The sequence below is a fragment of the Natator depressus genome, chromosome 9 (assembly GCF_965152275.1).
Source record: "Natator depressus isolate rNatDep1 chromosome 9, rNatDep2.hap1, whole genome shotgun sequence".
In the NCBI taxonomy this organism is placed as follows: domain Eukaryota; kingdom Metazoa; phylum Chordata; order Testudines; family Cheloniidae; genus Natator; species Natator depressus.
This window is the reverse complement of record NC_134242.1, coordinates 19,768,737-19,840,825: the sequence shown is the minus strand read 5'-3', so window position 1 is coordinate 19,840,825 and position 72,089 is coordinate 19,768,737.

The window sequence follows — 72,089 nt, the reverse complement described above, 5'->3', positions numbered from 1 at the left end:
TGACAAGCTTGTTGTTGTCCTTATCTTCAAGACAATCACCTGTGTCATTGTTCTTTCCTAGGTCAATACTTCCTCTTTTGCTTCCTCAAATTATAATTTGTGAGATGTAAAAGAAGAGTCTATATTTATTAATAGATTAATACTTATGTAGCCCCTTCCCCGAGATGTGGATCAAGACCCTCCCTGGTGCTGGCTACTTGGAATGATTTCTCTCCTCACATGGGTTGGGTTCTCAGTTTTGTTTTTTGTTTTGTTTTTGTCATGCCTGGTCCCTCCGCCCAAGGTGACTCCAAGACACACAAAGTGCAATCCCTCAGAGAAATGAATAATGCTACCACTGCTGCTGTAAAACCCAGAACACAAGAAAGGACATGAACACAAACCCCAATGAAGAAATGATGCACCCCAAATTCCAGTATAACAAAGGGGGACTGTGATGGGTTGACTATGCCACACAAGGCAGAGCAAGTTAAATTAGGTAAATTAAGATGGTAGGCTGCACCTGGGAGAAGATTTAGGCTTAAAGGAAAAGCCCTAATGAAGATGGATCCCAAATAGGAAGTCGCAGGTTGGACCTATATAAAAGGAGGAAGCTGAGCACATAAGGGTACTGTAAGGGAAGTAGTCACGCCCTGGCAGAAGGCAGGGGTGTTTGGGGCCACAGAGTCTGGCAAGAAGTCAAAGAGACAAGTAGCCTATAATGATTCCCTGAGAGGAGGGAGTTTGGCCTGGCAAACCTGGGGGTGAGGATAGAGCAGGGAAGTGGGAAGGAGTCCAGGGAAACAGCAACAGACCATAGCTGCTAGATGTAGGATCCCTGGAGTGGTGGATGAACCCAGGTTTCCCCAGCAGCTGCTGGGAAAGTGGATCAGGACCTGGCTCTGGACTGGAGGACTGTCTGGATCAGCATAAGGATCTGGTGGGAGTTTGATACCATGTGACAGGAGGACTGTGCAGCGGAGGGCACAAAGAGAAAGCACTGTAAGTCCTGGAGACGGAGGGGGGGCATGGTGTGAGAAAAGGGGTGTCAGACTGGATGAAAGCTGATTCTCCAGATGCAGACACAAGGAGATGTCCCAGTGGTGAGTGAACCCCATGACACGGTCTTTATTAGGAAACTAAGATCTGAGGAAGGAAAGGCTTAGGGTTAACTAAGAAGTACTAACACATCAACAAATTTCCAAGTACTCTCCCCCCATCCCCTTTTTGAAACCTTTCCCTGACAAATGGTATGCTGGGGATGTGTCCAAAGATGAGTGCTGTGAACATTGGCCAGCTTAAACAACAACAAAAAGTCTCTCCTTATAATGTCTTTGCCCCTGCGGAGGCAGTGTCCCCTCCTCACTCACGGGTCTATAGTCCCGTGGAAAACTTGGCTAGGTTTTGGTAACTAGTACAAGGTCAGATCTCTGCCACCCTGGATGCTGGTCTTTGTAGGGTTGGCACTGCCTGATCTCACAGCTGTTCAAAGACTCCCTTTGTGGGGTAGGTGGGGTAATCAGAGACTACCTGAGCTATTTAGCTTCTCTTTCAGCTCCCAAACTTAGTGCTTGAAATTAAAACTAATCTCTTTATCTCTAAACCCGCTGCTTCCTCCTGCTGAGGAACCTGAGCAGCCTTGGCTCATTTTTGGCCCGGCAAACTTCTGGTCCATGTCACCATGCAGAACCTGCCTTATAGGCCTCAGCAGGAGTTTCTAGTCCATTGTCCCCACCCCGACTCCAATCATGATGAGAAATAGTGTCAAAATGTTCTGCTAAGTTAGCCATTATTGTTGTAGTCTATAGGGTACTATGACCCCCTAAAGGCTCAGACTAGAGCTGGTAAACTCCAAGAGGGGATTACAGGTAAAACCAGAAAAGATCTCTAGTAATTTTATTGTCACAAAAATAGTTTGGAGAGAGAATCTGAGAGCTACAAGTGCACTTTTCTCTGATCTGAATTTCCCTGGTATTAATTTCATCATATTCATTGCGGTTACTCCTGATTTTCATCAATAAATTCAGGAGTCTATCATGGCACCTGCCTTCTTGTCCACTTGATTGTAGATCCTTGACCATGCTCAACAGGGTACTCTCAGGCTCAACCAGAGTTGCCATAATCTAGCATTGGTTTGGCCTGATTTCCTCCCACACTGTGAGGCAGTATCACGGACAATGTCTAATGATGAAGTGCCCAGCTCAACATCTACAAGGTTGTCTATAATGCCTAGCCTCCCTTGATACAAAGGTCGTCCTATGTAAGTAAGGAACTGGACATGGACCAAGAGAGAGAAAGTCCAGAATTAGTGCAAGTGAGAGCAGATTCAGACCCTAATACTCAACAAATGGCTAAACATGGAGGAGCAATATCCAAAACTTGTCTTCTGGTCCAAATGGTTTTGAAAAGAGAAACATTCCAAATAAATGAGTTTGGAGTCATTACATGTAAAAACTTATGATATAAGGTAATATGCAGTCAAATGGTGAGGCCCTTTCCTCAAATTTTATTCAGACCTCACTCAGGCAAACTCCAATGGACCAATGTATTTGGTCATTTTTAATAAATCTAAGGGCTAAATTCCCCCACGTTTAATCCCACTGGTGTCAGGAGAGAAAAGCCTACTTATATGAGAAAGTCTAGCATGATTTGGTCAATGATCTGACGATTATAGGCGTTGGTCTGGAATCCTTACTCAGGCAAAAGCCTTGCACAAAGTTTTGCCTAAATCAGGAGCGCAAAGTTTTGCCACTTGTATGTTTTTGACACAAGTTGTTGTGATGGGTGCATGTTATGTCCCTTTCTCCTCTGACAATGACAAACAAATACAAAGACCAGGAATAGACCACCCCAGGCTAACACAGTATGCTAGCTCTCAAAACATTGGAGAGATTTTTGCATATACCAGTCTAATTTTACTTACTTTTATGGCAGGAGAATCAAATGTGGTGCAGGTTGGTACTTTCAGCATTCACTATGATACATTATCCTAGTCTTAATACTTAGACTGAAGTCTTTTAAAATCTATTTACGCTCCTGTTTAAAAGACTCAGAGTTTTAGAGAAGCACAGGTGTCCTTAATATTCTGTCATCACTTCCCCCTTTTTTCTCTTCAGCATGTTTGATCTTTAATTTAGTTTCTTATTTTTCCTTGTGGACTTGATTTATTGGTTATCAAATGGTGCACAGAAATCAATAGGTACAGTGTTTCTAGCAGTGTGTCCTAAATGGCTTAAAATAGTCCTCTCATGGGGAATAAACTTCGCGTACCAAACCCTTCCAAGTTAGACAGAATGGAAGAATGAATATTATGATAAAATGGACTGAGTCCTTGAGATGTCTGACATGCAGATATAAGGCAGAAAATTTTGGTGTGTGTGTAACAGACATACTTTTGTAAAGACAAGCATTTTTGCGACCCTCTATAATTTAGGAATTAGTCCAGATGTCTGCCAGTTCTAAGCAATCACAATGATCAATGTCTCGGATCATAACCAGGTTATCAATTTCCACTAAGTATCTTGCCACAAACCACAAGGTTCAAAGGGCTAATCCAAATTCATATAAAATAGGATGACATTTTATACAAAGAGCTGAAGGACTGCACATGTCATCGTCAGCAGAATGCCCCTAACAGATCTGCTTCCAGTCACCATCTACCCCTCTCATGTATGGTCTATTTCTGCAGTTGCTCTGTGCTTATAGAAATGCTATTAATTTTAATGGCAATTCCACTTATGCCATGGATGCTCATTTTGACAAATAGCAGCAATAAAAAAGTCACTTCATTGTGGTAGTAGTTTGCAGACTTAATACCAATTTATAACGGTGATCGCTTATGAGCAGTTGTAGTTTGGCTATTATGGTAATTATTATTAAGATGATCTGAAGAAGAATTTCAATGGCTGCCTTATTTGAAAAGCAACTATAACGAACACTTTTAATCTGCTTGCTGATCCATGACCCTATAGTTCGGTTTACAACTCTTGGAAGACTTTCCCCGTGAATTAATTTAGTTTGCAGAACAAAACACATCATGATGCATTTTGGAAGCATCTATACCTGTATGCATGGTATGTGGTACAATTGAGTTCCTGAGCAGTTTTACCATTTACAACTACATTGCCTCTTTTTAGACACAAAGGCTAATTTTCTCTAGTCATTCACTTGCAACTATTTTAAGATAATTATATAACACCTGTGTATTTGATACTGGAAGTTGCCTGGAGGCTTAAAATTGATTCAGTGGAGGCAGTTTCCCAAATGAAAGAGAGACCTTTCCAAACAGAATCTAAAGATCATATAATTTCAGAAATATTTTAGCTTTTAGTAGAGATGCTTGAAGGAAAAATCATATCCCTTGGCTTAAGTATCAGTTGCAAATTGAACTTGTCATCCTCACTTTACAGTTGTCCTACAGTTCATTTAGTTTTAAGGTCATATTTTCATTAATCTCCTATTTCCAACAAGGCTTGTAAACAGAATTTCTGCTATAAAGGATGTTAAACTGTTTGTAATCGTCAGTTGGGGAAGCATTCCAAACATTTTTGCATTCTTAAACTACACACAGTGATCCTCAAAATAAGGGCTATTATAACACAGGTCTCCTTGCTGCATTTTGTTCCCATATAAATCTAAGGCCAAAATATAGCTCTTGGATAAAGTGGCATGTGTGTATATGCAAGAAAGCACCTGAGTGGTGAAGAGATGTATTATGCCTCCTAAGGCAGAATCAATCCAATAGCGCTGGGGGAAAGCACTGAGTTACACACTTGCTACACCTGTGTGGAAAGTTGAACATGCACTAACCCCTACCTACCACTGCCCCACCCCACTCTGAACCATGCAGTGTTGGCATTAGTATTAGCAATCCTTGCACTCAGGAAATGTAGATTCATTATAGTTACCACTTATATGGGGGGATATGAAGATAAAGAGATCTCTGTGCTTTCTCCTAGAGCAACACTCCCAGGCAGTGGCAGGCAGGCTACTGGAAGAGAGGATGTGTGATGGTTAAGTAGAGTGACTCTCTTAAGGGATACCATTTAAAAAAAATAGGAAAAATCTCATACAAACAACCAGCATTTTATCTGCTTCAGTGAACCCAGTAAAGCAAATGGTTCCCACAGCCTCATATTCAATGCCTACTGATTCAACTTTTCATCAAACAAACAATAAAATGCCACCTATGGGATATCATAACTCTCTTGTTGAGCTCAAAAATTTAAGATCCACTGATCTGTGGTTTGTGTTGATGTTTATCTCTTTATTGCGTCTTCAGTTCTGACTTTGTCTCGCTGTCTCTAAGCAGTCTGACATTTTAAAACTAATTTAAAGGATATTGATAAGATACACAAACATTATACATATATATTACTGTACATTATTTGCTAGTTTGTTGGCGAGAAGAATAGTCAAGTGGGAGTTTTTAAAACAAGATGCAGGGATGATGGAATAAATCAGACCACTCTGGAATCTTCTACATGATCCTATCAGACCTAATCAAGGAAATTCAGGTGATCCTCCCCAGTAGGAAACAAATTAGAAGTCTGAGCAGACAGCTACTACATATGAAGCCTATTATGGCTTTGAAACTCACAAATCTGACTGAGACGGGGGTGGGATGTGTGTGTGTGTGTGTGTTAGTGATTAATGCTTCACAGTGTATCAATCCATAAATGGAGCTAGTGAATGGATGAATACTGACAAAATCTTGAAGTCCTGACTCTAGACATGCCAAAGGAAAGCTATTAAAATCTTTGGACTTTTGCCTCAGTAAGGATTGCTAGATTTGGTCCATTGTAATTATGTACTTTACCCAGCTTGTGGGCAATAACCTAGATAACTGTAAGTGGGGGAATAGTCCCGCTATTGTGGGGAACTTTCCTGGCTTCTGCACTACCCCGGTGACGTGGGCTAGGGAAAGGATCTGAACCCTCGCTCCCACTTCTTTTACCCAGTGGTCTCCCTGCCCTTGAGGACTCCTCTTCCGCTCTCCTGTCTAGCAGTGTCCTCGTAACCCCAACAAGGCTGAGCCCAGGATTCCTGAGGGGCTCGACCCCCAACCCTGCTGTGGTCACCGAGGATAGGGGTTAGGGAGTCCCCACTCCAGGGTACTCTCTCTGCACTGGGCACTTCTCTGACCCACTGATCATTTCATACAATTTGAAGCAAATGCAAGTTATTTAATCAACAATTAATTTTAAAAAGAATAAGGGAAAATGGGAAAGGTTAAAGGAAACACATCAACCTGCTCTGTGGCAGGGAACATCACAAACAGTGTCTCTGGAATGTCAGGGCAGTTCACAGTCTGTTCCTTGTAAGTCCCAGGCCTTCTTCTCAGGCCCTGGCTGTGCTGCAGGGATGCTGTGGGTTGGACACTCGCTCTGGTGGTGGCCACATGCTCTCAGGCTTTAGGTGGCAGGACCCTTCTTCCCAGCGTTGCCCCCGCCCTGTCAGGGTTACCAATCCCCCTCCGAGTCTGGCCTGCAAAGCCTCCTGGCTGAGGCATCTCCCTGTGCTGGGCCCACTGCCCAGGGTCCCCCCTCACCCTCCCCAGCTGCTCACGACACCCGGCTCCGGACTGCTCCATCTCCAGCTCCACTCTGTCTTAGTTTCAGTTCCACTCTGCCTCAGCACGGCTGCTGCTCTGCCTCCAGCTACCTGGGCTGCTTCTCTGGCCCCTCTGGCTCTGGTTGCTACAACTCTCCTCCCAGGGCAAGGCTGCTCTCTCTGGGCTGTGCCTCTGGCTTTGGGGCTGCAGCTTGGCTCCCAGGACAGGGTCTGCTCTCTCTGGGCTGCTTTTCTGGTCCCTCTGGATCTGGCACAGCCCTGCTCCCCAGTTCAGCTTGGGCCCCTGCTTTCTCCTTACCTCGGCCCCACTCTGTCTGACCCCGGCAATTCCAGCTCACAGGGAGGATGGGACCTCCCTGGCCTCCTGACTCCCTGATTAGCCTGCCCGCCCTGTCATTCAGGCTGACCTGGAGCGTTAGCCTCTCCCCATTGCTCCTAGGGACTGGCAGTCTCAGGGTCCTGATTTCCCATAGACCCTTCCCCTTTTAGTACTGGGAGCTAGCAACTAAAACACCCCCACTGAATGTTAGTAAGGGGGCAACAGTCCCCTTACATAAAGATATGTGGCACATTGTTTTTTAATTGTGCAATATACTACTTGCATATCATTTTAACAATACTAGTATTCCTCAGTGTAGGCTTTTCTGTATAGAATGCTATTTCTAATGTGAGACAGAAGTGGATAACAGATGGGGGCAGACCCTATGTAGTAAATGATCATAGTTTTGTTTATTCAATAGATTCATGAATGAAAATGTAGACAAACTTGTGAACAGTTGAATAGTGAAGGTCAATTTAAGTCTAACTTATGAAACTGCCACGTGTGGGGCAGATAAATACCAAATATATTGATAGGAGTTTTTTCTGAATAGCGAGGTTGAATTGACTAAATTGCATGCTAATATTTCCACAAAGTCACTAAGCAATGACTAAACTCTCCACCAAAAAGCCTGGTCAAAATTAGGCAAGTCAGTATCTTCAAGCACACACCGGGACGACAATGTGTAACAGCAAGAAAATTAATGCCCATGCTTCTTAAAGAAATGACCAGCTACTTCAGTGTGGTTTCCAACAAGGAAATGACAGCTGTGTCAAAGATGGCGAACATCTTTGTAACCTGCATATTTAAAATGGCTCTTAGAAAATAGTCCTCCCCTGGTTAGGGTTGGGGCCTGTATCCTGGTGGTAGAAAAGAAAGGGGAAAGATGAAGGCCAGTGAAATAAGCAGCAATACTGATACAAACTTTTCCTGGTACACAATATGTGAAAGGTGATATGGAACCATACTGAAATATCAAGTATACTCCCTCTGGTACATTGTTTTCTCTTTGAAAATAAACATACTGGCTTCCATTAGCCACAAAGGAGAGGGATTCTGGTCCAGCTATAGCAGTATCATCCCTTCAGTTACAAAAAAATAAAAGCAGACACCTTTAAAAAGTCAGTTAAAAGAAGGGAGTTCTCTACCGCTTACACAGAAGTTTTTGCACTCCTGGAAGGGTGACTTGGTGCACTGTGTTCTAATCTGGTATACAAATTACACACTCCTGACTACATCCACAGCTAATGTAAACCAGTGCAGCTCCACTGAAGTTAATGGAGCTATCCCAATTTACCCTGGTTGAGCAACTGGCCTATGTTTAGTATTCATTCCCAGTTCTGCCCTGAGGGGGTATAAACCCAATGCAATAGTGTTAGATAAAGTTGAGTTACTTTTAATTTTTAACTGCTGTAACGGAGAAGAAGATTGGGTTTCCAGCATTATCAATTGTTGGTTGCTTCTCGGCTGAGATTTGCTTTCCATTAAGACCCATTTTGACATATACATCCCTAAAATCCTCAAAGGGATCATTTCCATTTCAAAGTTTGCAGGTGTGGTCTTTGGCCTGCTGAGAGTGTTTTTGCCCCTATTTCAGGTGATGGACGTAAACCACTTTAAGCAGATATTAAACATATGGTAAAGTGTATTCTAACACCTTTTTAAGCCATATTTTATTCCCCAAACCACTTTTTCTAGAAAACTTGAATGAAGCGTATTCAAAATATTTTAAGAACTTTGCCAAGGACCAGTTTTAAGGCTGGGAAAGTCATATTCAGAATTTATATTGTGAGCTCTTTGAGGCAGGTAATGTCTGTTACTATATATCTGTGCAACACCAAGCACAATGACATCTTCATCATCTGGACCCATGGAAAAGAAGCCCTTGAGGAATTCCACCATGATTTCAACAATTTCCATTCCATTATCAACCTCAGCCTAGACCAATCCACACAAGCGGTCCATTTCCTGGACACTACTGTGCTAATAATCGATCGTCATACAAACACCACCCTATACCAGAAACCTACTGACCACTATACTTACCTACGTGCCTCCAGCTTCCATCCAGGACACACCACACTATCCATTGTCTACAGCCAAGCTCTAAGATACAACCGCATTTGCTCCAACCCCTCAGAGACAAACACCTACAAGATCTCTATCAAGCATTCTAACAACTACAATACCCACCTGCTGAAGTGAAGAAACAGATTGACAGAGCCAGAAGAGTTCCCAGAAGTCACCTACTACAGGACAGGCCCAACAAAGAAAATAACAGAACGCCATTAGCTGTTACTTTCAGCCCCCAACAAAAACCTCTCCAGCTCATTATCAAAGATTTACAACCTATCCTGAAAAATGATCCCTCACTCTCACAGAACTTGGGAGACAGACCAGTCCTCGCTTACAGACAGCCCCCCAACCTGAAGCAAATACTCTCCAGCAACCACACAACAAAAACACTAACCCAGGAACCAGCAACAAAGCCCGATGCCAACTCTGTCCAAATATTTATTCAAGAGACACCATCATAGGACCTAATCACATTAGCCACACCATCAGGGGCTCGTTCACCTGCACATCTACCAATGTGATATATGCCATCATGTGCCAGCAATGCCCCTCTGCCATGTACATTGGCCAAACCAGACAGTCTCTACACAAAAGAATAAATGGACACAAATCTGACATCAGGAATCATAACATTCAAAAACCGGTAGGAGAACACTTCAACCTCTCTGGCCGCTCAGTAAAAGACTTAAGGTGGCAATTTTGCAACAGAAAAGCTTCAAAAACAGACTCCAATGAGAAAGTGCTGAGCTTGAATTAATATGCAAACTAGAAACCATTAACTTGGGTTTGAATAGAGACTGGGAGTGTCATTACACATATTGAATCTATTTCCCCATGTTAAGTTTCCTCACACCTTCCTGTCAACTGTCTAAATGGGCCATCTTGATTATCGCTACAAAAGTTTTTTTCTCCTGCTGATAATAGCTCATCTTAATTAATTAGCCTCTTATAGTTGGTATGGCAACTTCCACCTTCTCTGTATGTGTGTGTGTATATGTATATGTATATATATATATACACATCTCTTCTTACTAGTTGTTCCATTCTATGCATCCGATGAAGTAGGCTGTAGCCCACGAAAGCTTATGCTCTAATAAATTTGTTAGTTTCTAAGATGCCATAAGTACTCCTGTTCTTTTTACAAATCATCTGCATAACCCATTAGAAACTGGCATTCCTCTTCCTTCCTTTCTGATTGCCACTTAGTCTCTTCTGTCTTCATGCACAAACCAACTACTGCTGCTCCACATAAAGTAGAGTGGAGAATAGCAAGTCCTTTGCTTCTTCTCTCCCTGCCTCCTGGGAGTGAAAGGGAGTGCACTAGATCCCTTGTGGATCCTTGCTTCCCAATTTCCAAGGTGGACACTACTTACCAACTATGTCTGATTGCAAGGAGAAAGGACTGGAGGTCTGCCCAATTATGGTCAGCCTTTAGAGGCTGAACAACGTGTTGGGTTTTTTAGGAGAAAATAAATGAAAATACCTAAAAAGTCTATCCCGAGGGTATTTTTACTGCAACACACCTTTGCTAACACCCTTTTTAAAAAACCTTTCATAAACTGGAATTAGCATATCTTATTAGTTGCTAAAGGTGGGGGTGCCTCCATTTGATGACATTGGTGCTCAGTTTTATGATTCTTAACCTTTATAAATTTAAGGTGCTAATTCTAACAACTAGAGCAAGGTATTTATTTGCTTACTTGTTTTTTCTTGTGTGGTAGAAATCTCATTAAAAGTATACTGAACAAAGCATAAATGTGCTAAAGGGAATAATCCTGTGCTCACAGTGAGAGGCAGTAATGACCTATTTAGGTCATTTCCAGTTCTAATTCCTTTGACATTATGTTTTAAACATGAGGGGCAAAATTCATCCACAGTGTTAACCCATTTGAATCAATGGAATTACCTCAAAAATGAATTGGGTCCAGTGTTTCCAACTTGTACATGTGTAGAGTTCTCATCACACCTTAAAAAATTAAACAGCAGAATAGATATAAATACATTTCCTTCCATTAATCTAAATTTAATGAGAAAAAAGTTGCAATAAAATTAGAGATACTGAACTATCCATAGGAGATTCCAGTACATTATTAGCCTACTCACCCTGCCACTTATCTTCAAATGCACACACCACCAGCAGAAAGGATTTAGGTTATATTTTAGTAATCCAAATCTTGTGGGTAGTGGGTTTTACTGAAATTGGAGCACTTGTTACTATAATTTAACTACAAAAAACCCGCATTTAGTAAAGTAAAAGGTTTGAATTCAATGCACAAAAGCAACGAGGTTTACAGCAATATCAGTAAGGTTGGAGTGCCAGCCAGGATTTCCAACCTTTAAATCTGAATTTCCTTGGTTTCCTGGGTTTGTCAAACATTTAACAGTGCTTAAATATAGGCTTCCTTCATGATGATAATGAAATTTCCATAATGGTAGCATTTTTAAAAGAGAAAAAGGATAGAATAAGCAAAAAGACAAGACTCATTGTAGAAAGGAGAGTTTGTAGTCTAGTGGCTAGAGCATGATACTGAAGTTGGAAGATTGGAATTGTATTGACTTTGTGTGACTTTGAGGAAGCCATTTAGGCCCAGATTTTCAAAGATACTAAGGTGTAACTACAGTCAGTATTGCAACATCTAATTGATTAAGGAGCCTAAATCTCATTTTCAAAAGAGATTTTTGACACTCAAGAACCTAAATCCCATCAAATGACAAGATTTTGGATAAGTGCCTAAATCCCTCTTGAATGTGAGATTTAGGCTCATAAATCAGTAAAGCATTGTATTGCTGAGCACACCAATGCCACAATACCTTCCAAAATCTGCCCCTTATCCTCTCTGAGCCTCAGTTTCACTAGTTTTAAAATGGGGATAATACTTACTTATTCAGAGGGGAGTTTTGAGGCTTAATTCACTAATTTATGTACTTTGTGATAGTCAGATGGAAAGTGCTATTTAAATGCAAGGTATTATGCTATTATTATGGATGGGAAAGACACTGCAATTACTAGTTAGCTTCCAAAGTCTCTCAACAACCTATTAGTGCTGGCTGGACTGTTTTGTGATGAAATTCCATTTTATTGAAGCTAATGTGTATCCATAGACTGGTGGTTAGGGCAGTGCCCTAGGGTGTGGAAGATCCAGGTTAGAGTCCCTGTTGTGCCTGAATCACAGTGATCTGGCATGAAAACTGCTCTGAAACTGGGAGAGTAGGGACTTGACCCCAGACCAGGCCCCAGGACAGTGCTGAAATCACGAGACTACACAGGGTGAAAGTATCTCTAAAACAGACGTTTTGACACAATTGTATTTGCAAAAAATGTTTGAAAGGGTTCCTTTTTATGCAAGTGTGGAACAAAAACAAACGTTGAAACCTTGAAAGCTGTTGCTGTCCAGAGAACGAAAATTCTGTTTTGCTCTAATAGCTACATTGTAGTTTCTGCATACTTGCCTCAGAAAAAGCCTAGATCTACTTTTGGAAGTTTCATATTTAAATATGATGAAGAGAGAACTAATCCTGACACTTTCACAAAGGATATTTTGTGTGGGTTTTTTTTTAATGTACCATAATTCTAGCCAGCTATGTACATTTTATATGGTATGTACTTGTAAATCCAGGCAATTGTGTGTGGCAGTCTATTGTTTTTTCTGTCACACTGCACGTTACGGTCTATTACCTTCCATTCCAAATCTAAATAAAATGTTTTTAGAAAACTGTGCTCTTACATTTAGCTGCTGGTTTGCTATGCCAGGTCTGATTTTCTCCAGCAATGCATGCATACCTGTTAGGGAGACTTATAGAATGATAAATTATATAATAAATGAAAGGGAGTGGGGTGTGTGGAAAGAATCTGTGAAGGATGTACCTGTCATTCCTCTGCTCTGTGCTGGGGAAGTTACCTTTATTTTTATATTTGTTTATGTACAGGTTATATTCAGAATGAGATGACCACTACATTTGGTAATAGTAGCATCCATTGTTACTCAGCCCTTGCCAACAGTTACCTCACGATGGTGTCTGAGGATATCACCAAGTGATATACTTGTGGTAACTGTGTAGCAACAATTTGGTGACTGTTGTCATTTAATGGTGTCTACTGTATATTAGGTCCAATATTACGTATTACCCTTCTCATGGAGCTTATATATGAGACTCATGATTTGAGTTTAATGACAGAATTCTACCAGTCTTTTCAATGAGATGAAAAACAGCCCTGGCCATTAAAGATGATTAAAAAGCTGATATTTTTCATTTATAAAAAGTGTTCCTGCCAAATCCCAGTTGGGATCATTATATTCTGCAGGGCTTTGGGTATCAGGACTGAGATCCTGAACAAGACTTTATTCAATGGGAAGTCAAGTCAGTGCAGAGAGCATTGCACTGGAGTGATGTGTTCAGTGATCCAAGCTGCTAAGTAACTTATCTGAATACCATTTTATATCAGTGGAGTTTTCCCAGGTATATAACTTCATAGCTAGATATTAGTTGCACATCCAAGTGTATGCATGGGTCACTACAAACAGATCTGTCTCTAATAGGATGGGGTATCCTCTGACCATTCACATATGGAATGAGAATTTTATGCCACTTTAGATATCTGGATATCTGATAGTTCTGAGGATTCCTAAGTATATGTCTACACTGCAACAAAATACCTGCAGCTGGCCTGAGTCAGCTGAATCAGGCTCATGGGACTTCAGTTGCAGGGTTATAAAATAGTAGTGTAGACCCTGGACTTCAGCCCAAACATCTGAGACCCACTCCCTCACAAGGTCTCAGAGCCCAGGCTCTTGCCCAAACCCAAATGTTGACTGTGAATCAACTTAATATTCTGAGTGTAGATGCCATCGATAATGAGGATGTCAGAGACCACATCCTGAGCTCTGAGGGTATGCCAACACAACTTCTGGGAGCAAGTTGCATCCTGTGTCAATAGACTAGTGTTAACAGGTCTCATGCTAGCATGGGTGTATGGCTCAGTCTGGCACTCAGGCTCTGAAGCCTACGGAAGAGTGGGCTTCAGAGCCCAAGCCCAAACGTCAAAGCTAAGTCTACACAGCTATTTTTAGCATGCTTGCCCAAGACCTGCTAACTTGACTCTGACAACCTGGGCTGCGAGACTGTCTCCCAGCATCAGTATCAACCATACCCTTTTAGTCCCTTTTCCTATCAGCTTCATCTCAATCCTGTCTGGGTTCAGCTTTGCACAGCTACTCTTTATTAAGGTGTAGATTTTGGCTAAGTACTGAGACAGTTGGAAGGTGATGCTGTTTGTTTGTTGGGCTCAGTAGCATGCAGAACTACCTGAGTTGTCTCACTACTCCTCCTAAGTGCTCCAGGCAAATGCTGAATAATATGGAGAGGATGGAGCCTGTGGGACACAGCACCTGCCTGTCCCAGACACAGGACATTTGTCCATAACAACCCACTGGGTTCAGTGTGAGGGAAGAACCAGAGCCATTTCAGGGCATTTCCAGTTATCTACTTAGAGCTTCTTGGAATGAAACAGGAGTATTTAATAATGATCAGTATCAAACATCTGAGAGGTCCCACAGGATGCATATGGATGCATTTCCTTGTTTATGGTCAGGTGGTCACCCACCAGAGCCAGTGCTCTCTCACTGCCATGCCTACTCTGGACCTGAATGAAAAAGGATCTAAGAGATTGTCAGCTAATATGTGATGCTGGTGACTTTTCTCTCCCTGTCCCCTATTTCCCAATTTGCTTGCTCTACGAAGCGGAGGTTAGAAACTAAGTCATAGTTTGTGCGGTCTCTATTGTCTGATTATATAATGCCTGATAGCCCATTCTCCCTGCTTAGCTCTCTTTTCTATGATGACAGAAGGGTACTGAGAAGTTTACTATCTAAATTGGACATAATAGAGTAAGGGTACAGCTTCACTAGAAGCAGACACACTCATGCTAGAAGCAGACACACATAACGCTAGTTCTCCTTGAGCTAGTGCGCTAAAAATAGTAGCATACCCAATGTGGCATGGACTAGCTGGACTGAGTACAAACCCTTCTGAATTCCATGGATGTGTACTTGGGATCCTTCAGGATGAAAAGCTCAGTAATCTATGCATTATTATGGGACTTTATATAATAATTAATAAAAAAGCCAGATCCTCAGCTGGTGTAAATTGACACCAATTTATGTTAATGGAACTATGCCAATGTATACCAGCTGAGGATCTGGTCCTACATGCCTCAATCTGATCAGCGTTGTTAATAGTGGAAAATGGGGAGCCATCCTGCTCAGGCCCAGATTAACCAATGAGCCCTCAATGCATTTGCACAGGGTCCACATCTCAGAGGTCCCCTACCATCAGGGAAAAGGTAGGGGGTGGTGTGGAACCATAACATGTACAAAAACAACCCAGGACCAAGAAGAGTGAGGGTGGATGGGTATCTTGGGGTGAGAGCCCTGCCTGAAGCCTCTGTCATGAACCAACTGGTCAGAGCAGGGAGCTGGGTCAACCCCGTGTGACAGGAGCAGCTGCAGGATGAGTGAGGGTGGGCTCATTGTTCCACATCCCAGAGGCAGGGAAGGTAGAGGTGGGGAGTTCCAATTGCCATAGTGCACAAGGCCCCACAAATGTTTAATCTGGCACTGCTCTTACTCCTCTTTCTAAGGGATTTTGCCATCTATGTCTATTAATTCTGTTCCGCCTCTCCCCCATTTTTCCAAATAAACCAAATTGTTTTGGGTACAAGGATATAAATGGGACTATATCCATGTTATGGAGGCAGAAAACAGCTATGGAAGTAATGCAGTATTATGTATTAAAATTTGGAAAATCACTGTACACACTGAAGATTGGAAGGCTTCTCTGTCTCTCTCTAGTTCTATAAACTTCCACAAGCATTAGACCACAACATAGATTTAGAGTTATGGCTTTAAAATGAGACAGCAGAGTTCCTATTTGTAAATGTTCTCTCAACTCCCTGACTTCTGCACAACCGTCTCTTAATAAGGGTTATGATAAGGTCTTCCAATTAAAAAAAGGGGGGGAAAAAGCCAAAATCAGTGACAGCTGGGTTTATGAGGGTGTATTCCTTAGTTAACAGCACCCTAAGTTATATATGTAAATGTTACATCACTCATGCTTTCCAAACTAGATCCCTGAGATAAAGTTCACTAGTTAACGCAACAATGATGAAGTTAATTTGAATCAGTTGACATCTTGGTTGTTTAGCCTATACTGAATTCAGAAAAAAATGTTCAATTAAATATGCTACGTAAAGTGGACAACTTAAGGGCTTTTTATTCAACCTAAACGTCCAAAATGCTTAACTTCAAAACAAGATGACCTAGGTGACGTCATGAGGCTACCCCGAAGCATCTATGAAACCAGCAACTTACTTTAATTGTTCACATTCCTCTGTATAGGAAAAGTGTCAGAAATTAGTAAGTGTAAACACATCTTTACTCACATTTTCATATCCAGTGTGGGTTCTTATTCTTCAGTGTTAGTTACCTGGGAAAAGTCAGTTCTGGACAACTTCCTGCTTTCACTAGTGGCGAAGAAAATATTTCTGATATTTTAAATTGTGTATGTATCTATATCCACTGTGATGCATCTTTAGAGGGAGTTGTCCCTGAAAATGGTATTTAGTTATTTCCTGGTCACTTACTAATGTTCCATCATAATTCCAGGAAATAATTTATTCAACATACAGATGCACTTACCAGACAGAAACTAATCCAAGTTGCAGAGCTGCCAGGATGATTGCTATTCTTTTCACAGCTGGTTTTGGGATTTCTTCAAAAAGGAGAAAAAGGGGAGGAAATTACCTCTAACAGAACATTTTCATTGAAACAATACTCATTACCCATCACTGGAGTTCATTACTTTGAGATTTTGCAAAAAGAAAAGGAGTACTTGAGGCACCTTAGAGACTAACAAATTTATTTGAGCACGATGAAGTGAGCTGTAGCTCACGAAAGCTTATGCTCAAATAAATTTGTTAGTCTCTAAGGTGCCACTAGTACGCCTTTTCTTTTTGCGAATACAGACTAACACGGCTGCTACTCTGAAATTTGAGATTTTGGTTATCTGAATCAGCTACTTTGGGTAAGATATTACAATATGTCTCCCAGATCTCTAAACATCTTAGATCTTCAAAACAATGTTTGGAATACATGTAGGAACATAACAAATAATAAATGTTAGTTTTATTATTTATTATAGGAGATTAAAGGGAGATGAGGAAGTCTTTTTCATACAAATATAACAGGAGTAAAGAAGTATTAGGAAGAAAGTAGGTCCATTAATAAATGATGAAGGTGAATAAATTATTCAAAAATGACTGGCATGCTAAGCTTGTTTTTTAAAATCTGCCTTCATCAAGAAATCTATGGAAAGAAAATCTGACCCGTTACTAAGGAAGCAAGATTCTGCTAAAATAATCACTGATACAAAGCAGACATTTACGTACAAATTAAGTAATTGACATTCTGCAAATCAGTCAGTCCAGATGAACATGGGATCATAAGAGTTATTACTATTGACAATATTGAAAAATGAACAACTAGGAAGGCACCAAAAGCTTTGAGGAAAACAGATGTAATACCAGTTTTCAAAAAAAGGAAAGCACAGTGATTCTGATGCTTACTTTCCTTTAAGCCTAACTCTAAGGGTAAGAGAACCTCGGAGGGAGGGGGAGACCCTGGACAGACAAACTTGATTTTTATTGGTTTCCTTATATAAAATTACTGGATAAAGGGAATAACAAATGTAATCTATTTTACAACATATTTACCAAAAGTAAATTTGTGGATGACTGACATGCATTTAGATTTAAGAAAGGCATTTGATATACTTATCTCAGCAATCACAGCTAAATGACACAGCTCAGCTATCAATCATTTACAACCAGTAGAGTGCAAAAGATGAAATTATTGATAAGTAAAAATTGAAATAGTGAATAAATTTGAGGAAACTGATCTAAATAAATGAATTGCCATGATCATTTGCTTTTTTTCTGCTAGAATGGTGCACTGTAACATGAAACAAAAACTATCTCTACCTAAAAGAGTATAAACACAGGGAATTAAGATTATTCAACTAGGGGCACAGATTCAAAGGCATAAAAGGCAGAACATTAATAGAAGTTTGGGAACGTAATTCCCATTTGTGCCTCTGAAAATCTCCCCCTTACTGGTTACTTCAGGGATTGATGGGAAGTCTGATTTTTAATTTAACATCTTCCTTAGACTGTAGAAGTCAGCCACAGGGCCTGAGTATGGGAAGGTGCAAAGTCCTATTGTCCCAGGAAGAGCACTGAAGACATGTTGGATCAGGCAAGTGTAATCTGCCCAGGGTCTTATCCGTGCAAAGGGATGATGCACCATTTGTTAGTAAATATGCCACATCACACAGTGATAGTTCAGAGAAGGTCAACAAAAATAATCAATTGTCTATGAGTAGCGATGGAATTATAGGGATAGATTAAATGAGAGAAGTATTATGTACTGTGGCTTGGATGTGGCTAAGGTGGACATACTAGCTGTCTGCAAATAATTGAAAGGTGTAAACCATATGGATGTAAAGGAATTATTTTGTATGCATGTTTATAACTAAACGCGATAGGATGAATATAAGAAAGTTAATGTTTAGCTGAAAATGGGGAAAATAACCCTGAAAGTGAGATGTACAAGACTGTGGTGTAACTAATGTCCGTTTCTTGTTCCTTTGGAAAATAGGCAGTGCAAAGCACTAGAAAATATTCTGTAGACAACACATCCTTGTTGGCAGGCACATAGACCTAGTCGGTTTTTTCCATTAGTACCTTCTCTGATCATTCAGAGTGCTCAGCATCAGCAGTGATTTGTTTCAAAGAAATAAATGACCCAAAACAGATTAATGAATCTTTTAGACATACTAATGAAAAGGAGGATTGCAGACTTGTATTCTAGATACAGATCTCTCTCTTCAATTCTAGATCTCTCAGCTTCCCTGAGACTCAGTAGCAGGTTTTCTCAAGATAGTTAGATGAATTCCCCAAGGTTATACATTTGGGGCCAAATTATACCGTCACTTATACCTGTACTTCTTAATTCAAGGGCCCTCCGTCATCAATCAATGGGTGCTCACAGCCCTAAGCCTAACATTTCATCTATCCGTTGTGGAATTTATTCCCTCTCAGGGTCAATTCCAGAGAACAACCAACTTATTACAAACAAGCAAACAAAGACACTCCTTGTCTGGAGGACAAATGTAATTACAAGTCTCCTTGCCTCTGGATAGGTAACTAGTGGAACTTGTGTGAATACTGTGTATGCTGATATAATATACAGCAATGGTTAAATCAAGTCTCGTGGCAGTCTTCAGCTTTAAGACCAATTACTTGCAGCATATTAGGATATGCAAGAATTGACACAGTGGATTCTAATTCAAAATCATTACTCTCCATTTTCTAACAGTTTGCAGTCAGCTAATATCACAAACATCAGCCTTTGCAGAAATCGTCTATATTATTTCCACACCAAACCAAGACTTTAATAAGCAATTAATTGCTGAAATGATGCATAGCTATCTGCAATAACCATTTATAGACATTCAGTTCAGAAGGAGAATAAAATTGAGCTGGTCTGATACATCTAAATGTACCTGTGGGGAAAAAATGGCTCATGAGTGATGTGATTAATATAGGGGTCAGAATAAAAGGGGAAAGGACAAGGTGTCATTTTGAAGGTTAACTTTTCTTTAAAAATACAAAACCAAAAAACCTCAGCAAATGAACATGTGAATGAAGACACAGGCAAACATCTTCAAATGCAAGTGCATAATTGTTAGACACATGGTGAAACCTGGTTTCATTTAAGTCAGGCAAAACTCCCATTGATTAGTGAGGCCAGGACATCATCCATAGATTTATATTTTGGCACCTAAATGAAAGTCACCTTAATTTCAAAGATAAGCAACTGCAGCTCCCATTGATTTCATGGGATTTGTGGGTAGCTTAGCACTTCTTAACATCAAGCCACTGATGCCAATGAGAACACACATTTGAGTAGCTGCTCATGATGGAATTAAAGGTGTGATTTATTGTCTGGCCCTAAACAGACAATTGATATATCCTTCAATATGCTAGATTATAGATTGACTAGGAATTATGCTATCAGCTGAGGGTAAATGTTTCATTTAGAAATTACATGAATAGGAAACTATTGGTAAGAACTTTTTTTAATTAACATGATGTTTTTAAGCAGGATAAGGCTTTTATAGCAGGCTTTGTGCTGACCCAAAGTCAGTGCAGAGAACTTTGGAGAAAACTCAGGAGCTACCCCGTTGAGTCGGCATTTTGTTTTTGTATTATTGAGCTTACTGTTTGTAAAACTATTTGAGAGAAATGTTCACCTAAAAGGTTTGCCAAGTTGATTCCCAAAACCCCTGCAATAGAAGCCCAGCTCAAAGAGAAGGATTTGTATTGACCCCTAAACCTCAATGAATCTTCTCTTCTCTTCCATTGTTTCATCAGGGGCCTTCCCAAATACTTTTGTGCCAATCTGCACCATGATGTAATTTACCCAGAAAGAGGTGACCATTGGCTAGTTGTAAAGAGAGAGAGGTGGAGGAAGGATGAAGTGAGATTATTTGGTTTAGTGTCTGGGTGCTAGCTGGTGCTGCTGGGCTGTGATATAAGGGAGATCGGACTAGATGATCTGGTGGTCCCTTCTGGCCTTAAATGCTATGACTGCAGGAGGAGCCATCTCCCAAATACTGAGAGATGGGGATGCCCAAGACCACCATCACAGGAAGACCCAGAGCCAGCCACCCACCACCAATCAAGGGGGGGAGATGTACCACCTGCTGAAACTGAAGTAACATTTTTCTGTAGCTAAAAATTTAAAAAAAAGAGAGAGAAATACATTCAGTTGTTTTCTGTTGCTCCCATTGGTGAGAGTCACTACAATCTTCTTGACACTAACTCCCATTTCTTTTATATGTATACCACACCTACCAATTAATAGGACATTTTTGCTTAGATTGTTTGTTTGTTTTTTGCTGAATTGTTTCAGTTGACCCCTGAGTCATCATTTATAATATAATTTTTTCAAAAAAGTTTCATCCGAAATTTTTATATTTTATTTTCTCTATTCTTCATGTTTATCTTGTTCTTTTTCACTCTAGTAACTTATCTCTCTCCCCCCCCGTCCCCTCCCCCCATTCCTTCCTTCATCTCTTTCTACTATCACTGTTCTTCCTCAGGCTTACCCTTTTTGCCTTTGGCATACACATGAATGAGGGAATGTCTGCATTTAAAAAAAAACAACAAAAAAAGGATGTTTCCTTCAACTCTCATTTGACAAGAAATGCTTCCTCAGGAAACACTTAAGATCACAAGGTGTAGTTTTGACAGCCAGACCTAATGATTAGTTCTCAGTAGCTAGGAGAAAAAATATTGTGAAAACGCTATCAATCCTCATGCTTTGGGGTATAAACTGGTCACTGGCTGGGGTCAAAAGGAGGAGCTGCAGAACTGTCAAGGTGCCTTATGGAATTGTCATCATCCTCTGGAATGTCCTTTATTGTCAACTCTTGGTAAAAAGGCAACAGGTTTGATGATCATTCAGGTACGGTATCTTGTCAAAACAGTGTAAAGCATACCTTTTAAAGGTTTAAAGACTGGAGTACATTCTAAGTTGCACGTGTTTGTGGGAACAATGTTAAACCCAACTGTTTCTTATCTGTTTAACCAGTGCAAGCAAAACATAACGTTTTCTAAATCTTTTTCCTTGAAGTCTGAAAAGGCATTGATATTCCAATAAATTTGTACCTTCTGGGATAATTGCATCTCATCCTTATAAATGTCCCCTTTCCCTTACTTCAAACATTTTAACAACTTTAAGATAAATTATTATTACCACCAAATTACCACAGGGGTACATTCTCCTCTTTCTGCTCAGACTTAACTCCCAGATCTATGCACGTTCATTGAAAGGACATCATACCATTTAATTTATACACACATTGTCAATAATGAGTAAAGCCTCTATTTTGTTCACACTTGCCTGGGCGTAAAAGTAACTGTCTACTCAAAATTACAAATGGGCTATTAAAATGGAGTGATCCACATATTCATGCATAAATATTTAACAGCCTCCCCCAAACCAGCAAACAAAAGGCTTATTAAAGTGTGCCCATTCTGCAGTATTTTTACATCTATCTAACATGCAAAGTTTTACAAACTAAGCCCAACTGACTGGTATTAAAAAATAATGCAAATAGAGAGGTTTGTAATGTGTTTCTTTAGAATAGCAGTGCTTAACATATGATATTTGATAGTGGCAGGCAATGTTAACTAGAAGACCCATTTGGTAACTTTTTTGAAATAAATCACTATCGTCTCTAATACTACGTGTATTATGGTATTCATTATAAGTAATTTAGTGGTGTCATTTAATCAAACAAGTAGTATGCTTTATTTCTTTTTGTTTGGCTGGTGTTAATTCAGTTTTAGATTTTTATTTGAAAACTCTTGCTGATATTTTTATATTTTTACTCACGTCTCTAACTATATTTATCTGATTTTTCTGATAAATCCTTTAGGGCAGAATCTAGTGAATCCATTATGTACTCTACACTACTGGAATATGTTTTAGTACCATTGAAAAAAAAACTATTTTTAGACATCCAATTCTTCATTTTGCTGTTTTTTATAGAGCAGTCCAGTGCAACTAACCTCCTACCTCTTTATAATTATTCATATTATCTATTTTGATCCTTAATGAGCCTTTATACCTTTATTTTAATTTTACCTTTCTAAAAGACTATTAACTGCCTATCACACTGTGCACAAAATTATAAAAATAAAAATGGCCCTACTGGGTCAGACCAAAGGTCCATCTAGCCCAGTATCCAGTCTTCTGACAGTGGCCAATGCCAGATGCCCCAGACAGAATGAACAGAACAGGTAATCATCAAGTGATCCACCCCCTGTCACTCATTCCCAGTTTTTGGCAAACAGAGGCTAGAGGCAACATCCCTGCCCATCCTGGCTAATGATCCATGGACACTATCCTCCATGAATTTATCTAGTTCTTTTTTGAACCCTGTTATAGTCTTTGCCAGAGAATGTTGTGAAGGCCGAGTTCCACAGGTTGCCTGTGTGTTGTGTGAAGAAATACTTCCTTTTGTTTGTTTTAAACCTGCTGCCTTTTAATTTCATTTGGTGACTCCCAGTTCTTGTGTTATGAGAAGGAATAAATAACACTTCCTTATTTACTTTCTCCACACCAGTCATGATGTTATAGACCTTTATCATATCCCCCTTAGTCACCTCTTTTCCAAGCTGAAAAGTCCCAGTCTTATTAATCTCTCCTCATACGGAAGCTGTTCCATTTTTTGAGGGGATCAAAAAGCACATGGACAAGGGGGATCCAGTGTATATAGTGTACTTAGATTTTTCAGAAAGCCTTTGACAAGGTCCCTCACCAAAGGCTCTTAAGTAAAGTAAGCTGTCATGGGATAAGAGGGAAGGTCCTTTCATGGATTGGTAGTTGGCTAAAAGATAGGAAACAAAGGGTAGGAATAAATGGTCAGTTTTCAGAATGGAGAGAGGTCAATAGTGGTGTCCCCCAGTGGTCTGTACTGGGACCAGTCCTATTCAACATATTCACAAATGATCTGGAAAAAGGGGTAAACTGTGAGGTGGCAAAATTTTCAGATGATACAGAACTATTCAAATAGTTATGTCCAAAGTAGACTGCAACAAATTACAAAGGGATCTCACTAAACTGGATGACTGAGCAACAAAATGGCAGATGAAATTCTGTGTTGATAAATGCAAAGTAATGCAGATTGGAAAACATAATCCCAACCATATGTACAAAATGATGGGGTCTAAATTAGCTGTTACCACTCAAGAAAGGTCTTTGAGTTATTGTGGACAATTCTCCGGAAATATTTGCTCAACATACAGCGGCAGTCAAAAAAAGCTAACAAAATGTTGGGAATTATTAGGAAAGGGATAGATAATGAGACAATTAATATCATACTGCCTCTATATAAATCCATGGTATGACCACATCTTGAATACTGCATGAAGATCTGGTCACCCCATCCCAAAAAAGATATATTGGAATTGGAAAAGGTTCAGAAAAGGGCAACAAAAATTATTAGGGGTATGGAACAGCTTCCACATGAGGACAAATTAAAAAGACTGGGACTTTGCAGCTTGGAATATAGATGACTAAGAGAGGATATGTTAGAAGTCTATAAAATTTGACTGGTGTGGAGAAAGTGAATAAGGAAGTGTTATTTTCTCCTTCACATAACACAAGAACCAGGGCTCACCCAATGAAATTACTAGGCAGCAGGTTTAAAACAAAAAAAAGGAAGAACTTCACACAATGTACAGTCAACCCGTGGAACTTGTTACCAGGTGATGTTATGAAGGCCAAGACTATAACGAGGATCAAAAAAGAACTAGATGAGTTCATGGGGGGGATAGGTCCATCAACGGCCATTAGCCAGGATGGCCAGGAATGCAATCCAGGCTCTGGGTGTCCCTAGCCTCTGGTTGTCAGAAGCTGGGAGTGGACAACAGGGGATGGATTACTGAATATTTGCCCGTTCTGTTCGCACCCTCTGAAGCATCTGGCATTGGCCACTGTTGGAGGACAGGATACCGGGCTCGGTGGGCCATTGGTCTTACCCCATATGGCCTTTCTTCCATTTCTAGGGTAACATCTTGGAGCTAAATGAAGCTTCCCAGGTGACTTAAGACTATCTCAGTAGATGCTGCTTTGTCAAGGGTCTCTACATTCCAGTGGGGTAAAAGGGAAAGATTGAGGCCTCCTCAGTCTTTGAAGCGGGGCACTGTGTGAAAAAGATATTTTATTTTGAAAAATTGTATTCTCTGACTCAAATGTTTGGTGGTTTGCCCGTGCATGCTGGGTTCTCTTGGCTTATCTATCTTATTTCTGTTGCCTTCACCAAAAAAGCATATCACATGGCAAGAGTACCCCAGGCAGTAAGTTGGCAAGAACTATCATCTTGTCATAGGAGTCCTGCGTCTTTGATTTCCTGCCAAATGTATACACCAGTTACATCTCTCTCTCTCTCTCTGCCCAGTAGCAGTACCACAGCTAGCATTCATTATAAGCCCTTCAGCTCTTAATATTTACCTCAGGCTGAAACTGCTATTCAGATTGGCAGCCAGAGAGTGTTTTTGTTGCTGTTCCCATTTGCAAAATATAATATCTTTTTTTTAAATAAGAGGTGATCCTCAAAGGAGCATGACAATGAGTCCTTCCTTCTTTGTTTGCCTTGATTTTTGATTCATGTTAAATTTTTAACCCTCTCAATTGTTAGTCCATTGTTAGTCCAATTTATAGACCTTTGGATTTTGGGGTGGTTGGGGGAAGAAGAAATGTGTTATGTACTACCACCAAATGCAGTGATACTTTGGTGATATTGTAATGTCTATAATACTCAGCTACTATTTCTATTATAACTTAATATTATAAATACATATAACTGTTAGGCAGAGTGCTAAAATAAAAAAAACTGAGCAAAGTGAAATCTGCTTTATATAAAACATGAGCAAAAAGGTTTACTAGAAAACACCAATTTTTTGTAATTTTTTTTTCTCTTTCTTTCTGTATTATTGAGGCATGGATAGCAGCCCCATAGTTAACAGTTATGGATATTATTTGAAATGTAAATTCTTGTTTCACATTTTCAGGATTGAATTGGTCTCCATATTGGTATAATAACTTTTCATCGGGCAAGTAGATGGGGAAGAAAATTTTTGAAAGGCACAAATGGCTGTTAGGGACCTAACTGCCATTCGTGCTCTTGACAATCTCCCCTTGAATTTTTTGAATGTTTTTTGTAGTGGGAATATTTTAGAATGTCCCTTTCTGAAAATTGGCCCTGTTTCTTCATATTTTGATGGGGGGGAGTTCTCTAGCTCAATAAACAACACCCCCCCCAACACACACTTTGATAGTGTATCAGACATAGGTGACTTTTGAACATTTTTTAAAATGAAACACAGAGTTAATCCTCTTACTCAGAAAAAGATAATTGATTTTCACAATTCTAGCTGATAGAATTCTTCAAATCACTCAGCTATTTCCATTACCTGCTGCTCTCAGCCTGGCTCCCTGAATAGAGATACAATTTCAACCAAACTAAAATGATTAAATGCAAATTTCCATTTTTCATCAAAATGTTGTCTTTGTCCAAGTCTTCCAGCCAGCTCTGCCTGACTCACTAGCTGAGCTCTGCACATGCCCCCAGTGGCACAGGAAGGCAGGGTGGGAGATACGGGGTTTCGCTCTGAGGAAGGGATGTGGCTTTGGAGGGACGTGAAAGGGTGAACAGGGATATGGTGGGCAACCAGAGAGTTAGTAGAAGATTTGAGGGCTTGTTCAGGGTGTTACAGGGACTGAGAGGGAGGTTACCAGGGATATGCCTGGGGCACAGAGAAGATTCTATCTTGTGGGTTGTCAAGACTGGGGCTTTATGACCAGTTGGGAGATAGCACAGAGTCACTGAACTTCCTCTCAGGCTTCAAAGGTTGAAGCGTTCCCTTGAAGCATCTGCCTCTGCTCCCCAGCCCACCAAGAGACAGCAGCATCATGAGAAGATGGTGATACACCAATACCTCCCACAGAGAAACTGAGGACTGCCCCAGGACTGGTGCATCAGCTCTCCAGCGAACTAGACAGGAGTACGAGGAAAGTTCCGAGTGTGTCTGTGCCAAGGCATCAGCCCATCAAGGACTTGCTGCCTTAGTGCAATGAGGAACAGGCTGATCGATTGGTGCAACCCACCAAGTGCCAGTGTAGCAGAGGGTCTGGTCTTCCCTTCATACTCAGTTTCACTCACCCCACTCTAGGCTCCAAGCTTTCATAATCATTCCCCTGCTTCTCCAGTATTCAGCTTTCTCTTATCCCCATGGCAACTTGCAGCAGTACCATGGGAAGTGAAGGGAGATGCAGCCAAGTAGAAGACATTATGAGGAACGGTTGAATTGGGATTTGGGGGCCTGGTGGGCGAGAGGGCATGTGGGTAAATCTTTGATGGGCCAGAAGAGGTGCTAATGGATTTGGGGGAGGATGTGGAAAAAGTAGGGTTTTAGTTGGGAGGAGTGGAGTGGAGAGGTGAGGAATTGTGCTGGTCATTCATATATATGTGCTGTCACATGGATTTACTTTAAGCACTTTTGAAAAATTTGGTCTAGTTCAATAGTCAATTAAGCTTATCTTGAAACTCAGAAAAATACTTCATTTAATAGTTGAAAGCAGTAGCAGCTACTGCAGATCCACACAACAAAATAAACCAGCAAAATGCTCTTGTCTTGCATTTTAATCTGTCTAGCAAAGAAGACTCATTTGGTAGCTTATCAAATCTTTTGTGTGGTTAGCATTTGAACATTTGCAAGAGAGAGTGACAGGAGAAACAGCATCTTTCCAATAGTGTCATTAGGGAATGATATTTAGAAAAGAGTCAAAAACATATTAAAATTTGATCTATGCTTCAGGACCTGCTGTCGAGTGAATCATTCATCTCCACAGTCAGCCTTTGTGCAAACCTTTAGCTTGGTTTCTGTATTCCAAAATCCTTAAAGCTTTATGAATTTAAGATGACTAAAGAATGTTGAGAATTCAAGTATCAGCTTGAGATTTTGTATGATTTAGAAGGAAACATTCTAGACTCCTGCCTCTCTATTGTTCTATACCTTGCAGTCTGCATTAAACGTACTGACCACTGGCTGGGTAGAATGTAATTAGAGAAGCTGCTGAGAGCTCTTACCATCACTGAACTCTGTAGTTATAGGTTTCAGAGTAACAGCCGTGTTAGTCTGTATTCGCAAAAAGAAAAGGAGTACTTGTGGCACCTTAGAGACTAACCAATTTATTTGAGCATAAGCTTTCGTGAGCTACAGCTCACTTCATCGGATGCATACTGTGGAAAGTGTAAAAGATCTTTTTATACACACAAAGCATGCTTCATGCTTTGTGTGTATAAAAAGATCTTCTACACTTTCCACTGAATGCATCCGATGAAGTGAGCTGTAGCTCACGAAAGCTTATGCTCAAATAAATTGGTTAGTCTCTAAGGTGCCACAAGTACTCCTTTTCTGTAGTTATAGGTTGCATTCATGCTGAGTCATGTTTATTTCAGTGGAAGTTTACTAAAGAGAATGGTACTCCTACATTTGGTACAGTGACAATATTATGAAGAGATTAAAAGCATCTTTTTTTTTTGAATGTTTCCCCCCACCCCCAGGTAACCAGTTTGGTGCTTAACAAAATTGCATGCAGAGGAGGTTGAACTGAAGGTGAAAGGGCAAATTCAGCTCCTGGCTACATGATCAGCCAGTATTCAGATTAGAGAACTTGGAAGAAGAGGAAATTCGTGCAGGTGGTTTCTTTTTCAATTGAAAAGCCACCTATGGCATTATCTTACAAATCTACCATTGAGTTTTCTTGAGTTGTGTGAAGTGCCTACCTATACCGGTTGAAGGCTATTATCACAGATGGATAAAGAGCAGTGTAGTGCTTTCTAATTATGTGTACCATTCCCAGGGACACTGTCTCATTACAATTGCACTAAACTCAGAGGTTTTTCAGACATTTAGGAAAACAATTGGTTCAGTTTCAGGCTATGCTGATTCACACTACTTGAATTTTGCCTTGAGTTTCAGAATAAGTCAATTGATTTCACCAAATTGCACCTGGTTTTGTGTTGTAACCATGTATATCTGAAAACTTCATGTGACTTTTGATGCAAAGCCATTAATTGTCCCCAGTTTAAAGTGGAACTACATACAAGTTCACTTGAAGTATAAAAATTGCACAAAGCTTTCCACAGTATGCATCCGATGAAGTGAGCTGTAGCTCACGAAAGCTTATGCTCAGATAAATTGGTTAGTCTCTAAGGTGCCACAAGTACTCCTTTTCTTTTTACATAATTCAGGTGTACCAGACTGTCAATAAGAAGTTAGAACTACTGAATTGGTGTCAACAGGCAAGTGGCTCTATTTTGGCATTTGTACTGGGAATCCTCAGCCAGTAGCAATACCCTTTGAGCTAGGGGAGATGTTCTCTTAGCTGTTGGTAGTAGTAGGAGTTGTTACTGTATATCCCCTTTTTAGACCCATAATCATGAAGGGTACAATGAAATCCTCAATCTAAAACTCTGAAAGGTTCACATCATTTGATATATGCTAATTCTCAGCCCTCAGATACTAACCATTTTCAATCACTACCAACCCAGTCTGGATTCAAACTGGCACCCTAGAGGCTATATTCTGTTATCACCTCCCTGAGCCAATTCAATCTCATTGCTTGTTGTTTGGTTTCCTGCTATTTGGTGCAGTATAGTAAGGTTTCTTGCTCTTGCAGTAGACTTTTCTGGAATATGACTGTAGTGCAGGCACTATAAGTCCCAGCATCCTTCAGTATTGTCTGTTGTATTTTGATGACGCATTGCCTTCCTCTCTCTGTACAGCACCAAGCACTCGGGGACTCAAAGTCCCTTCTGCAAGAGGCTTTACATTTTAAAATCCAAAACAGAACAAATTGTTCCAATACATAAAGCTTTGGCTGAGGGTCTAATCTGAAATGGGGGTGGAGTTTTGGTTTTGTCTAGTATCTCCTGTTAAATTAGCTGGCTTTCCCTTAAGATTAAAAGGGTTTAGGTAGAAGGAAGTTGCTTGCAAAAGGTGGGGAGGAGTGTTCCAGGTACAAGAGGTAGCATGAGTGACCAGAGTGGAAGAAGGATACAGAAGGGACATTTAGAAGCTCTTAAAGAAGTATGAGAAATGGGGAGTGGGGAGGAAAAGTAGGAAGAAATAAGAAAATGTAGGTGCAGGTGGGAGGGAGGGTGTATGAGAGAGAGACATTATGCAAAGCTTTGTAGGCAGGACAATAAGCCTGGACCTGATATGGATGGTAAAATTAAGCCACTGGAAGAATATGAAGAGGAGAGGGACATAGTAAGCAGGCAGCAGAGGAAAAGAACTATAGCAGCAGCAGCAGCAGCAGCAATCTGTGTAGACTGAAAAGGACACTGGATGTAGCCAGAGAAGAGGAGGTTAAAGTAGTTGAGACAAGAAATCTAAAGTATGGGGAAAGGGCGGGGGTTAGGTCCTTGCTGTACCAGATGTTAAGAACCCCAATTCCCTTTGTCCAGCTTCCCTAGGAAGTGCTTTCCTCTAAATCCACTTCCAGCTCCAGATTATCCGGGAACTAGACCCCTATGGAATGAGTGCCTGCACTGGACACCTGTAGGCACTGGGTCTGCCTTCTTCCCAATCCCAAGATGAGTTTCCTGATAGTTAATAATTACCTCCCTAATATTGGCTAAAAAGGTATGCACACCTCCATCGCTACTGCCAGTCTGATATGTGCATACCTAAACCCAGTATGAAATGTCCTAATGGACATTACTCATCCACTCCACCCCATTCATGTACAATTTAGCCACCTTCCCTGCCATACCCTCTGCTGTCTCATTTTGGACCAAATTATAATCTGTATAGGTTCTGTATCTGTCCCAAATTCCTCTTAGCCCTGATCATAAGTCAACCCCCTTGCAAATTCACAAATCAGTGTCTGCTCTTTGACTGCTAAGGTGTGTACAAGGGGCATCAGCTAGTTCCAGATTATGGCCGTCCTTCCAGTCCAACTCCGCATTGCATCACCACTGAGACCCAGCTAAAAATCTCCAGGTGAACTGGCCACCTATTTCTGGGCCCAGTGCACAATACTTCATCCTCAGATCCACATACTCTCTCAGCTGATCTGTTCGTTTGCTCCTCAAATTGGATAGATAGTAAAATTAACTATTCACACTGCTAGATGCTGAGTCTCCACCTGGAGCCTCACATACGTCCTGTGTCTATTTGAATGTCAATATTCAATCACTTGTATCCCTGAAAACCTCTGGTCCTAGTTGGGCCACAGCTGTTGCTGCCTTGATCCTGAACAAGTGGGGCCCAAATTCATGTGTAGAGAACACTGTCATTGTAAGACCCACTTTCAAAACAGCCACCAACTTTTGTGGGGTGCCTCTGTCATCATGAAGAAAGAAGGAACCCATGTCTGGTTGGCCTCATTATATAAATTCTTAATGCCCGTAACGAGCAAATTCCTGCCTCACCATCCCCTTGAAGCACTTGGCTGCCCTCACTGATGTGTTTTTTCACATCCTCAGAGTCAAGATAACCAATCATTCACTCCACCGTAAGTCCCTGAACATCAAAACCCTACTTGGAATATCCCTTGCCAACCCACACACCGGTTCATTATTCTAAATGGTTCAAAAGATGCTATCAGGAATGCAATCTTGAACAAGGCCATCTTCTGGATGCTTTTGCATATCTGGTGAAGAACTTGTGATAAACCTCTCAGCCTCTGAATACTGATGGGATGTCAGGTATCTTCCCTGAGGCCTTTGTTTCATGACCAGCCCTCTCACAACATCTTTACTAAGAACCTGCCACAAGGCTTTGGGTACCCTTTCATCCTACTAATAATCCTGATAAGCAACCAGAGATGGTGGATTGTGCCAGCCTGCAATGTACCAATGATGCCATGTTCTGAAGTACCTGGTCTTCAGAAAGAGGCATAGTAATATCCATGTCAAGAGAGGGTTTTGGCCAGAAGGAAGAGAGTATAAATTCCCTCCCTTGCGTGGTGAGCATGGCAGGTCTGTGTCCCACCCAAGACTCTTCCACTCCATTCTTGGCTGAAGTAATTGACAACTTTCCCCTCTCCTCAAACCTCCCATAGCCTTTTTATTTCTCCTGCTAGACAGATATGGTCCCCACCCTCGCCCCCCACCAGGCATTCAGGTTGCGGAGAGTGCATTGTCAGCAAGACCGAGTAGATGATCTAGTAGGTATTTTCTTTACTGTAACTTCTGTGGAGAGGAGAGGACAATTTTATAAATGAGTGACTTTTACAAACTGAGCTTTTTCTTTCATTGTAATGAATCTAGAAAACAGAAGGCAGATGCTGCATGATTATGTTTAATGTGACAATGGCAGGATTTCATCTGTGTTATTCCAATTCATCTCTAACTGTACAGAATAGCCTTAAATGGGGAACATTTTCCTTATTTACTCCATGTTTATCATCATTACATTTTTTTTCCTGAGCACTACAGAAGAAAAGGTTGCAGGTGGCGTGGATCTAAGAAGCTCATAAATATAAAGACTATGCCCCAGACAGAGTGGCTTAGCACAGACTAATGTAATGGCTGGTCCTGTAATGGTCATAAACAGGAAGAAATGTACATATGTGTAAATAAGCAAACAACATATGCTATCTGGAGCTGCTTCATGCCCAATTTTGATCTTTAGGATTGATAAGAGAAGCTTTTTTTTCTGAGCCACAGCCACCCTCAGGTCTGCCTGTCCCCTTTTTACCATGATACATGTGTGGAGTGATTAGGAGTCCAAACAGGTGTGCATTGTATGAAAGTGTTGTGGGCTGTGAACTATTTCTTAAGCATTCAGTACCTTCTTGTGCTCCTGCTGTAGTGTGCAAAGCTCCTCTGTACCCACTTCTATGCTGTGCAAGCAGATGCAGGACTGACCTAGGAATAAGCAAAGATTGAGGGAACTGATATGTGAAGTGTTCTTCTCAAAGAGTTGACTGCCTCCTATGATTGAAGCCAGGGGTGCTCAGTACCTCACAGGATTGTGTTCAAAATTTTTCAGTTGATTTCTTTTAAAAAAATCATTAAGCACGAGCCATTTCTTTTCTTGATGCATTGTAACATAAAAAATGATCATGCTTTAAAAATATTTATCATTTGATCCCTCACCTGAAGTTTCCCTGCTCATCCTATTAACCCTTATTTTTATATTTCAAGTACAATAGCTCTATTCTATTAAAAATGTCATTGTGTTTGCACAAATATTGCACACGTAATAGTGTTTGTTATAGCACCTGATACAGGAGTAGCACAGAATCTGGAAGTCAGCTGAGTCAGAGAAGTGAAAAGAGGATTGTTTTTCAATCATTTATTTAAAAATTCTAATGTCTACCTGTCTACTTGATGGTGATTTGAGATTTTTAAGCAACCTGTTTTCATGCATTTACAAAAGCTTTGTAGATCACTATTGACAAATGGAAATCCTCTAGACCATCAAGCTGTGCCACAGCCACCTCTGTTACAGTGTGACCCTTTGTTGTTGCCTATATCCTCCCTCCCCTTGTCTTACTTCTGTTTGTCATTCTCACTTTTGTTGCATCTTCTCTCAAATCAAACTGTAAGGTCATCAGGGCAGGGACCTGTTTGTACAGTGCTTAGCATAATGGGGGGCTCAGTACTGTTTGGGTCTATAGGTGCTTCAATAAATAATAGAAAATCCCTAAAGTATTTTCAATGTGTGTACTAAGTGTTGTATAAGTTATCAGTAGCTTTGTGAATCATTGCTTTATGTATAGATTATGCACAGTATCATTACCCATACTGCTAAGATGTCGCTGATCTCAATACGATATTAAAGTGGTACATTATCTAATGGTGGCTTACATTTTAACAATACACAGGTTTCTAACATGCAAATTAAAATAAGGTCATAGTCAGATTCTGAAAGTCAATTAACTCAGAAAGCAGAATGAAAGTTCATACTAATCCGCTAATGTGCATCTCAGTGGTAATTATTTCAGGTCTTTGTAGTGGTTCCAGGAAAGTAATTTACTATTCTGTAGGACGAGTCTGCGAAATGTGCTTTTTGGTTCTGAGGCATTCAATTATGATGAATAAATAATTGCCATAGTTTTGTTTTACAAAATTATTATGTAGTCTTGGACTATTAGAATTGATTTGTATCAGTGATAATCTGCAAAGCTAGAGAAGCAAGAGACACAGAAGGCTCAGGTCACTTTTAGTTTTGTATTACTGAAATGTCTAAATTCTTTCTTACCTTAGATTTACTGGCTTCTATGAAAGTAACAACTATCCAACTAACTTCAGGATTGACATTTTTAAATAAGATTACCTAAAAGAGATCAGGATCATCATATTCCCTTTATGTGGAAGAGTATACTTTGGATATCATATTTCACAAAGGATTAACTTGTCTCAGTTATGCCTTGCAGACACTGGCTCATGCTTGTGGCAATGCAGAGATTTACTCCTGCAGGGAACATTCCACAATGGAATTTTTTTTTTCACTTTCCACACTTTTGGGGCTCTTGGGCTCGAAGTGTGTCCTATTGTTTAGTTTTATTGTTGCATTAGCAGTAGTATTAACAAGAATGTAGTCACAGCTGAGATTTTATGGAAAGAATCATTCATAGGTATAGAATACTAGCTATGGTTCAGTCACCCATGTCCACAAAGAAAGGGCATATCTTAAAATAACTTCGTTTGTCATTATCCACCACTGGCCTAAAGAGTCAATTATGGACTCTGTTTACTTAGTCCTTACATCACTTAGAAATATTAGCCCTGGGTGAAATATTTGCAGTGAAGTTCAATTGTCATATAATAAGATTTTCATATTTTGTTTTAAAAGGAGTGATTATCCAATTTCATGAAAACAAACCAAACTTTTGTGACTTTGCTTGCCCTGAAAAACAGTCCCTATTTATTTATTTTTTTAAGCAACAATCTTTCAATTTGTTGAAATTCTGGATCTTGTTCAGATAAAGGTACATTTCTGGGACAATGATGATACTTTCCTGGTTCAGAACAGCACTGATTTGTTTAGCAAAACACAGCATTTCTGAGCTTGATGCTTTGCTGCTCTGTAAAGATCCGTAGCTTTGCTGTTTTGCACAGCAATAGTATGTGCCTTCAGCATTCTATCCCCAGCCCCCTTTCCAGCATAAGCCTACCTCCTGAGAACTAAATGCCCTCCCACTTCTCCATCCCACCTTTGAGAACCAGAGAGAGGATATTGCCTCCTCCATCAGTTAAGTGTTCCCTGACTAACTTTCCTTTACTGACAGGCCCGCCTCCCCACATAGACATTCTTGATGCACAGCTGTTCTTTCCCAACCACCTTTGACTCTGGCTGTGCTCCATCTCTCCACTATTGTCTCTTGATCTGAGGAATAGACTGGGATCCAACAGATGGGGTAGGGAAACCATATTGCAGGGCTCATGTTGTGGGGAGACAGAATGCGATGAAATTGGGGTCTCTTAAGAGTCCTGATTTAGCCAGAAACGTTCCTTCCTTCCCAGCATTTCCTTTAAACCTTGGAGCCTAACCAATCCCAAGGGTTTTAAATACCTATGATCCTATTCAGTAAGAACTCCAATAAGAATTTCACGTGTGTAACTGGGGGTTAAACTGAGACCCAAAGGATGATACAGTGTTAAAATGAGCTATAATGTTAATTATTCCTATATTAACAATTATTATTTCTGCAGAAAAGGACCTGGGGATTACAGTGGATGAGAAGCTGGATATGAGTCAGCAGTGTGCCCTTATTGCCAAGAGGGCCAATGGCATATTGGGCTGTATTAGTAGTGGCATTGCCAGCAGATCAAGGAAAGTGATTATTCCCCTCTATTCGGCTTTGGTGAGGCCACACCTGGAGTATTGCATCCAGTTTTGGACCCTCCCCACCCCCACTACAGAAGGGATGTGGACAAATTGGAGAGAGTCCAGCGGCGGGCAACAAAAATGATTAGGGGCCTGGGGCAAATGACTTAGGAGAGGCGGAGGGAACTGGGCTTACTTAGTCTACAGAAGAGAAGAGTGAGGGGGGATTTGATAGCAGCCTTCAACTACCTGAAGGGAGGTTCCAAAGAGGATGGAGCAAGGCTGTTCTCAGTGGTGGCAGATGACAGAACAAGAAGCAATGGTCTCAAGTTGCAGTGGGGGAAGTCTAGGTTGGATATTAGGAAACACTATTTCACTAGGAGGGTGGTGAAGCACTGGAATGGGTTACCTAGGGAGGGAGTGGAATGTCCATCCTTAGAGGTTTTTAAGGCCCAGCTTGACAAAGCCCTAGCTGGGATGATTTAGTTGGTGTTGGCCCTGCTTTGAGCATGGGATTGGACTAGATGACCTCCTGAGGTCTCTTCCAACCCTAATATTCTATGATTATTGCAGTAAAGCTATTAAATCCCAATTAGGATTAAGGCCAAGTTGTGCTGGGCTCTGTACAAACAGTTTGGACTCCTGTGTCTCCTACCTATTCATAACATAAATTCATAACATTCAAAACATAAAATATAAAGCTACAAGGCTTGTTTTCAGGCAGAAGTCCAGTCTTAGCTATGGTCTGAGTCGGCAGTCACTTCTGCACATGGGTAACTTTATGAATGTGAGTAGGCCCCTTGAGTTCAGTAAGACCAACAAGACTACTTAGATGTATAAAGTTAGTCTGAAGTCTAAGACTGCTGGGCAGAAACATTTGTGTCACCTTTATTGATAGTAAATTTCTAAATTCAAGCAGTTGTATTAAGTCTAATGTCCACAGGCAATAAAAGAGAGAGAGAGGAACTAAAACCATCCATTATGGCTCATTGCCAACCAACCTCAATATTGCCTTTGTACCAGCCCAGCAGGATTATAATACTAATTGACTTTGGATCTTTTTTGGGGGGTGGGGGAGATAGACTTTTTAATGTATTTGTTCTTTAATTGCTAACCACGCTAACTTTACATCTAGGTGTTGGGACAAGATGGCAGTGCCCAACTAGATTCCACTTATATTTGGAGACTGATGATATGTACCCATTTCCAACTACAAATAGAGTGCCAATCATTGTAATATGCAATCAACATAAAAGTAAAACAGAGGAGCTATTTTCTTACAGTCATTGAGAGACCTTTGTTTTACTGACAAGCAGAAATGAAGTGAATTATAGAAGGATAAAATACAAAAAAAGATTTGACTTATAAAGTGCAGTTAATGTACAAGGGATCTAAAAGGAGGCACAGTGCTGTCCATTTCTTGAGCCAAATTTTTAATTCTGCTCACAGCAAAAGTAAGGAGATCTACTGGGGTCTAAGAAGGAAGAAATTCTCTCACTTCCTCCAGGCAATGAAACAAAAGTGCAGCTGTCCCATAATCAAAACTGTAGTCTCAGGGCTGAAATAGCAGGACAGTTGATGCTTCCCCACTCCTCTGCTACTCTTGATCCACCCCTAAAACCTACTGTGTTCAGAGAAACAGAGGGATTCCCTTGGTGCAGTCCTAGAGCCTCCAATACTTTTGCCACTATATTAAAGCCTGCACTATAGCCTGTCATGAGTTGAAATAATACTGTATGAAGACTATACACAACATAACATTTTAAGAAGTATATTAACCAGGAGCAGATGAAAGTGAAGAAATGTGGGGTTTGTTTTAGCTACAAAATTCAGAAAACTGAATTGCAAAACCCAAGAACAGCTCAACACCATGACATAAGTGTCAGAACATTACAGCATCATTCCAGGTACCCAGACCCTGGAGAGAAGGTGGTGGGAGAACAATGCTGCCTGGACCAGCAGATGGCACCTTCTAACTAGTGTTCTGGGAATGGACTTCTGGAGTGCAGGGTTCTTAAGTTGCTTGCACATGTGAACAGACCTTTCCTGTTGTCTAAGCTCCAAGAATGGAGTGCCCGTTTTGTGTGTGTGTTTCTGAGATCTTCTAAATGTGACAGTGTTGTGATACAACATCTAGCAAACTCCAACCCACAATGTTCATATTTGGTTTGGTTATCTTGCTAGGGTTAGATATTCGATACCTTTTGTTAAACCCTTTTGGCAATCCTGTTGTGTTGAATAATTAGTTGTTATTATCCAGTCTATATTGTGAATGTATATTTAATGGAGAGTCAGTTAACAGGAATAATATGAATAATTCATAGATGCTGGTATCTCAAATCCACTATGGATAATTCATCACTTGAGCATTTCTGTATAACTCAAATGTGGATATTTTCCACCGATCTCCAAACAGTCATTTGTAAAGTCAGGTTATGGTAATTGTAGAATGGCTGCAGTACATTATTAGAGGATACTGAGCCCTGGAGAATGGAGATAATTATATTTTCACACTAGTAAAAGTATGCACTAAAATAGCACTAAAATTTTATTTTTATACTTTAAAAATATGACTTTTAAAGTCATGAACATTTAATATTAAATAATTGCAACGTATGGAGTGGTATTTCTTTTTTGATTACAGACAAATGAACTGTCAGTGTCACCTTCAGCACCAGTTATTACTTATTATCCATTATGAAATGCTACTTGTAAAGGATCTATAGCAGTTTATAGCCATTAGCAAAGTAAATTAAATGCAATATCCACTGCTACATGAACTTTGCATTTATTTTACTATTCTCTTTGGTTTTGTTGACCATCACAGTCTCCAGTTGAACAAGTATGACCCAATTTAAAAAAGTTTTTGAACTCACACCGATACTGCATCTCAGATTTGAGTGAGCAGTTCTGCTCAGTATACTGCCCTTTTTATGCCTTTGGATTTAAATCAGCTTGCATTTTTTAGTACTCTGCATTTCTTCCTGAATCTAAACATCCCCATATTTTTGAGAGAGTGGGATTTTGAATCTGAAATATGCCAGTTAAATTCAAAGCAATAAGAGAGGTTAAGCATTAAAGGCATGATCTGAAGTTCATGAAAGTCAATGGAAAGATGACCTTTCACTTCAGTGGGCTTTGAATTAGACCACTTAAAATATGTCCACCCAAGACTTATTGGCTAAAATGTTCTGCTCATAGACTATATGAGGTATATTATCCATTCAGTCTTAGTATTGGTTTCCCACCCAAATACTGTTTCCTGAAGATTTGTTAAAGTTAGCAGGATTCTGATGTGGGAGTTCACCCACACAGTTCTCATTTCAGGAGCCAGCCTTAAGTTAATTGTCGACCCTGTCCTGAATTGTCCTCTATTAAGTTATGTGCAAATGGAATCCTCTGCAGGCAGATCTCAGGATTTTCACAGGGAAAAACACTTTTTTTTAAAAAAAGAAAAGTTGTATATTAAATATAAATTTGTATTTTATCCAATGTAAATATTGGAATCACCGTTTTAGGGTGGTCAGCACTTACCAGTTTACCATGTGGACATCAGACACCTATTCTAAACACAGAGAGAGAGACTGTAGTTTCTGACACCATGATGTGCTAACTTTGGATAGAAGTTGATGTTTTAATGGCTACCACTGTATGTAACCAGAGCTGGGTAGAAAATGGTTTACCCAACCTATGAGAATTTCAAGATTATGAATTTTTACCATCCTGAACTGGGACAAAAAGTCACAAATGAAAAATTGGAAAAGCTTTTTTTTTTATGAGTTTGATCAGTTTTGAAACATTTTGTTTCATTATAGCATATTGGAATAAAAAATGGAAATTTTTTCATTTCCAACTCGTTGAAATGGGTGTGTTCTACAATTTTAAAACCTTTAAAAAAATTGAAATGGGACGTTGATCAAAACCCACTCTTTCCCAGGAATAGTTGGCTTCCAAGAATAGATATTTTCCAACAACATAGACATAGCCTTAGACAAGCACATACTTAAGTCTTTTGCTGGATTGGACTAGAGTGCTCAGTACATTGCTGGATCAAGCCTCCAGTGAAAGACCAGAAGCAATGCACATCACTTATAGAACCAGTCAGCCATCAAAAGCTTGAATACCACATATCAAATACTCCCAAAGCAACATTCACAGGCAATCCATAGGCAACAATTAGAAGAATGATCAATATCAAGATCTGCTGGTGGGAGTTGTGTGAGGAGAAAAAGGGGTTAACTTTATCAGTGACATTATTTGTTGTTTGTTCACTCACCTCTCTCTTATCAACTTAAATCTCTGTATTGTTGGGGTGTTAACACAAAATGTGAAGATGTTAAAAGAGAAACAAATCCTTAGTAGAGCTAATATTTTTAATTGCTTTTCTGTGCCATTTTCATTACAAAGCAGGCAGTACTGTCGGTGACAGCAGGTTTCCTTCAGACCTCTATCAGCGTTAAGTTTAAGCTTTTTTAAAACTGCTATAATATTTTGATTGTAGGCATTCTGTTACTTCTAGCAGCAAGGTAAACTTAGAATATATTTTTAAAAAAGCCCAAGATTTTTCAGGGAAGGTAGACCTTCAGTAAGAATCCACATAATTAAAACATAAGACATCATGAATATTTAAAAAACTATATAAACAATCAGTACAAACTCTTCTGATTTTTTTAAAAATAATTAAATCTTTAGTGGTAATGTGCCAATATCACTTAAAAAAAATTGAGTTAAATTTTGTGTAGGCCTCCATCTTGTACATCTACATACTTTGCATGTATCTTTTTGTGCATGAATGCCATGTATTTATGCATGCAAATAAGCATCTGAGTGTCAAATTATCCTTTCCTTTACATTGTTTTTACCCACCACTGAATTAAGTAAGAGGAATTACCCTGAATTGATCTGTGTGAATGGAAGATCTGTCCCAATAAGTCTAAATAGTCTCATTCTTTCAGATAACTCCCTGCCTAATCTATAGCTTTATCTTTTCTTACCTGGTTTGTTTGTTTCTATTTATGATGAGCCTAGATGCCATGGCAATAGGTGCACTATACATGATTTAAAGTAAATAAATGTTTTGTATCCTCTGATACAGCTATGGAAAGGAACTGCGTTGGGGAGGGACGAGAAATAATTGTGTGGATAGGGGAATGTAGGTAATTTCAGAGCGTCTATGGAAATGTGTCTGAACCACTGCAGTGAGTACAGCAAGTGGGGAAGTGGACAGATCATCTGAAAAAGGCTCTCTAAAAAGAAGACCAAGATTCTCAAAAATGGGTACATGAAATTAGGCTGAAAATGCTAATTGTTGTTCCTAAGTAATTGGTTGTGGGGGTTTTTTCCCACCAAAAGCACGCAGCATATAGCAGTTTCCAATGAACTCAGTTACAGTGCTTTCTGCTTAGCCCTTTTGAAAATTGGCCCACTTATTTAGGAGTTCAGGGCCTCTATTCTGGAAAGCACTTAAGCACATGCTTAAATCCCATTGACTTCAACTGTCTTGAAGTCCTCTCACTGTCCTCTTAAATTGAGGTCTACATCAGAATTTAGCAGCCTACAGTTAGGCTTCTGGTTCTGAAAATTTTGATGAAAACTGTCAGCTTTTGAGTTCTAGAGGCACAGAAAGTGTCTGATGAGTGATGAGCCATTTCTCTCTCTCTTTGAACTTGTTTTAACTCAGATACCATTGTGAAAAAAATAACATTTTTCCCAAAGCAAGTAAAAAAAAAATCCATTAATCCTTCACTGACTCCTTGTATGTTGCATTTGTGTCCAGTGAGACGTTTTAAAGCCAAATTGTACACCCTTGTAAACAAAGATTTATAACTGAAATGTTGGCAGACTCTCTACCACAGTGGAATGCTAAGGCTCCTATAGGACACAATAGAACTGGATGTACATTGGAATATGTTGTTTCTAGTTCTGAAATGTGGCCCCCATCTTCCAATCAGATCCATGTGAGAGACCTCTGCAGTCACGCACTGCCTCATTTCCACCCACGTGCAGAATCACGGAGAATTTTTGTTTCAGGGCTGATGGCACTTTGTGGCCCTAAATTTTACATTCTGTTGGTGCAACTGGCCCTTAAATCAGTCAGCACATGCTTTTACCCAACCTCACCACTCTTTGTGTTGAAATTTGAGCCACTTTTGGGGAGCATATTTCAAATGAAGTGGGAATCTACTCTAAGAAAGTTTAACTAGTAAGACAGCTTACTGAGTTTAAATGAAATATCATTCACAGCTCAAATGGTTTTAGTAAAAAAACTTTTTTCTGCACTTTCAATAACAATTCCTATTTTGTATGCATAGCAGCTCACTTAGGCTGTATTGTCGACCATGTGCTCCCCATTGCACTAAACAGTTGCATTCTGTTACTTTGAGCAAGAATAAATATCTGAATCCACTGTGTATTTAAAATACCTGGTATGCTCTGGTCCATCTCTTAGCAAAGGTGTCCACACTATGCAAATTCCCACTGATGGTGGCACCAACTGGTGGACTTGTTGGGCATTTCAGCAGAAAGACTAAGGATTTAATAATCAAGAAGACTGAATTACTCTTTCAGGCCTATAACTGATTCCTTGAGGACAGGGATGAGGCAAGGCAGTTTGGAGAAACCTGGGCCTGATTTTTGAGAGGCACAGAACTCCTACAGCTATAACTAATGTCAGTGGAAGAAGCAGGGATTTAGCACCTTCGAAAAATCCCTCAGGCCTGCTTATTCTGGGAACAGAGGACCTTGGTCTCCAGGGTGGTTGATCTGGTATGTTTATAGAGCACTAAGTTCACTGTGCGTGTGTGTGTGTGTGTGTGTGTGTGTGTGTGTGTGTGTGTGTGTGTGTTGGTTTTTTTCTTAGAAAGGAGTAATATTTGTGTATTTTCACTTTCTGCACAGAAGTACATACTGTCAACAGAAAAGGTCCCCTGCAATCAGTTAAATGTTGATTATATTGCACTTCAGAAGACTGAAACTCAGAAATTTAGAATGCTGCACAGGGCTGTTTCAAAGAATCACTCCTGCTTCATAGAAACCCTCTTTCTGCCCTCCTTCCCTGGTATGTTAGGGCAGCGGTTACCAAATGTCGTTGCACCGCAATCCCCTTCTGACAACAAAAATTACTGCACAACCCTGGGAAGGGGGACTGAAGCCTGAGCTGCTCCTCCCTGGGTAGGGTGGGGTGGCAAAGCCAAACCCAGAGGTCTTCAGCTGGGAGGCTATAACCTGAGCCTCACTGCTCAGGGCTGAAGTTGAAGCCTGAGCCCCACCGCCCAGGGCTGAAGCCCTCGGTCTTCAGCTTCAGCCCTGAGTGGTGCAGCTTTGGATTCGGCTTCAGCCCCGAGCCTCAGCAACTCTAACGCCAGCCCTGACCACCCTATTAAAACCCACTTTGGGGTCCCGAGCCACAGTTGAGAACCACTGTGTTAGAGGGTTATTTCTTGTTCAGCTGTTCAACCAGCCCCTGACAGCTGTTGTTTCATGTTGAGAAATGCAGACTACAGCCATGTCAAAATTCTTCATGCTTTCTAGGTAAATCTGATGGCTGGAGCAACCTGATCCCACTTCATCTCCTTCACTGCCTGCCACTGGCCATTAATCTGTCAGTGGACATTTGAATTTCCCTAAAAGAAAATCAAATTATTTCCCAACACCCTAAGTTATTACACTACCTTAAAAAAGAAGAGCCATAACTAAGTTGTTTTCTGAAACTGAAACCTTGCTTAACACATTTATAATGCCTAACTGTGACGTTACTGACATAACCTGTGACCGTATAGATCATTGTTGTGAGCAAGGTCCTGTAGTGGCACCAAATCTTGTATAAAGGGGGTCAAATAAGGTGTCTAACACAAGGTTATGGGTTACTGGTTATGATTATGCTATCTGTGTGTGTATCATTTTTGTAGTTGAAGTTATGAATATTGGCTCTATACTGTCTCTATTTCAAACTTATGCTATGCTTCTGGGTGACATCCCAGACAAGTTGGTGTCAGCTCTGCCTAGCCTGCTTGATGGCCCATTAAGGACCGTCAAATATACAACTGACCTATTGAGAGAAAGGCAGGCACACCTTATGCTCAGCAAGGTATGCAGGAACCTGCCTATGGACAGAACTCTAAGGTTTTTCTATGCCATGCGCTGGATAGCGTTTCCTCAGGACAAAGAAATCAGAGACCACATGGCAAGAGACAATAAAAGGCTGATGCCTCATCTCCCTCTTGTCTTCAATCCTGCTTCTTACCTCTGGAGGGACTTTGCTACAAATGGAAGCGCTAGACAAAGGACTGATGACCCATCCCAGCTGTGGATGTACTCCAGAGACTTGATTTGAACCTGCAGTTTATTCCATCACTGCTACAAGCCTGAACCAAGAACTTTGCCATTTCTGTATGTAATTGATTCCATTTAACCAACTCTTTCTCTCATCTATATCTTTTTCCTTTTATGAATAAACCTTTAGATTTTAGATTCTAAAGGATTGGCAACAGCGTGATTTGTGGGTAAGATCTGATTTGTATATTAACCTGGGTCTGGGGCTTGGTCCTTTGGGATTGGGAGAACCTTTTTTCTTTTACTGGGGTATTGGTTTTCCTAACCATTTGTCCCCATAACGAGTAGCACTGGTGGTGATACTGGGAAACTGGAGTATCTAAGGGAATTGCTTGTGTGACTTGTGGTTAGCCAGTGGGGCAAAACCGAAGTCTTCTCTGTTTTGCTGGTTTGGTTTGCCTTGGTGTGCAAAGGAACCCCAGCCTTGGGCTGTAACTGCCCTGCTTTAAGCAATTTGTCCAGAACTGGCACTGTCAGTTGGGTCCCACCAGAACCAGCATCGTCACACTAACAAACAGTTTTATATTTCCTGAGATCTCCATAAACAATAATCAATCCTCACCACAATCCTGTGGGGCACAGGAAAAACTACTATCCCCATTTTACAGCTGGGGAAACAAAAACAGCCAAGTTCACAAAGTGAGTCAGTAGCAGAGCCAGGATTGGATTGAAGAGTTAAATGCTCAGTCCACTAGGTCACAAAACTGCTAAGGGGCACAAGCACTGCTGAAGGTCTAAGGGGACAGCCCCTACAATGTTTTATTTTACTCTTAAGCATGGCCGCATTCTCAGCACCCCCTGAACCTTCAGACAGATGTGTCCCACAAAATCTGGCCTCACTTCTAAACTCCCAGAAGTCTAGGTGCCCCCTTCAGCTTCCTTTGTGAGTTCAGAAACTTAAGTCTCCAAATTGAATCCGTAATGGATGATTTGTTTCCAAGCCCTGCAAACCAAATCCTAATGGGTTCATGCAGTCCTAGTGAAAAGTAAATATATTTATGATAATTTTGGATCCTCTGAACTCTGGATTTAACACATCCTCATGTGGGTACATATTTGCTCCAGTAATTTCCCTGTCTAAAACCTTAGGTCAATGGATTTTAAGTAAAGTAGGCATCAATACTAAAACCTGAGATTGTTTTGTCTTTTCTGTAAAGCATATCAATACCCGTCGTTTGGTTCTTACACAACACAAGATGTGCTGTTTAAGTATTGAAAAATGAATGAAGAAATGGCTTAAAATTTGTTTTCTAATCTCACTCTCCATATTTCAGAACCCATAACTTTGTAGTGGCTGTTTATTGGACACCTGACTTCAATTATCATACATTGTTGTTTGCAGTGTTGTAGCCATGTTGGTCCCCGGATATTAGAGAGAGAAGGTGAGTGAGGGAATACCTTTTAATTGGACCAACTTCTATTGGTGAAAGAGAAGCTTTCAAGCTCTAGAGAGCCCTTCAGAAGACCTCTGTGCAGCTTGAAAGCTTGTCTCTTTCACCAGTAGAAGTTGGTCCAATAAAAGATATATTACCTCACTTACCTTCTCTCTTCAATTGTCATAGAAATTTACATAGTGAGCTTATCTAAAGAAAATACATTTTGGGAGGCATCAGTTAGGAGGATAATAAAGGAAATGTGAGTAGTAATGGGATGAAACTAAGACCATAAAGATTTAGGACTGGATTCTTGTCCCTGAATCTGCCTGTATTCCACTGCCTAAAATACTAATACTTTTCAAACCTCAGTAACCAGATCCAATGTAGCATTTTATTTTACATGAACATCTGTTTCAATTTGGGAGGAGGTTTGTGCAGCTGACAGGGGTTCTGATCCTGCAAGGTGCTGTCCATTGCCAACGCTGAACGCCCTGTATTCTCACTGGCTTGGAATCCATGGGGACATGTATCCACAACTCCTACAGCAGTCACAGGTGCTCAGCACCTTGCAGGATCAGGCACAGGCTTTTACTGATTCCAGCCAGTAGGATCCTGGTTAAACAGGTATTGAGGTAACATTACTGTGCTTGTTAGGCAAGCACTGGTATTCAACTTATGGCATATATGACATTTTATATTAAGAAAGACTGAAATATAGAGAATGGAGGAGAATATCTCCAGGAGGTCTTTTTTTTCTTTGTTATAAACATACAGCAAAGCTCTTGACTTATGCCAAGACAGGAGGGGAAGATTGTACCATAGAGGTGGGGTTTACCCCAAGTGTTCCTTCTAGGGTCAGGCAGTCATGTGGCCAGCGCTGACTAGCCATAGTACCGGGGGGGCCTACGACAGAAATCTATGTAATCATCAAGGGCCCGATCCAAAGTGCATAGGAAGCAATATATATATATTTTTTCCCATTGACATCAGTGGCTTTGGCTAAAGCTCTACATAAGCTGCAGGAGACTCTACGTATTATAACTACCTCTCAGTCTTGATCTTCTGAGGTGTGGTGAATCTCTTATTTGCCATTGACCGCAAGTGTGATGGCTGCCATCTTGGCCAACATGCCTAAGACTGAACTGGAGCCCTCCAGAGCTAAGAGCCTGAGCTGCTCTACCTTGAGCTGAACAGGCAAGCCACTCCAGCTGGGGCTGTAACAGACGCCCCTCCTTTGCACTCTAGGCACAGAGGGGGACCTGGAATACACATTCACCAGGGAGTTATACAAGCTCAGCACCTCGCAGGATCAGGTCCCTAACAATCCTTAACTAAGTCAGTGAACAGCCCTAAAGGGTGAGGGAATTTTTACATCTAAACATTAATACATAATGTAGCCACCTTATAATAACTGAACATCTCACGGAAAGTTTTCCCAAGAAATTGACACCCACGCCTCCTAACCATTTCATGGAATGTTTTTAATTTTCATCATAATCTTACCTGATTTTTCTGTATGTTTCACCTTGAAGACCCTGCACCGCTCTGACATAATCTACATCTTTGCCTCTTATTGGCATTTCTTTTTGACTACTACCCTCACTGATCTGCTAACCATGTCAGTCTTGGTTGTTTCCTTCTCCCAACCCCATCTCCTTGCCATAGGAACCAATTCCATGGGTGCTCTGGGGCTGGAACACCCATGGGGGGAAATTAGTTCAGCACCCACCAGCCATGACCATCAGCTGTTCGGCGGCGGGTGGAAGGCGCTAGGGGGAGTGCAAGGGTGGGGGCATGCTTGGGGCGGAGGGTGCAGAGTGGGGGCAGGAGGGGGTGGAGCCTTGGGCGAGGGGGTGGAGTGGGGGCAGAAGGGGCAGAGTGAGGGTGGAGCATCCCCAGGGAAAGCTGAAAGTCGGCGCCTGTGCTCTTTGTTGTTTTTCCATGATCCCAAGATTTGCCTCTTAGCAAAGGCATCACACTTTCCTCATTCAAATGACCTTATTTTGCATTCACAAGTTGCGAGTTAATAAATAATTAAATTCATTCCCTCTTTGATTTGCCTAGCATGTTCTGTCTTCTCGGTTCTTTCATATGGGGCTATATTCACCTTTGTGGCTTGTAAGGTGTAAAGCACGCTGTGGATCTAAATAAAGATAATCACTTACTTTATGACCAGCGATGGTTTTATTGCATTGTTTAGGAGGAAACTGCATCAAACAGATACAGTGGTACTCCTAGTTGTTCATTCTGGCCTATCAATTCTAATGAGGAATACTCTGCTGTATTTAAAAACACAACAAAACCAAAACCAAATAAACAAAAATCCCTTATAGTCAGGGGAGGAAAAGATACTAACTACTGTGCTTTACAATTACTTTATCAAGCCAGAATGCCAGTTTCTCCAATCAAATGGTATAGCATTTTAAAAATATATTTGTCTTCCTGAACTGTTAATGTCTGTTTTTGTCCAATTGATTTGGAGTCCATTAATACTGGGTTGTGAAAAAACCTTTGGAGTGATAAACACCCATTTTTTCATGGTTTGTGTGAATAAAAACATCTTCTGTATTTTCCACAGTATGCATCTGATGAAGTGAGCTGTAGCTCACGAAAGCTTATGCTCAAATAAATTGGTTAGTCTCTAAGGTGCCACAAGTACTCCTTTAGTTTTGTTGCAGCGTGCATTGTGAAGTATTTTATAGTTCATACTGAGGTCTTTTTTTTTTAAAGAGGAGGTACAGTGTGTCCATGTAACAGGTGCCATCAGATTACTTTGGATTTGATATATTCATGAAGTCTATAATCCCTCATGGAGGAAGCATTCCACTGCTAGATGCATCAGTTGCCACCTAGCACTCTTGAATTACTAAGGTCATGATTCAGAAGGCACTTAAGTCTATCCCAATGCAGAAAAGCATTTCAATACCCGCTTAACTTTAAGCATATGCTTAAGTTCCATTGCAAATGCCTATAAAAACTGCTTATTTGTATATATGATATTAGTATCGTAGACTGCACACCACATTTTCAGACTCCTGTACACAATAAGTAAGCTGCTGAGCATCTATGGCGCTTTAGAAATAGAACAGAAACATTCTTCTCGGTGGGTTAAAGCCTGCCATTGGAGCTTTGAAGCTTATACAGATCTAGTTACAAAACCAGACACAATTTCAATTGCATTTCTTTGAACTTGGTTTGAACCCAAATCAGGAAAGGTGCAAAGGTATATGAACTAATCTATTCTCCTTGCTAGCCTCAAACAACAATAGCTTTGTAATCGGTTTAGTGTGGTTGAAGGATATTCATCTGTTTCCGTGATTACTCATCTCTCCACACAAGCTAACAATAATGGCACCCTTTAGAGCATAATAGCATACATCAGACTATACCCAAGACATTGTTCTTACGCTGTTTCTATAATTGAAGTATTGAGTTGGAAGCAGTCAGTTGGCACAATTGTAAAAGTATTTAGAACTAATGTTCTTGGAAGCAGTTATTGTACATTCAAATAATTCTCCATTGTACTGGATAATTTTTTTCTCTTCATGAAACTTGTAGAAGGCTTGCAATCAATGCAGGCTTTTTTATTATTATTTTATGACCTTGAATCTTCAGGTTCTCAGTAAAGTTTTTTTTTCCAAACAGTGTATTTGCACACTTGAAACTAGCAATAGACTGCCTTACACGTTAACTTTTTGAAGTACGAAGAGTCAAAAGAGAATAAAAAGTGACTGTCACAATAGAGAACTTCTACTATTCAAAAAGGTTTCTGGGCTGGAAAAATTTATATAGTGACAAACCCAAGGTATTTATACAACAATGCCGGTCCTAAGTTGGACAAAAGAGGGGCTTTGCAGTTAGGTTTACAACCTAGTCAGGAAAAAACGTACTGCAGTAGAAGCAGTTCAGTTAAACAAACTGGAGGCAGGTAGGTGCCTATGGAGTTCAAAACCCAAGTATGACAGATCTCAGTGAAAGCCAAAAGGAAGCTGAGATCTCGAGACATTGAATTCTTATGACCAAATTTGTACAAATTAGGTGTGTGGCATGTATTTACTTTGTATAGTATGGGAAAGCCAACACAGGTTACATGAGAGTATTTTTTTCTCTATCTGAACATACTTGGTGTCATTGAGATGAGATGGGCAGGAAGTGACAAAGTGGTGTCTGATGGCTCTACAATCTCATACCCAGGAGGAGGAATGTATGAAAGAGTTGTAGGAATTATGCTAGATAACATCACAATGGAGACCCTGCTGGCTTTAGAGCCAGTATATGACAGAATAATAACAGCCAGGCTGCAAATAAGACATTCCAGATGTACACTAATCCAAGTATATGCACCAACAAACACAGCAGGTGTTCAGCAACTATTGGATGAAATACCTAACCATGAAATCAAGTTGATAGGCAACTTCAGTGCACAAATCAGCAACAACTGTACTGATTGGAAGGGAGTCATGTACATAGCACTGAAAGGCATCTAAACTGATAATGGTAAATGGCTCTGTACCACAGAGATTCAAATCAGCCTAAAGATAGAAGGCACTCTCAAGAGGATTCACAAGTTCACATGGAGATCACCAGACAATTTGACTGTCAATCAGAGACAGCCATCTTCTCTGACCAATGTCAGAATCATCAGAGGAGCAGATGTTGGCTCAGATCATTGTATTTTAGCAGCCAAATTCAACTTCCGATCATGAAGATGGACAAAATGTGTCATAGCAATAGAGAAGCTCAAGGACAAAGAAACACAGATCAGATTGCATTTAGCAACCACTCTAGTGTTTTACAGGACCAGGCTGATGCAAGTCTGGGAGACAGTCAAACTGGAAGAAGACTTAGTCGAGACAACGAGGAAGTAGCAAACCTCCAAAGAGGGAAGAAGAAAGATGCATGGATTATATGTGTAACGTGGGCAGCACCGAAAGCTCTGAAGTAAAGAAAGGAAGAGTGCAAGACAGGATGAACTCTTAGGGGTGGTTGCAAGATGCAGAGAAAAAGACAAAGAAATGAAGAGATTGAGGCAAGATAGAAATGCCTGGGTTCAGGAGAAGACTGCAGAGGCAGAAAAACAGTAGCACAAAGAGGAGACTTTAAGCAGTTCTATAGAATAGTGAAAGACCTCTCAGAAAGAACCAGACCACCACAGGTGAGTCCCATCAGGGACTCTGTTGGAGGGATATTGAATATGCATGAAGATCAAGATAGAAAGGACACTTCCATTCCATATTAAACTGACCAGAGGGGATGATCACACACAAGTTTGAGAGACATATCAATAATAAACAAGAAATAGAAGTGGGACCAATAACACTGATTAAATTAAAGCAGTCATTAGAGGCCTCAACCAGGGTAGAAGGCAACTGGGGTTGACAGAATTCAAGCAGAAGTGCTAGAAGTGGGAGACAAAATTCTGAGTGAGCAGTTAACAAAACTCTAACAAAATATGGGTGAAAGAATAAGCTGCACAAAACTGGAAAGTTGGCATCATGGCATTGCCTAAAAAGAGCAATACTCCATACCAAATTGGAGAGGTATTGTACTGCTATCAGTCCCAGGCAAAGTAATGACTACTGTTGAATAGAATGAAGAAGACAGTGGATGAAATACTATGAGAGAAACAGGCTGGATTCTGTCCAGGTAGATCACATTGTGAACAGATAGTTACTCTTTGACAAATCCTCCAAAAAGCTACTGCTTGGCTCAAATCCATCTTAATAAAATGTATTGACTTTGAGAGTGTTCAATAGTGTCTACAGAGAGATGCTGAAGAATTTGGCTAGAAGCTAGGGATACCAGACAAGCTGATCCAACATAATGAGGTTATATAATGGAATTAGATGCAAAGTAAGATCAGATACAAGACTGGGTGAATGGTTAGATAGCGTGACTGGTGTTGGACTGGGTGGAGGTGTTTATCACCAGTCCTCTTTGGATTAGTAATAGATTGGATAATGAAGCAGGCAACAAAAGGCATCATGAATGGTGTAAAAGGGGTTAGCGGAGATGAGATGCATGACCTTGACTTTGCTGAAGGCATTGCTTTACTAGGTCTCTGATATGGACTTAATTGATTGTCCTTACATCAGAGGTAGAACAGGAAGCAGCAAAAATTAGACTGAAAGTAAATACAGAGAAAACCAAGATCATGAAAGTAGGAAACTGGACAACAGATGCAAAGGTGAACATTGACGAAGAAGAAATCAAACAAGTAGAAGAGTTCTGCTATCTGGGGAGAGTGATGCCATTTGAAGATGGCTGCAAATTTAAAAATATTCATATGAGGTTAGGAATAACAAATACCACTTTTGCAAGGATGAACAGCATCTGGTCAAACACAGGTCTCACACCCCTAGTCTGTAGCACAGACATAGCCTTAGAAGGGGAAGTGAAAGCAGCTATAAAAATAAATATTTATGGAAGCTGATAATAGACTTTAGAAGCTAGGAATGGTAGAAAAAATGTTAATGAAGCAAAAGGACATGATTAAAGTGACATGATTAAGTGATTAAACAGGCTCTGGACAGGCAGGGGGTATTACACTTATTTCCCTGGCTGGTTATTGTCTATTGTGTGTCTACAATGCAAGTACAATGACATACAAAGCAACCAGCTAATCAAGATTGCAAAGTTGACAAGAGATGACAAAATCTTCAGGAAGGAACACACAGCAGGACATATCCTGTTTATGATCTAAGATCAAAGAATTAGTCTGGCATATACGAAGAATGGTAGGAGATACACTGTATCTTCAGCTAGGGGACAAGCTGCCAGTATGCTTGTCTTATGAATGGAGGGTCACAGCCAGCCTTGCTGTTAAGCAATGGGATAGAGTGAGCTAACCTTTTAATGAGACGGGAGAGGGTCTTGTTAGTTAGGCCTAGGCTCAAGAAGACATATTATGACTTTATTTTAGGTGTAACCAGTTTGTTTCCAATATTCTTACCTACTTGCTATTACTGAAATCTTTTGTTAAATAAACTTATCGAAGTGCTGTGATTTTAAATGGAGCTGTGATAATGAGGTGAAACTGGTAAGCTGAGGTTTATTGTCCCCTTTGGAATAGCTTATCTGTAAATACTGTGCATGTCCAGTGGAACGGGGAACACTGGGGGATGCTCAGTGGGCTTGGGAGTTGCTGTGTGCAGAGGGAAGGTAGAGGCTGCGTAGGCTGGGAGGAGAGTGCTTGTGTTGCCCATGGCTGATGGAGTCAGTGAACTGATGCCTGCCAGGCACAGACAAGGCTTTGTCACTCCTTACCCAGGGTTGCAAGGTGCCTCACAACCCTGGGTAACCTTGGGAAACATCACAGAAAAAATCTGAATACATAGGTTAACCCAAGAAAATGGTTAGTTACAGCATGTCTGTATACCGGAAACAATAAGATGTTTGCACAGCAATCCTCAGTAACCCCATGGCATTATTGTAACCCTGATCCTCCCTTTCTCATAACTGCTTCACCTACCAAAGGTTTGCAGAGACTCTGTGACATTGCCAAACCCTTTTAGCCTTGGGGGTAAAAGGCCGAGTGAGACCTAAACTCTCAGTCCCTGTTTGACAGTGTGTGGAATTACTGTTAGGCCACAAGGCTCAGCTTTTTATTTTTTTAAATTCTTTTTAATGCTTTCTCAAATAAAGTCATGTTCGTTAAATCCAGAAGCCTATGCTATTCGAAATGCCAATATTTCCCACCACACAAATGTAATTTGAACAGTTTGGTATACAGCGAGTAGGAAGAAATTGCAAGTCAATAATAGCATATAGGTTACATGATTTCCAAAGATTCCCTTCTCAGGAGATTCTTCCCAAAAGCGACTTTATATATTTTAATCCCCACCCTCCCAACCCAGCTGGAAATCATATAGCACAGTCTCAAGTTATTTATAACTGCATCGTTCTTTATTTTTACTATTATAATTTTTTTCATGTCAGGATCGGTCAGCTATGGGGGAGATAGAGTATGACATTGCTTTATTAAAGCTGACACTTTCCCTGTGGATTGAATAAATTTTCATCCTCTGTATATATATAGCCACAGATCATTAGCATTCAGGATCTGTTTTACTATCAACTAATCTGCTCCAAAATATTTGAAATCAAATTTATTTGCCAGTCAGCTATGTCCAAAAATATAATTTAAAGACTTGGGCTCACATTTGTGTGGTTTAGTTATTTAGCATATATAGGAGTTATCAGTCAGTCTCATTAGCAAGGAGAATCAGTGCATTCTGCAGAAGCTGTCACTGTTTTTCTCTCTGGTGCTGATTTATACAGTATGAATCACAAGTGTTTAAAAACACGTGTTTCTCTGTGCCTTACCAGGAAAGGTGATGACATTAAGGCTTCTTGAAAATTTGTCATCTCTGAAGTTTGTGTAATGAAAATGTATGGGTTTTTTTTAATTGGTGAACATTTGCTAAATACATTTAAAAAACACAAACAAAGGCCCCCACACATAGAAAGATCAAGGCTGTAAAACATTCAGGCAAATAGAAAAATCAGATGGAATGGACACTGCCAAGTGCTGTTTGCTTTAGTTAATCTGCTTTCATTTGTTCCATTTTTAAAACCCTCTTAGAAGCTTGAAAATATTATTTTCGTGAGATTTTTCTTCCCTCCTTCTATTTGTCAGCTATTGAGGTAGAGCACGGGTGGTAAACTATGGAACATTCATGCCTGCATAGATTTTTTAGGGCTTGTAGCTTTTTTTAGGCTGCATCCAGTAGAGGGTGCCATGATCACAAAAGGTGCAATTGTTTCAGAAATTGGCAGCTTTGACTAGTGTTTACTGCCTTGAACACTCATTGAAGTCAGGACCTCAGAATCTGGCCTTCACACTGTACAGGTGTGAGTACTGTGGCAAGAGTTATCCTGAACAACATGAGTGCCTGAACCAAAATCCCAGCTTCAAGCACCCCAGATTTTGAGGAAATTCCAAACCAAGCTTCTCAGGCTCATCTCTAACTAAGAGGAAACATGATGACACCTGCATACTTGAGCGTGTCTGGCACCATCCAGAGGGCAGGAGAGGAAACAAACATGTTGTGAAAGTATAGACACTCAACATTGCCCGTTGTGAGATAGAAAGAGTTTTGTCTTATAAAGTCCAATCATAGCTGTGCCTTGTTTGCTGCCTTTGTTTTCCAGAAATAAAACAAAATTACTACAGGGCTTATGGTTTTTGTTCTGTAATTTTTTCTCTGACACTTGCAGAAGAAGGTGGAAAACAAACAAACAAATAATTATATCCTCTCAGGATGAAAAGTTTAAAAAACAAAAAAACAAACAAAACCCCAAATTAACAGCTTACATATGCCCCACAGATGATAATGGTTTCTAGGAGTAATCAAATTTAGACAATTAGCTCAATTAGCATTATGCCATTAGGGGGAAAAAATAAAACCTGCTTCTACAAGGTGCTGTGTCACAGAGATATAAAATAAAAACAATGTTAATGGCTGAAATTAAAGTTGATAGTGTTCAGCATCTTGCAGCTCTGGACCCACCATATGTGAAAGCAATAGTAAGAAAATAATGTTCCCTAGACTTTTTTCCCATTTCTCCCACTTGTGTGTTGTTGATGGCTCTAATGGTTATATTAAATGTGTAATCTCTCTGATACGAGGTGCTGTATAAACACATAGTAGGAGACCATTCCTGACTCAATCTCAGGAGCGGCCTCTAGCCTTACCATAAGAGAAATACACTGGGTTTTATTATTATTATTTATTATGTAAGCCCTCCAGCCAGGGACCAAAGACATTTATTTTAAGGGCTAGAAAGAGATGTTGTGCTTCTTTATGTAATGTGGTATTCTTCATCCATATTTATTTTATGAACTCAGAAGCAGTTAAGGAAACTGAGTTAGTCTTTCGAGTTTTGTTGAAATGACAAACATTATATGATTTGTTATCTATGCTTTAAAAAAATTCTAATAATGCCAAACACTTTTCATTCTTATTCACTTTATTTTCATATGAAAAATGTGTATGAAATTTCTCTTCATCTTGCAACTAAAACTTGAAGTATGGAAACCCTTATAAGTGCATTCTCATTTTCTTGCAGTTGTCATGTTTTATATAGTTAGAGCTTAGTTGTCTTAATATGATCTGTGCTAACATAGCTGGATTGCATTTGTAAAAACTTTCTGATATTGATCTTTCCTGGTTTCATCAAATCTTCCAGAGAAGATTGCCTTCAGACTCCTCTTTAAGGGAATGTGGATTAGAGTACCCCATTTACTGTAATACTGAAAGAGTATGAAATGCAGCTCTTGATAGAAATGCTCCATGGCCTCTATGAGGAATTAGTTACCTGACAAGTTAAGGTGAAATACAGATAACTAGGTGGCCAAATTTGTGTAGACAAATGTAATTGTTTTATGGGAAACGTAAGGCCACTGCTTTATATAATGTAGTTGTATCTGCACTTTGTGTTAATACCATTTTCAAAACTTGTGGCCTAAAATTAGGTTCCAAATTGTTTTTCTTTCTTTTGCATGAAACAGTTTCTTAGAAACTTTAAAAATAATCCCATGTCTGTGCTTTCGTCTCCATTTGGTAGAGATTAATAGTCTCCCCATTTCTTAAGGAGCACAAGATAAAATGAATCTTCCTTTGCTTACAGTTCTGTAGTAATATCTTACACAATAGCTATTTTTGATATCCCTTTCTGGTGTTAAACCTTTGTGATAGAGCACTGATTTAAAACTAAACGAGGCAGATACTCTTATGTGCTCCATTCCCTTGTTCTGCTCAGGCACCACAAAAGTAGCACAAGACTAAACACAAACCAGTAACTGGGGATTCCTACTCTTCCGTTTGTCCCTCTTTAGGGCTTAGGGGGTTTGGCAAAGGCAGGGGGAGGGGACAGGGGAGGGGACAGAAAAGCAGAAATGACCTGAGTAATGCATGATGTTCCAGTGGAGACAGGTCACTGAAGTGGCAATCAGGAGAAATGGGTTCTAGTCCTAGTTCTCCTATTGATCAGCTGACTTCCACCTCCCCTTTCTGTTGTTTTGTCTGTTTAGATTGCAAGCTTTTTTGGGGATAAGGACTGTTTTTTACTACTTGTAAGTAGAGTATAACAGGGTCCTGCCAGATGGTACTACTGTAGTATAAATAATAGAAAGACCCACCATTTCCCTATTGTTTAGTTCGAGAGGTCTGGAAAGCAGCCGGTGGATCAATCCAAATATATCCTCAAATAAGCCTTTGGAAAATCTCCATCCACGGTAACTGTATTAAAAGCAAAAACACATGATTAGTTGCTTTTTTCCCCCCCTTCAGAATTAGAGTTAATTTCAAATGAATTCAGAACTCTTGGAAGGTGACAGGTAGACATAATTGGACACTAAAGTCCTCTTTAGCTACTATAGAACAAGAAGAGAGATTGTCCTTGTTTCGTTGCTAGATTTATGCTCCATAAGAAGTGACAGGAAAGGGAAGAAGCTGGTATGAATTTGAGTAATTACACTGAAAGCAATAACACAGGAGAAATAGGATGACAAAAAGGCTGCAATTAGGGGTTGGCAGATAGTTGTAGTAAAGGGATGAGTAAATTAGTCCAATATATTTCAAGTTTTGGGTAACAGCAATGATGCTCTTTCAGAGAGACTGTTGATAGAACGCACAGACAAAAAACCTGAATGAGGAAATGGAAGAAAAGCAAATATAATGAATAAAAAAAGGTAATCACAGATCAATCCTGTGCTTTGCAGACCATTTCCTTAAAAAAACAATAAAAAAAAAACAAAACACACCTGAGCTTTTAAGGTGGTGGTGTAACTTAGAAACAAATGTGAAGGTTGCCTTTCTTTCTGATCAGGAGAATTAGAAATGACCTTGTTCTTATTATGGTGAAATAAATTATGACTAAACCAATCAGTGACACTGAAAAAAAGAGGCTCAGATCTCTTATTCACAAACAGAAGAAATGGTAATTTTTGTGATGTTAACCAATTTGAAATCAGAAGTGATGGCATAAATCCTTCAGTAGGGTACTGCAGATGAATAGCTATCAAACCCAATGCTCATTTAAGTGTTTTATGACAGTTACTCTGATCCCCAGCAATGTTTGTAATATTGGAGAAAAGGGCTGAATATCGAGCGTATGTAAGAAATCATATTATCTGTTTATATGGAAAATTACCATTTTTTAAGATTAGTGATGAGCAATTGCTAAATATTATAGATTTTTTTTCCTTCAGCAATTGGTCTTGCATAACAAACCTGCACAATGCTTTCCAAGCCCCTTTCGTAGTTAAATGTTTTAGTATCCATTCTCTTAGATGCTCACATCTCAGCTGACCTTTTACTCTTATGAATAAATACCATGTACTATTGTTGGCTAGTTAAATTCTGAAACACTGCCACCTGGTGATATTACATGTGGGTCAGCATATTTCTGACTTTGACTGAATGGCTCACATTCCTATAGATTTTATGTGGCCCAACAAAACATCTTGTTTCATGTAAGAAATAGTTCATGAACAACTTAATGCAGTGTGACAGAAGATTATCTGTTTATAGACTCCAAGGTGTATTGTACACACGCTGTCACCAATATGTTCTAATGTGGAATTATGAAAAAAGAACTCACCAGATTGTTGCAAAAACTGGTTTGTTACATTTACTAAGTTTTGCATATTGCCACATGTTCCCCATTGATCATTTAGGAGCCGGGGAGCTGTCAGAGTATATAACTGACCTACTTGTGCTTAGACTTTGCCGGTGCAATACCTTTTAAAAGTCTGAACATGTAGTCTGATATTTGTATGACTGTTAGTATTTGCACCCACAAACACAATGATGTCAAGAGACATGATAATACAGTGGAGCCGTAGAATCCTGGCAGAAACATACAATGACAATTCCCAGCAAGAATGCAGAAGAGGATCATATTTAAAAACACAAAATAATGTACATTCTCAATTGCTTTCCCACTGGGAAAAAATAAATAAGTAGTTCTTGGAAAACTTACATGTCTTATTTTAGAACTGTTCATTACTAAACTTCAGACAGGTAACACCATCAAGTCCTAAATACTGGAAAAATGCTGTAGCATGGGAATGACATTGTTAGCACAAACCCAGGAGGGTTTAAAGTGTGCACTGTGCAGAGTTCTGAATGCTGATCAATAGCTATGAAAATTGTATAGTTTTGAAAATAGATTTCTATGAATCAAAACAAAATTGAGCTTAATTTCTTTCTAATCTCCATTATCCTGAAATGGAAGGTCTGTTGCTGAGAAGGTTCTCTTGACCAGCGCTCCCATGTCATCCCTAAAACCTTAAGGAGCCTGCAGCAATAATGCATTTGGGAACAACACATTTAGTACCTTTCGTTGTCACTCTTTGTTTAAATCAGTATTTAGGCATATAAATTCACAAATGAAGGCCTTGGAATTCCTGGGGATTATTGCCAAACTGGATCTCCACCTGCAGTATATTATAATACTAGATGCCAGCTGATCCATTTGAAATGTGTGTTTTAATGTGAAATTAGGCTAAGTCTAAAAACTTAATTAAGGGGGAAATTTGTTTGTTATGGCAAAGACAAAAAATGGCTTTTACATTTTCTGGGCTGGAAGTGCTAGAGATTTGTTGCTTGTCATGTTAAATGCTAAACAAAAGGCAGAATAGTCTGCAGGCCACTGCTTTTGCTACATTGGGCCACATATCTAATTAGAGATGGGGGAAAACTCAGGTTACTTGTGCTGGCCCAACCTTATGTGGCTCCCAAATAGTCATGTTTGGTGGATTTGGAAGTTTAGGGCCCTACAACCCACCCGGTAGGTACCTGCTTTCATATTTTTAGTCTTTAAAGGTTCATATGCTTTCCGCCTTTCAACGGGGAACACAGTTGCCAGAGATGCCACAGAGAGAACCATGGCTCTGTGCACGTGGCTAAACTGTGATGGCTCAGAGTTGTCTACTTTGAATACTGGAAGGGGGAGGAGTTAGTGTGATTCTGCAAACTGACTGGGAGCAGAGATGTTGACAGATGTGGCAGTGAGCCCCTTTCCTCTCAGCATCTGAAATTACCAGCTCAATGGAGAAGATTCTTTTTTTTCCCCTAATTGCTGACAGTTTCTTTTTTCCTTTAGTTTTCCAGTGTCAATTTCTGTTTTAATTTTCAGCGAATACTGACTGTTCTTTATGGGTTTGGTGGGACAGCAATAGCATCTGGTAGGATACAAGTCTTGGGCACTCAGGCACTTTGGGAGGAATCAGATGAGCTAGTGCTCCCTATAGAACAGAATCTATATTCTGCAAATGTCAGGATTGCTTATATGGCAACTCAAGTTCTATGAATAAGAATGGACCAGGTGGACTGCAGTGACCTGTCCCTTTCATGAATAAGATTGCCGTGGTTCACACAGCTTTCAGGAAGCCGATCAGTGTGTATGGAGTCAACAACATTTTCTGGTTATAGCCGCAATGGGGGGATATGCCTACTCTGCATACTAGGCTGGGCTCTGACCCAGGTTTGTGTCCAAGCCCCGCCCCCCCTTCAATCCACACACAAATCGGTATGACTCAGGTCAACAAGCATTCAGGACTCAGGTCCTAGGGTCCTGGTGGGGTTATGGGTCAGATCCTGAGTCCCACTGTGACTTGGGTCCAAGCCCTGTCCTATTATGGTGTGGGCACAAGTCAGACCACAGACTCGAGTCAGAAGAAGGCATTAGCACAGCTGGAGACCCAGGTCCAGTAATTGTAAACTCAGGTTTACAATGCAGTGTGGATGCTCAAGCATGGGCTTGGAAACAGAGTCCACAAACATGGGTCCCACATACCCAGGGCTAGTGTGCAGTATACACATACCAAGTAAAATGTTGGAGAATGTGTGTGAAACTCAATAAATGGCACCAGGGCTAGGCAACTGGTACCTACAAGAACATGTTCCTGCCGAGAAACCTCATACTTTCTAGGTGGTTTCATCTCATCTCTTACTATTATGCTAAATCAAAGTTGATGAGAACAGGCAAAGCGGGAGTTGGAATAACTGAATGAAGAAAAGTTCAAAAATGGTGAAGATTTTTGTGCAAAAGAAAGGGAACAAAATGTAGATGAGCACTAGAGTGTGAATGTGGATTTACAGACATGAGGATAAGGAAAATAGTACCAAAAAATAAATAAAAATACCCCCCTAATTATTAACGCATACTTTTTCAGTAAAATACAGGACATATAGAAAATACATGATGGTATGGTGTAAAATTTTTGCTGGCACCATATCTCATTTAATGAAGGTATATTGGAAAGCTTCATGGTTTATATCCCTTCCAAAAACTCTTGTATTTGCTATTATAACTCTGGATATTCTAATGATTTGTACCAATCTCTGCTCTTTTTTGAATCTACTAAGCTTTTAGCTTCAGTGGTATCTTGTGGCAGTGAGTGCCACAGACTAATGGAGTGATATTTTTTTTTCTTCTCAGTTTTTAGCTGCATAATTCTTTTGTGGTTTCGTGCCCTCATAAATAATATGGCCATCCCATACTCATGCAGATAAAACATATGGACCGCACACATCATAATGTCATGTAGTCATCTCTCTATACCTAATACAAAAACAGTAGCTTGGATATTATTTAACTGAATTTTAAAGATGGAAAATGGGAGAGGAGAGGAAGGGAAAGTAATGTTAGGGTAAGATATTATTGGACACAGGTGCTGGAGCTCTGGGTGCTGCAGCTCTCCCAGGCTTGAAGTGGTTTCCATCATATAGAGAGTTTACAGTTTGGTTCATGGGCTCTCAGCACCCTCACTATAAAAATTGTTCCAGCACCTCTGTTCTTGGATTTTGAAGAGGGGTTGGCTGCTACAGTATCACTATGTTCTGTTAGTCTGAACACTGACAAGGAAAGGTACACCCATGCAGGAGCAGCGGAAGCGCCCTAAAAGTGCAGGGCACAGGTGCCCAAACTGAGCCCTCTCACCCCCCCACACCAGCCCTTTTCCCCAAGGCCCTGGTCCCATAAGTGGCTGTGGTTCCTCCTCCCCACCCCCACTCCGTTCTGGCACCCCGACTCCATGCAGAGTGCAGAGAGAATCCGTCACTTGCAAAGGAACATTCCCAGTCATTCTGTTATACCAGTGTCCATTCACATCACTACACTGAAGTGGAAAGACAAAATCTAGTACTAGTTTATATTTCTGTCACTTAACTTACAATCTCGGTGAAATAAATCAAGACTATTTTCACTACAACATTATTTTATGAGGCTATTTTGCACCTGAGGTTAGTGCCATTGCTATTTCTAAATAGGCTGATTACCAGCTATAAAACATACAATTAAATTGGACAATGAAGGAAACAAATGGCCCTTATATAGATTGGAAACATTTTATATGATGTTTTTGTTTTTTGTTTGGGGCAATCACACAAAGAACATTCTTGATACTGGAAATCTCAGATCTACATCCCCAGGCATACAATACAATACACACCTTATTTTTGGGAATAACTAGTTAGATTGGATGTAACTTTAAAAATAATCTCTTTTCATTAATGTCCAGGACAGGCATTCTTTATAAACTAACTTTTGGGGAGTAGGCCTGTCTTAATCCCTTCACTCTGCCACATGGGTCACCCATGAATTAGATGGCAGCACCATAAAAGCCAGCTAGCCAATGATCTATGTTTCTTGATGAGAAAGTGGTCCAGGACTGGATCCTGTGTTTGCACGTCTTGGAGACTTTACCAGCATCTGTACAAAAGTTCCAACTGTAGGCGTCTGTTGGCACCTACTAACCAGATGGAGATATATTTTATGGCTAGTCCTTGGGCCAGTCACAAACTGTGCCCAACCAAGATGGGAATCCTCATCTGTTTTGGTGGCTCTGATACCAAGAACTAGGGCCCTCCATCAGCTCTTTGTATCGGGATGGTAGTAAAAATGTACTATATTTCATGAAAAAGTAGGTAGTAAACCCATTTGTTTTAAATATAATGCACAATTATTATGACACTTTTGGTTTTGAGTAAATGTTAAGCGATTTTTATTGACATTTATTTTATTTATTGGACCAAAAAGTACATTTAGTTTCTGTGCATTGTGGGGGAAGGCAGTGTCTCAGTTACTACTTGCAAAAAGGGGTTATGAGAATAAAGTCAGAGAATATAGAATTTTTCCAATTAACATGAAACAAAATCTTTTAACATTTTTCTCCAAAATTTCACACACATTTGAAAAAAGAAATGCTGATTTTTTTCATTTTGAATTTGTCCAAAAACAAAATCCAACTGCTTTCCCAAAACATTTTAATAGTATCACAATACCACTAACTTTTTTCGAGTTGAAAAATTTCAATTAAGCGCTGCCTGATAGATGTTCTTGGAAGCTATGGAAGGCATGAATACACCAGCATCCCAGTCTCACCAAGAGACTGAAATCACATGCATGTGGTCTACTTTTAGACCATGTATCATCTAAATTTCTTTCAAGGAATGTCCTTTAGGGAGAGCATATTGCCTAAAATTTTGACATAATTGAGTACATAAACCCCCAAACCCTGTAGGCAGTGCTAGTAACATCACTAAGGGCAGGTCTACACTACAGCAGGGATTGGTGAGATCAATCCATCAGTGGTTGGTTTAGCAGGTCTAGTAAAGACCCACCAAAGAAACTGCAGATCGCTCTCCAGTCGACCCCTGTACTCTACCCCTGACGAAAAGATTAAGGTAAGTTGATGGGAGATTTTTCTCCCATTGACCCACCGCAGTGTAGACCACACGGTAACTGGACCTAAGGTATGTTGACTCCAGTTATGTTATTCACGTAGCTGGAGTTGCGTAGCATAGGTCAACTTACCACAGTAGGGTAGACATAGCCTAAGTTAGGTCATGTTCTTGTCATGTCCTAATACTGCTTCCAGCCATGCACATGCACTTGCCTGATCGTTGCACTCTGCCAGGTTCCTGGGAGAGCAATTGTGCTCAGGCTGCTGGTATCGCAGCAGATGCTTCATATTTTGAGGCTGTCTGTCACAGTCACAAGTATCTGGGCCAGTGATGTAGCTTAACTTAATCATCGCGTCTCTAGACTGGCCAGATCCAGTGCGGAATCAATTTAAGGCAACTCCATATAGTCCAGGTCTGATCTGCACTGAGTGGTAGGTACTCGACTGGAGCGAGCTGGGGCACGCAAGCTACAGGGTTGTTCTCTACTCTTGTTTTCCTTGTCTGTTTGGGTGACAATGTTAAGGGTTTAATAATGGCAAGAAAGCTTTGTCCATGGGAGGAACAGCAGCTCTGTCTGCTCAATGTCATTCCTTGGAACTCTCTCCTGCCTGACAGTGGTAACAGACTCCTCAAGCCTTAGCCTGCTCCAGCCTTGCTCCCAATCCAGCCCCGTTTCTGGCCCTGCTCCAGCCTTACTCTTGGTCCACTCTTGCGCTGGACTGCTGATTCCAGTTTGGACTCCTGGCTCTGACCACTAGGCATGACTATCCCCATTGTGTTTTATGACAAGAGGCTGTTGATGTTGGTCGGCTTAAGGAATCATGCAATATAGTGGCAGGTGGTGTTAAGTACATGGTCTAGCTTCTTTGCATGTGGGGATCATACCCACACTGGGCAGACATATTCAGCAGAGTTCTTTTTAACCCAGTTCTTTTAATGGTGGCTGATGGAAGCATGGCTATAACCCTGACCAGACTTTGCTAGCACTACACTAACTGACACATGTATAATATTGGCACTAGACTCCAAGATCACACCACCACCTTATCAATTGATGATGCTCTGGATTATCAATATTAAATCTGATTTTTAAATACAGCAAAAATATTTAGTTACTAGAAAAGTTTGGTTTTGGAAAAAAAAATCTGTAGCTATTTCAATGAGGCCTTTGAACTCTTGTCCCCTTTCCCTGCCATCTCCAACAGCTGTTTGATCTATATAGTGAATTGAACAATTTGTTGCAGAAACTAAATGGACCGTTGCTGAATGAAAGCTTTTGAGCAAATTAAAGCAAATAGCTCAACTAAACATTACAACAGCAAAGACAACAAATAATAACTAGATAATTTAGTTGGAATCTTTGATTCCCTAGGGATTCATTCAACAACAAAAACAACAAGGAGTCCGGTGGCACCTTAAAGGCTTACAGATTTATTTGAGCATAAGCTTTCGTGGGTAACCGGACTCTTTGTTGTTTTTGTGGATACAGACTAACACAGCTACCCCCTGATACTATACAACAACAAAATATACTTAGCTTCTATGCCAAGGCATGTAAGGCCCCAAAACCTCTCCTTCTTTCAGATTTTGTACAGTAGAAGGAAACATTCTTTTCTTGAGTTAGGCTGCAAGAGAAGCATAAAGATATTCTTTTCAATTATCTCATTCAAACCATGTCTTCAAATAAAAGACAAAGAAAAGGCAAAGATAAAAATGAACTGCACACAAAGATATTTCCTGTGCGTCTCATCTGGAAAATAAGACAGAGTAAAATGTGCAAAATAAAAGTAGGTTATGACTGAACTCGAATGCTTTGCTCACACTCAGTAAGCACAGATCAAAAGCTACGCTGGCAAACCAGATAAACATAACTCACAGATATTGGAGATCACAAACTATTCTGAAGATAATTTATTTACTGAAAGTGGAATTTATTTGAGAGGATACTTTATTTTGAAACTAAACATGCCTTTATAAGTTTACATTATTAATACCTGTGGGGCCAGATCCTTTGCTGGAGCAAATTGGAATATGCCTATTTACACCAGCTGAGGATTTGGCTCACAGGATAGGATGGAATAATTAAGCAAGCACATACAAAGAATATCTATCATGTAGTAATAATGCTAATAGTCAGTCACAGACAGTTTTATCTTAAGCAAAAAATACTCTGAGCTTCCATACATCAATGCTCAGTAAAATGAGATAGAAGAAGTAATCTGACCCTCTTATCCGCCACATATGTTTTATTTTGACTTGTTGAAATAAATATTGGCTGAACAAAATCCTGTCTTTTACCACTATATTTACTCAGAAAACACAGCCTTGAGTGGAACAGTGCTATATTAAATTAATACTTCTCAAAACTTTGCGCTGCCATTTGTGAAAGGAGTAATTACCAGCTCTGGTGCAATCTACACTGTATAGTATATGGGCTATTTTTCAAGATTTACTGCAAGGCATAGTGAATGAACAATGAAAGACTCCTGAGCTATAATCTTAACAAGGAATAGAAATAGTGAGTGCAGTGTTGCTAAAAAACTCAGGTTTGTCTGTACTAACTCGTCCAGGACATCAATATTCTTAATTTGTAACTGACAGGGAGATGGCATTTTGAAAGACTGTTTTCTATTCGACTTGATTTTCTGAAGGTAATGTACTCAGCTCAGGTGCAACTTTCAGTTTTTAAGGCAGGGCAGTTTTTTACCTGAATGTACAACTGGATATTGACTTGGGTTCCAAGACGATATGTAACCTGCCCAAAGTCATGAATGAATCACCAACTAGTTCTCAATGATCTGACCACTAAGCCATGTATATAGCTTAGCAGGGATGGCTATAATTAAGGCTGTAAAGGAGTTTCTGTTATACACCTTTCCCCCACACATTGCATTTTTGAAACAGTCACTTTTTGGACTGAAATTTCCATGGCACTGAAAACTCAAAAATGCTTTTTCCCCCTCCAAAAAGGTAACTGAAAAAAACATTTGATATTTGAACTTCAAACTTAGCAGACAAAACATCAACATTTTAATTGAAATTTGGTTTTAATTGAAATTTTCAATGGAAAATTGAAAAACAACTGTTTTTCATTTGAAAACTGAAAATTTTGAATCAGTAAATGCCACTGTAAAGTGCCTCATAGGAGTTGAAGTTAGGGTGCCTCTTATCTCAGTTCTTCTCTATTGGCTGGACTCCCTGACTGGACCATCTCCCAGGATACACTGTATCCCCCCTCTTGCTGAACCACTGCATGCATCATGGGTGTCTTAGGCCACTGTCCTAGAGCATTTCCTAAAGCATAGTTATCCAGTCAAGAAAGCTAAGATAGACCACGATGAGACTGACTTCTACTTAATCGCAGTATATTAGGTAAAAATATTTTGTGGCAATGTGAAATGTAACAGTGTCATAGTAGAGGCAGTTTTACAATTTCAAAGACCCCTTTTCCTATTAAAGCTCCATCCTCTGGCTTGAAGGATCTTCAAGAAGCCTCTTCCTCTGTTCATGACCTTCTACAACAAGAACTTTGGCAAAAGGGCAGGATAACCAGTACTCCCAGCAGGTTCCCTTCTCTTCTTGCTATTGGTCTTGTCTCTGAGATCAAAGCAGAACTCCTACTTGGTCATTCCTGTTACGTTTCAAACACACACACTGTTCAGTGTTCTACATAGCATATGACTGTGCCCCTTCTAACCTTAAAATGGATGACTTCACATGTATGGCCTTTTTTCCCCTTCTTTCCTTGCCCCTTGATGTAGCTCCCTTCTTTCCATCTCTAGTCTAATCCCCTAAGGCAGTTGAATACGTGAGCCAATCAAAATGCAGAGCTTATTATAAAATAATTACTCTTGTTTACTTAATGGTTAATTATGTATCTAACATAGTTTGAAGCGATAACTGAAAGCCAGCTCTTTGTTCATATCAGTCAAGCAGTTTCACTTGTAGTAGAATTATCGGTAAATCTGGATCTTTAGAAAATTGTTATCTGAGTACTTGGAACATCTGGTATAATAAAGTAGAAAGGGACTAGCAAATTCATCAAAAACTAATTCTTCAAAATTAAAACTGCCTAAAGCTAATAATGGAGAGTACCGATTGCAGACACCAATTTGTGCCTAATAATTTGTTAGGAACATTATGACTGATGCATTTTGCACTATACTGCTGTTAACTAGGATCTCAGTGTTTGTTCCTCTTGTTTGAACCCACACAGTTTACTGTTCACTGCGATGAGTGCTGCAGAGATTTATCCTGTATAAAAAAATCCTAGAGCCATCTGAGTGGTTAGAGATGGGAAATATGTTTTTAATTATCTAGTCTAGTGATTCCCAAACTTGTTCCGCTGCTTGTGCAGGGAAAGCCCCTGGCGGGCCGGGCTGGTTTGTTTACCTGCCGTGTCCGCAGGTTCGGCCAATCGCGGCTCCCACTGGCCGCAGTTTGCTGCTCCAGGCCAATGGGAGCTGCTGGAAGCAGCGTGGGCCGAGGGACGTACTGGCCGCCGCTTCAAGCAGCTCCCATTGGCCTGGAGCAGCGAACCGCGGCCAGTGGGAGCCGCAATCAGCTGAACCTGCAGACACGGCAGGTAAACAAACCGGCCCGGCCCGCCAGGGGCTTTCCCTGCAAAAGGGGCGGAACAAGTTTGGAACCACTGATCTAGTCTACTGCTTTGTCAAAGTAGAGCTGTTCCCTTTCAGAATATTTCCCCGTGCTTTGTCCTATTTAGTTTTAAATGCTTTTAAAAAACTGGGTCTTTACCACTTGTTTTAGAAGATTATATCATACTCTAACAGCTTTCTTCATTAGGAAGTTTACCCTGAAAAAGCAGTGCTAAAAACTTTTCATTTTGTTAATTTCTATTCCATGAGTTCTATTCTAAATAATTCTTCCTCCTCAAGGACGATTACAACTTCAAATACCTGAAAATTTATGTCTGACTTGAACTATTTTTTTTATTCCAAAATACTGTTGAGTAAAGGCCACTAAAAGTTTATGGGGGGGGGGGGAACCAAAATCTGAATCTGATAATTGCTGCAAGAATTAAATAGGGAAACTTTTTAAATACAGATATAAAGGTCTTCTAAAAAAAAATAGTAATTTAGAATAATTTTTGGCTTTTATAACATCCAGTGAGACATTTTGAATTAGTATAATTCTTTAATCTTGTAAATTAAAATGATGAATCTGATTGAAAACTTGCTCTGTGTGATGCAGCATCTGAAATCTGTACGAGAAAATAAAGTATTTTATTGCCCTTATAAATTATTCAGATATACCAAGATCAATAAACTTTGTTGTGGCATTAAGGAGTTCCATTAAAAGTAAATCTGGTTAAGTAACCACAAAACTGTCTGTGCCTTCAGGGAATTGTAAAGTTTTTCATGAAGTACTTCACATAAATAATCCATATTTTATTTATTTATTTTTATTTATGGATCAGCCCTATGAGACCGAGTCACCTTTTTAGTGATAACCTACTGCATTTCTTTTGAAGATTACATTAATGTAATGTTACATTAGTGTACATTAATCATACTTTAAATTACTGTATTTTAGGGCCAGACTCTGATGAAGTGGCCTACATGCCATCTGTGCATTATAAAGTGCAAAGGGCTGCTCAGTAATTGACAATCCCATCCTACTACTTTTGATGATCATATTGCAGCGCTAATATAATTTACTAGTACTATATATGATGATATCTACCTCTTCTTTAGTTCCATTCATCTGTAGATCTCAAAGCACCTTATGAAGGAGGTAAGTATAGATAGGGAAACAGAGGCACTAAGAAGTAAAGTGACTTGTGCAAGGTCACCTGAGTCCATGCCCTGTGCTTATCCAGCAAGTTAAATTGCCTTTGGCTATGCATATATAATGAGGTGGACATAATAAGCAAAACAGATCTTGCCTATCAGTCAGTAAACAAACATTCCTATTGTTGTACAATATTAGAGGCCTAGAGACCTCAGACATGAATGGAATCTTATGCTAGGAACTGTACAAATGTGTTAAGAGGCAGTCCCTGCTCTAAAGAACTACAAAGATAGTTCTAGGCAGGGAGTTGAAACAGAAGCAGAGAGGAGTGAAATGATTTTCCCAGTTGGTCACAGAAAGTCAGTTGAGAACTCTCTAAATTTGGTTGTTGTATTGTTCCGTTTCCATGTTTCTTGAGATGACTATACATACTTATGAGACAGACCACAGTTCAGCAAAAGAACTTAAGCACAGGGGTAGTCTTGTTGATGTCAATGAAGACAAATCTTTTGCTCAGTGGAGCTTAAAGAGAACCTTAGTTATTTCTGATTTTGAGACGGTCACTAACATACCCCGATGTCATAACTCAAAACAGTTATTTCCAACAGATGTCCTTTTGCATGGTGGGGAAACCCCTTTAGGGAGGTCCAGGCTGCAAGGAGGTGTCCATCTCTGTTTAGCACTAGATGAATGGGAATCCCTCTCCTGGAAACAGGCAGCTTAGGCACCTAAGGTGTTTCTTATGAGAATGACTATGTATTTGACCATGGTGGAACAGTCATTGGGCCAGAGAGATAGAGTGTGAGAGAATGGCCCTGTATCCCAGTGTTTACGGCACCCAGCTGGGTCCAGCCTCTCTGCTCCAATCACTCTTTCATTATTTATCCACAGTGGAGCAGCTTCGGCAGGACAGATTGAGGGAGACACACACTCATCAGCATATCCCATAGCTCAGTGCTGAGTGCACTTTCCTCTGGCAGAGAGGTGGTATTTAACCTGGGTCCCCCACATCCCATCTCCTCCTGCCAGATTTTGTTTGAGACCCAATCCAGTAGGCAGTCTCTGAACACACCTATGGTATCAGGTCCCACAAGTGACATAGGAAGATGAACGACTATCTTCCCCCCGTTTGTTGAATCATTCTAGGGCAGGGGTCGGCAACCTTTCAGAAGTGGTGTGCCAAGTCTTAATTTATTCACTCTAATTTAAGGTTTTGCGTGCCAGTAATACATTTTAATGTTTTTAGAAGGTCTCTTTCTATAAGTCAATAATATATAATGAAACTATTGTTGTATGTAAAGTAAATAAGGTTTTTAAAATGTTTAAGAAGCTTCATTTAAAATTAAAGTAAAATGCAGAGCCCCCTGGACCGGTGGCCAGGACCCGGACAGTGTGAGTGCCACTGAAAATCAGCTCACGTGCCGCCTTTGGCACGCGTGCCATAGGTTGCCTACCCCTGTTCTACGGCTCAGGCAGGAGACAGGCATTCAGAGGACTAGAGGGAGCAATAGGGTGCATACCCAGAGGCAGAAGTGTAGGTTGCCTGGGGAACTTTTACCCTGAAAACTAAGGCACCAGTGAGTTTAAATGCCTGTGAGGTTTAACAGGAGTTTTGTGGATTGCAGTGAAGCCAAAACTGGGACTTAGGTGCCTAAGTCTGGGGTTTAGGTACCTAAGTAGCTATGTGGCTCTTGGCCCTTGTGACATGGACTGTAACTGGACAGGAGAATATAAACAGTAGTCATAGGTGGTAATGTCTGAGTTGAGATGGGGTCAGGGATTCTGCTCCGCAGTGTGAAATTTGGGCCTGATTGGCGTTAATGGCTGAACTTCCATTGACTTCAAATAGAGCCAGTATTTCACCCTGTATCTAGATTGGGCACCTTCAGGACTGGCACTAGACTCACTGAGGCCCAGGGCAAAAATGAAGGAGTGGGCCCTCATCCTGCTTCCCTTATCTGCTCACACATTGGATTTCTGCCAAAGCTCGAGCCCTGCCACACATAGCTAAAGCCCAAGCACAAGCTCGAGCCCTGCCATGCTGCCCCCTAATGCCAGCCCTGAGCAGCTTGGTGATGTAGAAAGATGTAATTAAACTGAAAGGAATTCAGAAAAGAGGAATAAAAATGGTTGTTTATAGGGTGATTGACCCTGTTGTTTAATTGTACAGCCAATTGATTGACTATACTTATAGTTCGTTAAGAAAAATATTTGAGACCAAATAACCAAATTCAGCTGAATATACTTTTTCAAGACAAAACAGTACAAAAGGAGATGTACATATCTTCCTTCTGGGAAGCAATTCTTATCTCACTGAATGTTCACATTACACAGAAGGTGTGCTGTGGATATATGCATTTAAACTAGCTACCTTTTTAGTAAGGTTTTACAAGTTACAAAACTCTCTCTATTTCACTAAAAGCTAACCCACCATTTCACAACCATTCCTTAAGTTGTTGTTTTCTTATCTCTACTTTGGATACTACATTCCAAAGCACTTGCCTATGATAATATCTGTACTAGGACATTGAATGAATGTATCTTGATTTTGACAGATGTCACATTTGCTGGTGCCTAAGCTGACTTCAGGTTTGCAAAATGTTATGGGATACTTAGCATGAGTGAACAAGAGTCAGCATAATGCCATTCAAATATAAAGTTCTGTGCTAACTTTATATATAATATAATGTTTAATACTAATAATATGGTGTGTAATACGTATAACATGTATTGGCCAACAATGCTTAGAGTTTAAATATGCATAATTTGACCAAATGAAAAGAGAATAGCCATCTTCAAATCTTTAAAGTGTGTAAACACCAACAGAGAGGAAATGTTCAGGGTCACCCAAAAGAAGAAAACTGCAAGTAATAGAATGAAACTGAGAAAAGAAAAATTTAGGTTGAATATCTGGAAAAACTTCCTAACAAGGAGATTTATAAGGCTGTACAGAGAAGTGGAATCTCTCAGAGGTAATGGTGGAAATCCTTCACAAGAGTCATTTAAAACTAAACTGAACAAAACACTCCATATACCGCAGGGCAGTTCCTGTTTTGGCAGGGGTGGACAAATGACTTTAGTCTTTTCCATCTCTTTTTCTTTAGGTCATTTTATGCTGCTCATATTTACAGCACAACTAGAAGCATCCTTCTGATCTCTCAGCCATATTTATACAATTGTTTCCTTTGCCCCTTCATTATGCACAGCAGTAGAGCTATACACATATTACAGGAATGAAAATGATATAGATATGCCCACTTTTTCCACTTCACATGAGTATAATATGTTCCATAAACTGATATTCAAGAAGGTGGTACTGTAAACCAAGAAGAATTACATTTTTTTTACTTCGTTTGCATCAGTATGTGACTAACTTATTTATGATTATTAATTTGTGAATCAGCTATAGTGTATCACAAGCTTAAATGTAACATTTTAAATATCTATAGTGTTGAGATAGTCAAAAGGCATTCCAGTCTGAATGTGGGAGTTTTGTGTCTAATAAT